A 60,948-nucleotide genomic window follows, 5' to 3' on the forward strand; every position below is an offset into this window, starting at 1 on the left:
TCCCTCCATTGCAGGAGAGAGCTTGAGTTATCATCGCATGAACGCACTTATTCACTCCAACGTACACCTGAGAGAGAGAGAGAGAGAGAGAACTCTCTTCATATATAATACTCTGTTCACATTGATAGCCAACTAAACGCATTCATTTTTTCATGACAGCAAGCAAATTTCTGCGAGTTCTGCTACAGTGACCGTTGCTGACTAGATTTGTGTGTCCAGCAGCTCTACAAAGTTGAGAAAAGACTCTTATACAGACGCAGAGAAACTTTATACAGTGACATGATGCATTTTACCTTTCTGAGAGGATGGAAAAATGACTGGACACATCACACTCATTTAGGACACACTTTGTTTGCTTGTTGATATTAGAAACATACAAATTGTGCCTTGAAAGAGTTTCAGTGATGTCCAAAATCCATAAAAAACAAAAAACAAAACACTCACTTACCTTCACCAGATGGTTTGTTCCAGCCACAATCTGAATCCTAAAGCTTAAAGGAATGTAAGCCTTAAGATTAGCTCCAACCTTCTTCTCTATGTCTGACTTCACCTGAATAAACAAATGCACATTTTATATTCATCTATTTTATTATTATTTTAATAATATTGAATATATTAGTCACTATTGAGAGTCAAGTCTATCATTCAGATATCAGAAAACTTATGTAAAAAGTATTGTGACATTAAGTCAAAAGTAAAAGAGTTCTTTTAAAAATAACAAATAATTTCCCCTACACATTTTACAGCACCAAGATTATTTTAATAAAAAACTGCATTTACTACACCAGTGATTTTCAGTCTCCTACCTCATGGCAGATCTTCTCCTCATCTGGAGTGACAACCTTCTCTGAGGTCCATCCTCCAATATCAGACATTGCTGCAGTGTGCTGGTGATCAAATCCTGGATGAAATAAACTGTATTATCAGGCAGTCTGTCTCACAGATTGATTCTGATCCACTATTTATGCTCCCAAAATCACATGACATGAGTCGTCATTGTAATTCCATGTGATCACATCAAAGGGGCTGAATGAATAGGTGGAGTTTCACTTTAAGGCTGTTGTGTAATATTCAGTTCCAGTGGGTGTGAATATTCATGATATTTCCCTTGTTGTGGGCGTGTCAAGGCGCGAACAAATGGAGCTGAAAATTTTAGGGTGCACTGCTATGAAAATCACTCTGCTTCAGTGAGACATCAATAAGAAAAAGTATAATTTCATATATATCGTCAATAAGAGTAGTTTAAATTAAAATATGTGTAAACTTAATACATGACTTAGATTATTTATCAAAATCTTGTCATTTAAATTTAATGTAATATTTATTAATTAAAAATGGTTGCTGCTCCAATTTAAAGGTGCTCTAAGCGATGTCATGCTTTTTTAGGCCAAAACATTTTTTGTCACATACAGCAAACATTTCCTCACTATCCGATAGCTGCCTTTCCCCTGAACACACTGTAAAAAAACGCGGTCTCTGTAGTCGCCACAAGCTCCGAAAACAGCAATAAAAACAAACTGGTGCAGCCTGGACCACGAATCATAATAAACATGCTCCAGCCAATAACCGACAAGAATGATTTTAAATGCACGTTCATGACTGTTTCAGGAAGCGGGGAGGGGGAGGGGGAGGAGGAGGGAGGGTCTAGCTAGCCTCTGTTTTGTTTGACAACACTTCGAACGTCAACAGGAAGTTACTCCACCCAGGATCGCTTAGAGCACCTTTTATCTCAGTGTGCTCCCTTTAAGCTCATCCACATTAAACATCTATGTAAATACTTCATAAACAAACTTTAAATATTAACTGATAGTTGTCACTTTAAGTTAATCTTTATAAAATAATTAATTACTTATTTTCACAGCCTTAAAGCAGTGGTTCCCAACCACATTCCTGGAGTACCCCCAACACTGCACATTTTCCATGTCTCCTTTGTCTGACACACCCATTTCTGGTCTTGGAGTCTCTGCTAATGAATTGATGACTTGATTCAGGTGTGCTTGATCAAGGAGACATGCAAAATGTGCAGTGTTGGGGGTACTCCAGGAATGTGGTTGGGAACCACTGCCTTAAAGGGTTAGTTCACCCAAAAATAAAAATTACCCCATGATTTAAAGGATTAGTCCATTTTTTATATAAACTTTTCCTGATAATTTACTCACCCCCATGTCATCCGAGATGTTCATGTCTTTCTTTCTTCAGTCGAAAAGAAATTAAGATTTTTGATGAAAACATTCCAGGATTTTTCTCCATATAGTGGACTTCAATGGGCACCAAACAGTTGAAGGTCAACATTTATTTCACTGCAGCTTCAAATTGTTCTACACGATCCCAGATGAGAAATAAGTGTCTTATCTAGAGAAACCATCACTCATTTTCTGAAAAAAATTGAAAGTTATATAAGTTTTAGCCATAAATGCTCATCTTGAACTAGCTCTCTTCTTCTCCTCTATTAGAATTCTGGCAGTGTAGACACTGCTAAGTGTAAGTAAACTTATGTAATTTTCAATTTTTTTTCAGAAAATGAGCGATGGTTTCACTAGATAAGACACTTATTTCTCATCTGGGATCGTGTAGAACAATTTGAAGCTGCAATGAAACTAATTTTGACCTTCAACTGTTTGGTGCCCATTGAAGTCCACTATATGGAGAATAATCCTGGAATATTTTCATCAAAAACTTCTTTTGGACTGAAGAAAGAAAGACATGAACATCTTGGATGATATGGGGGTGAGTAAATTATCAGGACAATTTTATTTAAAAGTGGACTAATCCTTTAATCACCATCAAGCATCATTTTGTTTTATATTTTTTCCCCCTTGTTTTGTTTTTTAGGAATGGCACTCACAGAGACACAAAATACACATTGACAGAATAATTACAGACTTAGATTGATTTGATAATGATCAAATTCCTTGCTTAGCTTTGTAAACAATCAAGAACTTTTGTGAAACTGAAATAACAACGTAAAACTGTGACTAAAAACTGACAAACACTAAGTGAGATACTGAGACCACCAGGGTAAGAGATGAAGTTACATACCAACCCCTGAAAAACATTTTAAATGGACAATGACTTACGAAGTGTAGTTGACACGTAGACTTTTTAAACCTTTTTTAATTTCCATTTTGCCTTCAATTTTATTCTTAGATAATGGTACAATGTGACAAATGGATTTTGCGAATGCTAGCAAAATACTCTTTTAAATAGTTTCAGAAGGCGCGTCGCATGTCACGCCACAGGACATGTCAATAATCTGGAGTTACTCGCCAGTAAAAATAAAAAAAATTCAAGGAATTTACATGCTCAAGTTCTAAGTAAAGGAACAAGGAAGTAATGCCAAACTTTTTTTTTAAATTAATTTATGGGAACCATCTCCACCCCTAACGATGCAGTTTAGCTTCAGAGCCCTATATATAAACATCTGTACAGTGTTACAATTCTGTAATTGTATGTCTAAAACATACTGCTGCAATTTTGAACCAATAATCTGAAAAAAAAAAAAGTCAAGTTTTTTTTAATGTAGGCTATTTATCTGACTCTATTAAAGACTGGCAAGGACGCACTATAAAAACACAAGGACTGCAAGTTAATATAAAACAGAACACATTGGGTTGTTTATTTAACCCAGCTTAATGGGTTGATTCATTTTTACTATAATATAGCTTCTTTTTCTTCTTCTTTTTTACTTCATACACAAATTAATTTTTACAGATTAACTTAAATCCTCTAAACATTTTTAACATATTCCACACAACCACTGGCTTGCATGATAATTCCTTTATTTTCAATCATATTTTACAGTATAGCATATTTTAAGTATAGCATTATATTACAGCTCGTTTAACAAAAAAAGAAGAAAAAAAAAAAACACTCTCAAGGAGTAGAGGACTATACGACCTTTGAAACTAAGCTTTAAAGTCCCCCTGAAATCAAAATTGACCTTTTTTAGCTTTTAGTATGAATATGTTAGCCTTAAGGTTATGAATAAGCTGGTGTGTTCCAAAACAATGACAAAATTCGCATTTAGGAGATATAAGCATTGAAATCTCACAGTCTCTCACTTCCGCTAAAATACATTTATGTTTAGTCATTTAGCAGATGCTTTTCTCCAAAGCGACTTACAAATGAGAATAGTAGAATCAATCAAATCAACATGAGAACAACAGAAAGTGAGTGCTGTGTGAAGTCACAGTTATGTCAGTAAAGTGCTCGTAGCAAGGAATTTTTTTTAATAAATACACAAATAGATGGAAGAAGAATAGAAATCAAGGTAAGTGCTACTATTACTGGGTCAAGTGCTGACGAAAAAGACACGTCTTTAGCACTTTTTTGAAAATGGCTAAAGACTCAGCTGCTCGGATAGAGCGTGGCAGGTCATTTCACCAGCCAGGAACAGACCCGGAGAAGGTTCGTGAGAGCGATTTTGTGCCCCTTTGTGATGACACCACAAGGCGCCGTTCACTTGCAGAACGCAAGTTTCTGGAAGGCGCATAAGTCTGAAGTAGTGAGTTAAGGTATAGCGGTGCAGAGCCAGCGGTCGTTCTGTAGGCAAACACATGAACTGCCGCAACGCAAGCAGCACAGTCTACTCTTCGATATATCGCCCTGTCTTCCTGTTTCAGTTGAAATTATGTCAACACATTGAATAATGCGCGTTCCAACGCTCCTCAGTGGGCCTTTAAATATGTTATGTTATATTGTTATGTCAGTAGGTGGTGACTGACTGTTAAAATGTAATTCATTTATTAATTTCAAATTAATGTTTTACATGATGAATTCTTTAGATTAGCCTACTAAAAATGTAATATACTCATCTATAACATTTAGACATTTATAAAGACTAATTTTGAACAATAAATCAAACATTTTGTCAGAACCTCAAGTAAATTAGCCCTACATTTTATTTTGTTTGATTGTGTGTTTTGCTTTCCGAATGGTGGGAGAACAGTGATCTCTATTCTAAAAAAATAAATTATCCAGTCATAAATTCCCTGAGTCATTTTCATTACTCTCATGCTGATATAATCCTTAAATAAAATGATTCAATAAGCATCTTAATCTTTTTGTTTAAGCGATCAGAAATCTCAGGCCCCCTCGTGGCTATACGCCACTGATATGTTCATAAAAAGCGAAAATATGTGCCATTGTTAATATACAAAACATGCTAGTTCACATTTTCTCTGTGTTTAAACCGAATAACTTGTTCATGTTAGATGTCAGATGTCCGGATGAAAGAAATTACAAGGTAAAATCACGGTTGATTGTTGTGATTGTGGTCAATTTACGTGTAAATAATAGATTTTATTTCAGTATGTGCTTATTTGCCGATATAAAAATGATTTAGAAAGTGTATTTGTATACTTGTTCAGACTCAGAGTAGTGTATATGTGTTATGAGTGTAGGGAAAACACCCTAGGAAGTAAAATTAGCTCAAATGAAATATTTATAGGGAATTATAAAGAGTTGTTTAGATTACGACCGAGCAACTGATTCGTCCAGCGTTCATTTGCTCGAGCCGTAATAAGCTCTTGTAACGGATATAAATATCCAACAATCGTGAAAACACTGATTAGAGCACGGTAACTTGATCACAGTTTAAGACATTAAATCATAAAGCACATAATACAAGACACTTTCCTTTTAAAATCTACAAGAGATTTTATTTATTCTAACACAAACTAATCTAACACAAAGGCACGCACACACACACACACATTCATACGCGTTGCAGTAAGAAGGAAATGAGAGAGAAAGAGTTTTGAAAGAGAGAGAGAGAGAGAGAGAGAGAGAGAGAGAGAGAGAGAGTGATCTGATTAACCGAATTCCTATCAATGCATTTCAAGGACCAGAACGAACCATGAATCATTCATTTATGCACCAGTTCAGTTTTGGTCTGGAGGTACTTGCTTGCGTTGACTTAAAGGTGAATTTCCCTCGTCGTGCAGAGAGGGGTTTCCCAAGTCGATGATTGGTCCAGATCAGGTCCGTGTGGAACAATGAAGGAAGTCTCTTTGTCGCTGGAGTTGAAGCAGCAAAAGTCGTTGGTTGAACTTTGCGGCGAAACGTAGGACACAAGACTTTCAGCGGTAAAGGAAAATTAAGTAAAGAAAAGTGAGTGAAGGTGGGATGGCTTGAATGAGCGGCTGGGCTGTTCTTCTTGTCACTCCATTGTTCTTGGTACCCTGGTCATGGTTTCTCTTACCAGAACTAACCAAACCCAGTTCGTTTTCTAACCAACTTCTCTCCTTCACTATCTTGCCATATGATTATTTAAACTGAGTTGTTTGTCACACCTCAGAGGAGTCTTGGCCAATCAGACATTGACCCGTTTCAAGAGGGCCTTCCTCTGCCCCCAATAAAACCTAAGTGTTACATCCCGGTCTGTCTCTGCTTTAGCAGAGTGCCATTTTAACATAATTGCTATTAAATGGAATACAATACATTTTAAACAGATTTCATTCAAGTCAGAATATAGGAAAGGGAGAAAGAATCAAATTAAGTCCAAATAAGGCATACTTCCAGTCATTCAGTCAAGAGTTAATGCATTTACACGAATTATGAGAGTTCTAAAGCCTAACTGTTTACAGGTAGTACTTGTGGACACATAATGCAAAATGTATGTAGTTAAAAGATGTTTGATAAGTCCGTTAAAATTGTTGGAACAATTTTGAAGCAGATTTATTTGTTCAACAGTCTCTTTGGCTCTCCTGTGAAGTAAGGAAACAAAAGGGTCTGGATTGTCTCTCTGTCTTCTTGGGTGACCCTTTGGTATGTCGCTTCTGCTATCAGGAAGCATGTGTCGTAAAAGTAATCAGCCTGGCTTTATCTGCAGACGGTCCGGAGCCGGAACCTCAATTCTGAATTAGAATTATGTTTTGAAAGAATCATCTAAATGATTCATTTGTCTGGTTCGTCCACAGTTCTTACATGAGAGTGACGATGATCATTTTGTAGTTTCATTTTGAAAGATACTAACGTAAAAGTTAAGATAACAGATGTGTGAATAGCAGGGGTGGCGCCAGAGAATTCTGAACGCAGGTGCTGAGGGGGCGCTGGATGATTGACAGGGAGCTGGGCAATTACTTTTTTATGTGAATAATAAAATAAATTCGATTTGCAACATTTTATAACATGATTATTGCCATTTTAAATGCAATTTTTCGTTTTATATAATCAAACAAGCACATAGGTCAGTCAGTTCCCAAAGATTTTTTTTAATTTTTTTTTTTTTATATAGGCCTAGACATTCACTGAACAAGCATTTCAGAATTCATTCAATGACAATTTGACAATAAAAAGCACTGGGATATAGTTACTTGCTATTCAAAGTCTCATCATACCTTCGCTCAAATGTGCCAAGCTGTTTCGGGCATCAGTTGCTTCTCAGATGTCTTTAAATGTCAGAGACAGGACAAAGATCTCTCACATGATCTCTTACATATAGAGAAGAGTTTGTACAAGCCAATAAATGCATCTCTACATGGTCCAAAAAGTAAATAAATGTTAATGCGGAGAAGTGTGGAAGTATTAGCGCGCTTATGTCGGCTACTGCAGGCGAGAGCGCGATCTCTTGTATTCTTTTTCCTGTGGAAACTTAAAACACTTAGTCATTTGGTCATATACGAGTTATAAATGATTCGAAATGTTATTTATTTGTGTACAATCACAATAACACCAAAACACTGTGCTTTTGTAAAATAGAGAACTCCGTGAAGCGCGTGCTCCAGGTCACGGAGACCGAGACGGCAGAAAGCACATATCCTGTTTGTTTTCACAATGAACCGGCTACATGCCTCACAGACAAAAGAAATAAATCTATAGAAAGCTTGAAATGTCTCCTTTAGCCCTCTGGTGCTCTTTGGTCACTTTTGACCGAAAACTTTTCTGTTTTGAAATGTTAAAAATCGCAACTTCATCGGAATGGTACGAAACTTGGTGGAATTTGTAATGCCATTAAAAAAAAAAAAAAAAAAAAAAAATTGAGGGCATGATTCGAGCATGCTAAGTGGTCGTAAAAAAATAGTCTCACTTGTAGTCTTTGACCTACCATAGGAAAATCGACAAAAACACAAAAATTCAGAGAATTTTCAGAGAATTTTTGTGTGTACAATCTACAAATCAGCCACAATTCTGAAAAAGATTTATACAACAGTAAAGGGGTAACACTCTAAAACATCAAAAGTGTAATTTAGACACCCACTCACGCACACACACACAATTACATACACACATCTATGAAGCACTGTCTGTAACACAGAGCAAAGTTGTGAGAATATGTGAAATCCATTCAATAATCCAGTCATAATGCAGGAAATGCTCACAGCAGTGAAGGAGTGACACTTTAAAACATCAAGACTGAAATAAACACCCATTCACACACACATTATTCACACACACTTATGAACTGTGCACTTGGAAGTACAGACTTGTTCCTTCGCATCGTTCTGAGCATTTTTGACAAGAGCTGAGCTCTGTGTCAAAAAAAAAAAAAAAAGTCATGTGGCATTTTTTATGAATTCTAGATCAAAAAATGGGTAACAAAATGTTTCTTTGCGTTCTCTTTCTAACTCAATGTTTAGGTTCGACTGTAATCACAATCCAAAAACTAACACTTCAAATCTTGATAAGAAATAGTCTTTCAGAAGGTCTAAATATATATTCATATCCTCAACCTAAAAAAAAAAAAAATAGGTAAATGTCCAAAAACAACTAGGGAATTCACAAGCTCCATAGAGAGCTGTACAAGTATCTAGTGTTTACACCATGGTATTACACAATTTTTTTTTATACTCTCACCAGATGGCGATAATCTGCCTTCAAAAAATTCTTTTTAAAGGCGTAGACTATTTTAAAGGATTAGTTCACTTTCAAATAAAATTTTCCTGATAATTTACTCACCCCCATGTCATCCAAGATGTTCATGTCCTTCTTTCTTCAGTCAAAAAGAAATTAAGGTTTTTGATGAAAACATTCCAGGATTATTCTCCTTATAATGGACTTCAATGGACTAAATGACAGTTTCAGTGCAGCTTCAAAGGGCTTTAAACAATCCCCGGCGTGGAATAAGGGTCTTATCTAGTGAAACGATCGGTCATTTTCGAAAAAAAAAAAAAAATGTAAATGCTTTATATAAACAAATCGCCTTCCAAGTGCTTCTGCCAAAACCGCATTTTTGTATTCTTCAAAAAGCTTACGCTGTACTTCCTGCTCCTTCCCTATTCTACTCACAGAAAAAAAATTTGTTTGTTCCGTAAGTAGAATTGAAGAATAGGAAAGTGCGGTTTTGGTGGAGGCAATTGGAAGGCGATCATTTGTTTATATAAAGCATATTGTTACATGTCGTATGCAATAGAGATGAAGCGTCAACGGAAATCCACAATGATGGGTATTTTAATAAAGAAACACAGAGCCGAAGCATATACACACAATACAACATTAAGAACAGACAAGGAGTGAAGGGAGTGAGTCCATGTATAAAGGCAGTGATGATGAATGAGTCCAGGTGCTGTGGTGTCCGTGTGTCCGTGATGATGAGGAAAAGACGAGGGAAGTGAGTGCAGGTGTGGAAACACGAGGATCATGGGAAATGGAGTCCTGGAGACAAGGGAACTGTGACAGTACCTCCCCCTCCCAGTAGGCGCATCCTCGTGCCATAGATGGAACAACAGGGAGGGGGGGTGGGCACCCTGGAGACCTCATGCAGGTGCAAGGAGAGGAGCGAATGGACACTGAGGTCTCCAGGGTGGATCAGAGGCTGTGGGCAGCCATGGCAGGTCAGAGGCCGTGGGCGGCCACGGCGGGTCAGAGGCTGAAGGCAGCCACGGCTGGCCAGAGGCCGTGGACGGCCATGGCGAGTCAGAGGCTGTGGGCAGCCATGAAGGGTCAGAGGCTGTGGGCAGCCATGGAGAATAAGAGGCTGTGGACAGCCATGGAGAGTCAGAGGCTGTGGACAGCCATGGAGAGTCAGAGGCTGTGGACAGCCATGGAGGGTCAGAGTCTGTGGGCAGCCCTGCCGACCCCGAAACCCCGCCCAGGAGATCCCCACCCACAGGTACTGAGCCCCCCCCAAAAAAATACATGGGAGTTTTAGGAGGGCCTTCAGGAGTCTGAGGAAAGGAGTGGGTTTGTGGGCTGGAGTGGGCTCTTGGCAGGTTGGGGCTGTAGGCTCGGCGGGGACTGGAGATGCAGGCTCGGCAGGGACTGGAGATGCAGGCTCGGCGGGGACTGGAGATGCAGGCTCGGCGGGGGCTGGAGTGGCAGGCTCGTCGGCGGCAGCTGGTGGCCAGGAGTAGACAGGACCGTTGAAGCAGTATGTGCAGGGTTCTGGGGTGAGGTGAGCTGGCGAGGCCCGATAAGCTGCTGATGGAGCTGGGCAAGGACAATTCTGGTTCTCTTGAATTTTGTCGACTTCAAAATTAGAACCATTTAAAAGGAGAATTCTATTTAGAGAATCGACTAAGGAGAAATTACAGGCTGGTTCGTTATAACGAATTAGGTACTAATGCAATGTGCTTACCTATGTCAAATGTAACTTGTGATGGATCAGTCTGCGGAGAAACATCAGAGACCTGACCTGGATCCGACTGCGCGGCTGACCCGTTAGCAACCTTCATTGCCTCTAGATCCAGTTGTTGCAGCTTCACCTGCTTGTCAGCCTCGATCTCGAGCCTGCGTATCTCCAACCACAGAATTAGCTCGGCCTGACGTGCATCGGCTTTCTCTTGTGCCTCGTATTGCAAACGAGCCAAGCGGACTTTCGGTCGCGCTCTGTCTGTTGAATCAACAGAACTTGGAGAAAACGGATCAAACGGTGGCAAGCTGGCCTTAGCATCGGCAATCCCCTCCGCCTCGGCATCAGCCCTACCGCTCCGCTTATCCGCATCATCCATAAGGCTGAGATTTGCCACAGCATCGTCGCCCACACGTACACTCCCGCTAGACTCACCATCCCTAGTATTTGACATAGGAAGAACATTTAACTCACAAAGGTACTGCGACAATTTACTTTTTATGTCTCTCTTAAGACCTTGTTTGCTAACAGTAATCTTATAGTGGTCAGCTATCAGCAATAAATCTTGCTTTCTGCACAAAATAATCTGCTCTAACGATGGTTTAGTAACAAAATTCCATAACGCACAATAAGCAAATAAGCAAATAACACTTCAATACCTCCCAGCATGGGTACAACACCAGAAATTCCAAAAATTACTCCTTGTCAATCGCAACCAACACACACGCACACACAAATGATCACAACTATAAAGTTATTCGGGACTGAATTATCCCGGACGAGCCCCCATTAATATTACAACTTCCTAATTTTGGTCTAGGGTTAGAAGGGGCTACGAGAAGAGTTTATTTTACAATCATAGAAAAAAGAAAGAGGCGTGAGATAATAAGGATAATAATACAATAATGAAATACTAACAAAGTAACAACAACAACAACAAAAACAACGAAGACAATATTTACATGAGAAAGAAACAAAATAAACCGGGGAAAAGGACAAAAGAGAGTCGCCAAAGAAAAGAACAAAAACAAAACCCAAACTAACTCAAATTCAAAACTAACCTAACTTATGAAAAGAAAAATGAGAAAACAAGTCTTCAGCGTGTTAAATGCCATAACTTACCTACTCTTTCTAACCAAACAAAAACATACATAAGTGGCGCTCACTACTAATTGATGTGTCTATACATAAAAGTCACTGAGTGTTGCAGCATGTACGTCACGTGACATACTACCTGTCCATTCCCATAGACCAGGAGAAACACAGTCGAAATAATAATTAAGAAAACAAATTAAGGATCAAAACAGAGAAAAATGACAACTCAAAACTGTACAACATAAGAGTGTCATTACACCAGAAAAACTTAACCAAAAAGGGCAGATTACACAAGCACACAAAAAAAAAAAAACAGGAGAGCCAAGCTATCTTCGCGTCCATCAAGCCGTTCTTTTAAACCCTGGCACCCGTACAGGATTGGCAGCGGGTAGCATGTCGTCATGTGAGCTGATGACGATTGGCAGCCTCCCGAACCAATGACCGTCCCGTGTAGGCGTGCCTAGGAGAAAGGAGGAGGGAAGGAAAAAAAAACACAGAGGCACGAACTACCAGGACGTAACAGACCCCAACATATTTATATTAATGGCCCCCACTCATCCTATAATATTCTTTAATCAAAAACCGAGACACATAGCGTAGGCACATTTACCATATATCTAATGGCAGAGGCTCCAACATATGCAAGCACATTCCATTCTCAGGCCTCTAAAGATAATCAGATACATGATTATGATAGGAGAATAAAAAATGCTATATATTATACTTTATATTCTGATTAATAAAAATCTTCCACATTTTACACAGACTACATTGGCTGACCATCCATTATACAAGATATTTCTCATCACATTCAAAGCCCTCCATGGCTTTGTGCTAGTCAGTTTACTGGTATTTGTGCCATTATTTACCACCCGAAAAAAGCATGTCTTAAACCAGATGCTAATGTGTGCTGCTCTTGGTAAATTGTGTTGGTCATTATCGAAATTATCCGGCTGAGTCTGTGTTCTTTAATTTGCATGTCATCAGTAGATCATGTGCAGAACTTTCCACTCCCATCTACGTTTTTTTGGGGATTGCGCTCTTACACTAATTTGCCCTGTTTAGTAAATCTGGCCCTTTTAAGCTGAAACAATAGTTTTTTATCTTAACGTCACTTTTATTTTTATTTTTATTTATTTTTTTGGCTATTAGTCTAGGTTTGTAATCACTTGTACTTGACATGTATGTTATATGAAAAAAAACTGATCATGTTAACATTTTAGGGGGGGGGGGGGGGGGGGCATTCAGGACCCTTGGTGAAAGTAATATAAACTCTACTCTTTTATAGATGAGTGCATCCAAACTCCAGGGAAGGTAATCCTGCTCAGATTCCTACAGTTATTGAAGCATTGCACTTCATTATATAGTACTGCTGCATTACTTACACATACCTAAAATCTATAACAAAACTGATCATTCCGAGTATAACTGTTCAGAATAAACATTAGACAAAACTTTATTCAAATCAAGACTGTATGAATTCCAAATATATTAAATAGCAGTATGTGATAATGTTCATGGTCCTTCACCAACAGTGAGGTGAGAATCGAACACTCTCTGAATAAGAATGAGGAGGTGTTTAGAGACAGAAGGAGAAACACTGTTCAACAATGCCTAAGAACCATGCCCTGTAGTCAGGTAAAACATCTTACACTACATATATCTGCCTGGCTATACCATCTTGAAATAACCTATAAAATGGTTTTGTAGCTGCTGAACATCAAATGCTTGCAAAATAAAACTGTGTGTGTTTCATTACTGCGTTCTGGAGGAGGAGAAAGAGCCTTGGTGGGTTTGCTGGGATCACTGATTCAACTTGAAAAAGCAGGTCTTCTGGAACTTATCCTTATCTGAGTAGAGTCTCTGGATCAACCTAGTACAAATCCTGAGAAACTACAAACAATCAAACAAACGAACACACACACACACACACACACACACACACACACACACACACACACACACACACACACACGAGAGCATATGTTGTTCCTCTGAAGGTGCATGGCCTCCTAATATCAGGAACCAGACTGGTCCACCAAACTGGAGGCTGTGAAAGACAAAATCATCAAGAGACTCAACGGCCCTAAAGTCAGCTGGACAGATGCACTTGCCAAACTGAAGAAATATTACTATGAGAAAGACATTGTCACAGATCCCTTGTTCCCCTGGACTCCATTTCCCATGATCCTCCTGTTCTCCACACCTGCACTCACTTCCCTCGTCAGTTCCTCATCATCACGGATCACCTGCACCTGGACTCTATTATCTGCACTCCCTTTATATTGCACTCACTCCCTTCACTCCTCGTCCGTCTTAATGTTATGTTTACGTTGTATGTTTGGTTCCTCTTGCCTTTTGGATTAAAGTATTATGTATTGTGGAAATCCGTACCTGCCTCATCTCTTCAAACCAGTACAACTGTAACAGAAAGACGGACCTATACCATTGGATTTCCACAAGAAGATGGAGACTTTGACCAGCTCCCTGGCTCCTGCGCCTCCAACGCCTCTCACCCTGTCACCCGGCGATCGCCTTATCGGGCTCTTCCAGATTGGACGTTCACTGGAGAGGTATGTGGAGGAGTTCGTAGAGCTAGCTTTTCTGACTAACTGGTCTGAGGCACGTTTAATCACCCTGTTTCTGGACGGACTGGACGAGAACACTATCCGTTTTTATGAACCTGAAGATTATTTTTCCCTGAACGAAACCATTAATCTAATTTTATATTTAAACGGATCTAGTTTCTATTGTGATGAGGTTCAGGATATGTGTTCATCTCGTCCAGTCTCTCCTGAAACACGGGTGGCCAGGCCAGTTGGTCAGCCTGCCTCTCCCTCCGCATATCCCTCCAGTGAACTGATTTCCTGGTCAACGCTGGACCCACACTCCTCAATTGGGTCCAGAAAGCAGCGGAGGAGGAAGCAGCCCGCTCCAGTCTCTCCAGAGCCCGCTCCAGTCTCTCCAGAGCCCGCTCCAGTCTCTCCAGAGCCCGCTCCAGTCTCTCCAGAGCCCGCTCCAGTCTCTCCAGAGCTCGCTCCAGTCTCTCCAGAGCCCGCTCCAGTCTCTCCAGAGCCCGCTCCTGTATCTCCAGAGCCCGCTCCTGTATCTCCAGAGCCCGCTCCTGTATCTCCAGAGCCCGCTCCTGTATCTCCAGAGCCCGCTCCTGTATCTCCAGAGCCCGCTCCTGTATCTCCAGAGCCCGCTCCTGTATCTCCAGAGCCCGCTCCTGTATCTCCAGAGCCCGCTCCTGTATCTCCAGAGCCCGCTCCTGTATCTCCAGAGCCCGCTCCAACCCTGTGCGAGCCGCCAGATCTGGACTGGCTTATTGACTTTTTTAACGAGCCCTCAGCTCCAGCCGCCGCCTACGAGCCCTCAGCTCCAGCCGCCGCCTACGAGCCCTCAGCTCCAGCCGCCGCCTACGAGCCCTCAGCTCCAGCCGCCGTACGAGCCGCCAGATCTGGACTGGCTTATTGACTTTTTTAACGAGCCCTCAGCTCCAGCCGCCGCCTACGAGCCCTCAGCTCCAGCCGCCGCCTACGAGCCCTCAGCTCCAGCCGCCGCCTACGAGCCCTCAGCTCCAGCCGCCGCCTACGAGCCCTCAGCTCCAGCCGCCGCCTACGAGCCCTCAGCTCCAGCCGCCGCCGCCGAGCCCTCAGCTCCAGCCGCCGCCGCCGAGCCCTCAGCTCCAGCCGCCGCCGCCGAGCCCGCCGCTCCAGCCGCCGCCGCCGAGCCCGCCGCTCCAGCCGCCGCCGCCGAGCCCGCCGCTCCAGCCGCCGCCGCCGAGCCCGCCGCTCCAGCCGCCGCCGCCGAGCCCGCCGCTCCAGCCGCCGCCGCCGAGCCCGCCGCTCCAGCCGCCGCCGCCGAGCCCGCCGCTCCAGCCGCCGCCGCCGAGCCCGCCGCTCCAGCCTCCGCCGCTCCAGCCTCCGCCGCCGAGCCAAGTTCTCCAGTCTCCGCCGCCGAGCCAAGTTCTCCAGTCTCCGCCGCCGAGCCAAGTTCTCCAGTCTCCGCCGCCGAGCCAAGTTCTCCAGTCTCCGCCGCCGAGCCAAGTTCTCCAGTCTCCGCCGCCGAGCCAAGTTCTCCAGTCTCCGCCGCCGAGCCAAGTTCTCCAGTCTCCGCCGCCGAGCCAAGTTCTCCAGTCTCCGCCGCCGAGCCAAGTTCTCCAGTCTCCGCCGCCGAGCCAAGTTCTCCAGTCTCCGCCGCCGAGCCAAGTTCTCCAGTCTCCGCCGCCGAGCCAAGTTCTCCAGTCTCCGCCGCCGAGCCAAGTTCTCCAGTCTCCGCCGCCGAGCCAAGTTCTCCAGTCTCCGCCGCCGAGCCAAGTTCTCCAGTCTCCGCCGCCAAACCAGCTCCATGCTCCTCCACCCACACATTGACTTTATTCCTTGGACTCCTCTATATGATCCTTAACCTCTCAAAGTATTTTTTGGGGGGGGGCCAAGTACCCGTGGGTGGGGGACATGTGGGCGCCACACATGTGGGTGGGCCTCTGACGTGGCCTGCCAAGGCTCCTGACCCGCCGTGGCCTGCCAAGGCTCCTGACCCGCCGTGGCCTGCCAAGGCTCCTGACCCGCCGTGGCCTGCCAAGGCTCCTGACCCGCCATGGCTCATGGATCCGCCCTGGAGACCTCCACTCCAGTCCACTCATCCCCCGGCACCTGCATGAGGTCTCCAGGGCGCCCGCCCCCCCTCCCGGTTATTCTATTTACGGCGCGAGGACGCGCCTACCGGGAGGGGGAGGTACTGTCACAGATCCCTTGTTCCCCTGGACTCCATTTCCCATGATCCTCCTGTTCTCCACACCTGCACTCACTTCCCTCGTCAGTTCCTCATCATCACGGATCACCTGCACCTGGACTCTATTATCTGCACTCCCTTTATATTGCACTCACTCCCTTCACTCCTCGTCCGTCTTAATGTTATGTTTACGTTGTATGTTTGGTTCCTCTTGCCTTTTGGATTAAAGTATTATGTATTGTGGAAATCCGTACCTGCCTCATCTCTTCAAACCAGTACAACTGTAACAGACATCTTCAGCTTGACTGACTTCTGGGCAGTGACGGTCGTCACAACATATGTGAAAGAGGTCTGTAACTCTTCATGACACAGCCTCCATGACTTACATGATTTATGAGGTGGTCACATTCAGGTCAAAGTTGTGTTGAATATTTTCAATAGATTGTAATAAAAATATTTAATAGTATGAATATTGTAACATTGTTCACACTACAATGTACTACAAATCTACCTGCCATCCTATGGTAAAGGAAATATACATGCAAAAAGTGAAAATATGGGATTCATAATCTAATTTTAATCTGGAAATAAACAAAGTTTTGTCATTTCAAATAAATATAAACATGTAAAATAACATACGTAATATAAGATTATACATTTTAGATTGTGCACTTCTAGGTCGCTTATCAAAGCAAATGCATTGTAAAAGTAAAACAGTAAAATACTTAAATACTATATTAAGTAATTTTTAAGTAATTACTTTGAGTTCTCTGCCACTGCCACCTGCCAATAGCCTCTGGCCAAGTCAAAGGTGGAAATGAAAGACCCTCTAGCCAGGAAGTCGAGAGATTCATCAATCTTCTGGAGTGGAAATGAGTCTTTGACTGTGAGCTTATTGAGTGTGCGATAATCAACACAGAACCTTGGCTCTCCTGAATGATAATCTCATGCTCCACTAGGCAAGGTGCGTCCCAAATGTCCGTCAAACAAACCACTGAAGGTCTTGAGCAATTCAGTCAACTTGTTTTTCTGTTTGTTACTTAAGGATGCTTCTTTAACTTTCTCAGAAAAGGCAGAAGAATCGACCACCAGGCACGACAAATCAGGGACAGGCATAGTTAAGTCAGTGCCCTCCAACTCCTCAAGGGGCATCGCTCATCACCGAGCACCACTGACCTGGACGGAACATGGATTGTGACTGAAGACCTCAACATGAAGTTCATTCCCAAGATAAGAGAAGAAGATAGATTATGGACAACAGCAAAGTGATTATAGAAACGCTGGACTATAAAACCCAAAGACAACCAAATGACATCCAGTGGGCAACAGGGTGCTCCATCCGCAAGATGAATCAGAGGTGCGGACCATGGCTTTATTCTTATGTCCCCTCAGAAATAGTCTGGATAACCACTGATTGCACCGCAGAAAGAAAAGCACCAGTGTCAAGAGTGGCATCAAAAGCTCATCCATAAAGATTAACCTTCACTCTGAATGGAATGTTCCAATAAGACGTGGATGTAACATTCTCTCTATGACAGTGTAGGCTGATCACTCATGGAAACATCAGGTAAGCAAGGCACATTTATCTTCTGGAGGGAGGATTGCCCCGTTTGAACGTCCTCCCTCCCCTGAAGTTTCCCTTCTGGGCAAAGTCTGAGGCCACTTTTCCTTCCCCAATGGCATGGTTAGAGCCATCCATCCATCCATCCATCCATCCATCCTATGTCTGGCGGTCTATTGACAGTATTACCAGTCACTCGTGGGAGCTCTGTCGGAGGCGAACGTGTCTTTATTTCTGGACTACAGTTTGGGCATGTACGAGTAGTGAATCCAGGCAAGGAGCATTTAAAACAGTGAACATCCCTCATGGGCATACTGCTAGCCTTTGTCTAAGGCGGACACCCAACACTTGGACCAAGGACTGCATGAAGCTTGTGAGCCTGCTAAAGAAGGTCCATGACTGACGGTATGGGTGTGCCATAAAGAGCGACTCTGTATTTCTCAAGCACATGCTTCCGTATCAAATCTATTTGCTCTTATTGGGGCAGAGGGGTCTTTAGCTTACGAAACTCACCCAACATGTGAGCGACAAAAGTTGGCAGCGGCTCGTCAGGCATGCGGTCCAAAATGCCCCTCAGGATACGTTCTTGATTATCTGAAGGCAGAAAGACAGTCCTAAAGAACTCACAGAACTGAGCCCAAGTGGTCACATATGTGCTTAGGATAGTAAACCATTTTCTTGGCTCCTTTGACAGGAAACGTGGAAGCTCGAGGAGAATTTGTGCATCCGTGAGATCCAAGGAGGTTCTGTATACATTAAGTGACTGAAGCCATTCTTCAGGATTCAGGGAACCATCTGCAGAGAACACGGGTGGCTCGATCCGTGATTGTTGAAGCACAGAAGTAAGCGCTTTTGTTGTGGTATTCATATCCACAGTGAGTGGCTGAGCAAATATGGGTGCAGTAATATATGTTGCATTGACTGCCACTGATCTTGAGGCCTTTGATGGAACCTGCGCCAAGCTGTAAGGTGTCGAGCTGGCCAAAGGAGCTGGTTGTGGTACGGCACTCTGTTGATTCGCCAAGCGGTCCAGTATGTCTTTTTGTAGGTTAATTGATTCACGACAGCACCGCTGCGGCACTGACACCTCTGCATGTAACAGCTGAACTTGAGTCTGTAAGTCTCCAACAGTATGCTGTGATTCCACCTGTTGTGGAATGGAGTCTGCGACTGAGGGCCAGTCAGTTAAGTCAAACTGAATGTCAGGGTGAGTAGCCATTATGTACAAAAACACAGTTACAGTTAATAAATGTGCAAATAATAATTTGAAAAACAGGAAATTTCTACAAATAATGGAAGCACAAGCAGAACTTAGTAAAATGTTGTTTTTGCACACCCACAGGGGAAAAAAGATCAGTAATTCTTTTAAAGGTTTGCAGATAATTAACATGCACATTCAATTTCCCTGTTAACAGCACTCTGTGATATGTTTCCCAACAGTATAACACAGCAATGTTACCAACATCAAAAAGTATCCGTTTTACCCAATCAAGTTGTGGCAGGGGGGGCGTGGTTCAGCGAAATCTGCAGCGGGAGAGAGAGGCAGAAGACGATCGGTGATTGAGTGGATTAAATGCAAATGACAAACACCTGTTTCTTGTTTCAGTAATTGGCGTGGAGAGAGTATATAACGCCAGGAGAAACAGGAGTGAGCGAGAGAGAGAAGGACTGCTGACCGGTGGACTCTGCTATTCACAGCCATGGAGGGAAAGTTTTGTTACGCTTTGATTTGAGTTTATTGTGCTGATGCACCTGCAGGTTATCACATCTCTCGCGGCCCCTACATCATGAACAACATCAGGCCCTGCTGGACTTAAGGACTGATCAGGAGCAGTGCTTCTAAGCCATCCTGCAAGTCCAGCAGGAGGACCGCGAGACGTTCCGGAGCTGGATGGACTGGGAGGTTGTCGATCATCGCGCTGGGTCTGCTCACCTGCCCCTTAATAAAATGGGTCCAACGGACGATCCTGAAAACCATTTATGGACCTGTTTGAGAAAACGGCGGAGGTGTCAGGATGGCCCAGAGACGAATGGCCGATGCGCCTCATCCCGTTGCTTTCTGGAGAATTGCAGGTGGCAGCCCAGCAGCTCCCTGTACAGAACCTCCTGGTCTTCAACGACCTCAAAAGGGCCATCATCCAGCGGGTTGGCCAGAGCCAGGAACAACATCGACAGCGCTTCCGTTCCTTGGAGTTGGGCGAGTCTGGCCGGCCCTTCGTGATGGCCCAACAGCTCCGGGACTCCTGCCGCAAATGGTTGCTGGCTGAGGGAAGCGGACTCCCCGCAGGCTGCCCTATCAGGCCTTGGTGGATTCTGGCTGTAACCAAACCTCGATCCATCAAAGCCTGATTTCATCCGGGGCATTGGATACAAGCCGCGTGGTTAAGGTGCGGTGTGTGCACGGGGACGTGGTGGCATATCCTGTCATACCGGTCATCATTCAATTTCGTGGACAAAAGCATAGTGTTGAGATGCCAGTTAATCCGCACCTCCGGCATCCGTTAATTTTGGGGACTAATTTGCCAGCATTTTCAGAATTATTAGGTTATTTATGCACGGATACCTCTTGGGGAAAGAATGCGATGGTTGGGTATGCGCTCATGCAGGCGGGAGAGACTGAGACGGGACCACTGAGTGCTGCTTCAGGGGAACAGAGTGAAATTGAGAGAATAATTCTCTCGGAGTGCGATGACTTTCCCCTGGAGCAGTCTCAGGATGAGACGCTGAAACGTGCGTTTGAACAGGTCCAATCCATCGACGGTCAGCCTCTTCTGCCTGGGCGGGCGCTTACCTATTCATATTTTGCAGTTATAAAGAATCGGTTGTATCGGGTGACCCAAGACGCCCAGACAAAAGAAGATACAACCCAGTTATTAGTTCCAAGGAGCCCCAGGGAAATGCTTTTTCATGCGGCTCATTCTAATCCAATGGCTGGACATTTAGGGCAGGCAGCAACACTAAATCGCCTCATGACCCGATTTCTTTTGGCCGGCATTCACAAGAATGTGCGCAGGTGGTGCGCGTCTTGTCGGGAATGTCAGTTGGTGAATCCACCAGCCACCCAAAAGCGCCTTTGCGGCCTTTACCATTAATGCAGGTCCCCTTCGAGAGAATTGGTATGGACCTCATCGGGCCATTAGAGCGATCAGCGAGGGGACAACGCTTTGCATTAGTCATTGTGGATTATGCAACACGATATCCTGAAGCAGTGGCTCTCCGCAGCATTTCCGCGAAGAGTGTTGCGGACGCACTGTTTAGTTTAATCTCCCGGGTGGGGATTCCGAAAGAAATCCTCACCGAACAGGGCACGGCGTTTATGTCACGCACTTTACGCGAACTTTACGAATTATTGGGCATTAAATCGATTCGTACCAGCGTCTTTCACCGACAAACTAACGGGCTGGTCGAACGTTTTAATCGCATGCTTAAAACCATGATTCGTAAATTCGTTCAAGAAGACGCCAAAAATTGGGATAAATGGTTAGAACCCCTGTTGTTCGCTGTGCGAGAGGTCCCGCAAGCCTCCACGGGGTTTTCCCCCTTTGAGCTTCTCTATGGACGCCAGCCCCGCGGGGTACTGGATGTTCAAAGGGAAACTTGGGAGGACGGACCATCTCAGAGTAAAAACAAAATTCAGTATGTAATGGACTTGAGAACAAAACTCCACACTTTGGGGCGGCTATCAATGGAGAATTTGTTACAAACTCAGGACAGACAGAGCCGGTTGTACAACAGGGGAACTAATCTACGTAAATTTTCACCGGGAGATAAAGTGCTTGTATTGCTCCCCACGTCAAGCTCAGAATTACTTGCAAAGTGGCAAGGACCGTTTGAGGTCACACAGCAAATTGGAGATCTCGATTATGAAGTAATACGGTCAGATAGGAGAGGGGCACGTCAGATATATCACCTCAGTCTCCTTAAAAAATGGAATGAGGCGGAGACAGTGATGCTGGCGATGGTGATTGGAGGAGAGGATGATCTTGGGCCAGAGGTGAATGTCAAAACACAATCTCTCGCACTGTCTCCAGGAGGAGATCATCTCACACCCTCCCAGCACACTGATCTCATTAAATTACAAGCAGAGTTTGCGGACGTGTTCTCGCGCCTACATGGTCGTACTAATCTAATTCAGCACCACATTGAGACAGAGCCGAGTGTGGTAGTTCGCAGCCGGCCGAATCGTTTGCCTGAACACAAGAAAAAAGTGGTTCAGGCAGAATTAGCGGCAATACTTGACATGGGAGTAATAGAAGAATCCAACAGTAACTGGGCCAGCCCGATAGTTTTAGTTCTGAAAACGGACGGCTCGGTTCGGTTCTGTGTGGATTACCGTAAGGTCAATGCTGTGTCGAAATTCGACGCGTATCCAATGCCACGGGTGGACGAACTGCTTGATCGGCTCGGTACAGCTCGCTTTTATTCGACACTGGACTTAACAAAGGGATATTGGCAGATCCCCTTGTCTCCATTATCTAAGGAAAAACAAGCTTTCACCACGCCGTTTGGATTACACCAATTTGTTACCCTTCCGTTCGGGCTGTTCAGGGCTCCAGCTACCTTTCACCGTCTCATGGATAGGATTTTACGGCCCCATGCTGCATATGCTGCTGCCTATCTTTATGATATAATTATATTTAGTAATGACTGGCAGCGGCATATGCAGCATTTGAGGGCCGTGTTGAGATTGCTGAGAGGAGCTGGACTCACGGCCAACCCGAAGAAGTGTGCAATTGGGCGGGTGGAAGTAAGGTATCTGGGTTTCCACTTGGGACATGGGCAGGTGCGTCCCCAAATTGACAAGACGGCAGCAGTTGCGACCTGTCCGCGTCCCAAGACCAAAAAGGAGGTGAGACAGTTCTTGGGGCTGGCGGGATATTATAGAAGGTTTGTACCTAATTATTCGGACCTCACCAGCCCCTTGACTGATCTCACTAAAAAGGATGCACCAGATACAGTCCAGTGGACGGAGCCGTGCCAGCAGGCTTTTACCCAAGTGAAGGCTGCTTTATGTGGCGGGCCGTTATTACACTCTCCTGATTTTTCTCTCCCATTTTTGTTGCAGACAGACGAGTCCGACAGGGGGCTGGGTGCTGTCCTGTCTCAGGAGATAGAGGGAGAGGAGCGGCCGGTGCTGTACATTAGTCGGAAGCTCTCAAAGAGGGAGACTAAGTACAGCACCATAGAAAAGGAGTGCCTTGCCATCAGATGGGCCGTCCTCACGGGAATTCACCCTCTGTTCGGACCACGCTCCCCTGCAGTGGCTCCACCGCATGAAGGATACCAAAGCGCGGATCACTCGTTGTTGTCTAGCTTTACAGCTGTTTAAGTTCAAGGATGGCACCCCGGCCTGAGTCGGGCGGTGGGGGTATGTGGCAGGGGGGGCGTGGTTCAGCGAAATCTGCAGCGGGAGAGAGAGGCAGAAGACGATCGGTGATTGAGTGGGTTAAATGCAAATGACGAACACCTGTTTCTTGTTTCAGTAATTGGCGTGGAGAGAGTATATAACGCCAGGAGAAACAGGAGTGAGTGAGAGAGAGAAGGACTACTGACCGGTGGACTCTGCTATTCACAGCCATGGAGTACTTAATAGTACTTGAAAATCAGTCACGCACCGACCGCATGGTCTCCATAGCAAGACAGTCAGCCAGGTCCAATTGCTGCAGCGTGATGAAAACGAAATCCTCTTCTAAAAAGATAATTTCTTTTCTTCTGATTTCCAAAATCAGACAGCAGTAGAGCAGTCATCTCTCTCGTCACACGAGCATTCTCTATCAACTCTGTGCATGTGCGCTCACATGAGAACAGCGTCCACACTAAAACGTACGCCATAGAAGAAGTTATCTTAAAGGCAACATTAAGCCGGTCTGGTAAAAGACTGGCATTTGACAATTTTGTGGCCCTGAAAAGAAACTAACCAGAGATCCCAAGCCAGATGTGGATTAAGTGCCAGACCAGCCAAATTCCAACACACACCACAAATACACATACACGCACCCACAAACACACACACACACACACACACACACACACACACACACACACACACACACACACACACACACACACACACATGCATTGAAGACTGTAGGCGTAAAATAGAACTATGCCTAAATATAATCGCTGTTGTATTTCAAATTGCATATAGTTATCCCTACTGTATAAGTTTAGCTAGGATTGTAGTTGTGCTAGTGTTAGTTTTAATGATGGAATTTGCCTGTAAACTATAACTTCTTGTATATGCTTTTCTTACATGACAAGTTTGGTTTCATTATAAAGCTCTCATTACGCCTCATTCAACAATGTATGTCACATAACTGTAAAATGCATTGTTCTATTTTTAATGGTACTGTGAAGAAAATACACCCGGCCCGATCCGTATCATAAATTATGCAAATTGAGCCACAAGACAAGACAAAGAAAAGTTTTGCCCGCCAACATTGCCACGCATCTATTGGCTGTTTCACCCAAGGAGGCGTGTTGGCTTCGTTTTCCATAGAAGACAACAACACGAAAAATTGTCCATCGCCATCTTGTGCACGTCCCCCGGATGTCGCAGGTGACCGTGCTTCCATCACACGCTCATCTTCTTTCGGGACGACCATCTCTGGCGAATTCAACTTTCAAATAGTCAGTTTAAATCTTCCCGCGGAAACGGAAGAAGCCAAAAAACTGCTGCAGCACTGACCGGAACTCAGCCCGTAACTAATGCAAGTACCGTTTCTTTATCTTAGATGCGATACATCTAATACGATCTTAATGAAACTGATTTCTTTGCTGGCTCTCGAGGACTGTTTGTAAGTTTTGCTACTTGTCTTATCTCTTTTCCTGCCTTTACTTTTGCTTTTGTATATATGTATATCCTGTGTATATTTAGATGTATAACCTCTGTATTAGTAGTTTTCATATAATAAACACATTGTATTCATGCTTTGTGCTCATTAATAAAACCCAAGTCACTTTTTTGTTTCGATCCGGCACCATTTCTTTACGCTTTGATGCTATAATAGGAGTTTATTTACGTGGCCAGAGAATAACATTCCTTTTATAATAGTCTGTGAGGAAACGTCTCGGTTACGTATGTAACCCTCGTTCCCTGAAGGAGGGAACGGAGACGTACGTCAGTAGTGACCGACGAATTGGGATATCGCTTAGAGAGCCCTATCATCTTCGTGTAAACTAAAACAAGCCAATGGAATTGGCGTGCGATATTTGCACAATGCACACCGCCCCCGACAGGTGTATATAAATAGTAAGCAGATGCAATCACACTCTGTTTTTCGCTGAGGAGACAACTGGTGTCTGCGCTACAGCGAGGGTACAGAAACTGTGGCGACAGGACGTACGTCTCCGTTCCCTCCTTCAGGGAACGAGGGTTACATACGTAACCGAGACGTTCCCTTTCAGTCGGTCACGTTCGACGTACGTCAGTAGTGACCGACGAATTGGGATCCCAACTAAAGCGCCACAGTTATGAAACCCCTTCCAGTGCCCAGCGCAAGCTCAGCTGCCCATAGCACCGGCTGGCGGTGAAGGGGGCGAGCTTACACCGAGAGAGTCTACTGCTGTCTAACCACTACCCACTAAGTAAACTAGACACACTGGGGAAGTGAACCCGTAAGGGACGCTGCGGAGACCACTACCTACCCAATGGGGGAGGAGTTTACGTGGGAATACACACATGGACTGGCCCGGGGGTCTATTGCTGCAAACCAATCCTGGGGACGGTCCAGGATTGGCCGTAGCCCACCGCCCTTTTTCGGTACAATGAAGTAGGGGCTGTAGAACCCCAACTTCATATCGGCTGGAGGGACCGGCTTGATTGTATCCTTCGCCAGGAGGACAGCAATCTCCACCCGGAGAACAGGTGCACTGTCCAACGACACCGGAGTGAAGTGGACAGCCCTGAAGACCGGGGGAAGCCGGGCGAACTGAATCGCATAGCCGAGTCTGATAGTACGAATGAGCCAACTGGACAGGCTGGGGAGCGCTATCCACGCTTCCAGACATTGAGCCAGCGGGACCAAAGGCACCACAGACGCACCGGGGGTGGGGCAGCAAGGCAGAGAGGGACCCGACTCGGACGGCTTGGGAGTGGCCCGGAGTGGGGTCGGACTCTGCGAGGCAGCAGTGTGCATGGGAGACGGCGCACGGGACGCGGTCTGCGCCATCACACTGCCGCCTGCTGGCGAATGGGGAGGGAGCTACCAGCGGCGAGGCGGGGCCTGGCACACTGGCAGACACACCTAGTTGTGACCTGGAGTTTGAGGAAACTGCTCTTTTTGTGGCAAAGTGGGTACCGCTGGACTCCGGAGAGCCAGCGGCGGTAGATGGACAGCCGCCACAAAATCCCCCCGGCCCTCCTCCGGGGGTGGGAGAGCAGATGGAATACTCTCCCAAAGGGCAGGAACCTGGGTGGAGGCAGCAGCGGACCGCCGTGGCATGACATGTCTGATAGCCTCAGCCTGCTTCTGTGCAGCGGAGAACTGTTGGGCACAGCTCTTCACCGCGTCGCCGAAAAGGCCGACCGGAGACACGGGGGAATCCAGGAACCGATGTTTGTCGGTCTCCCTCATGTCTGCCAAGGTCAGCCAGAGGTGGCGTTGCTGGACTACCAGAGTAGACATCGCCTGGCCAACAGAACGCGCTGTCACCTTCGTTGCCCGGAGGGCAAGGTCAGTGGCAGCGCGCAGCTCCCCAAGCAGCTGTTGGTCAGGACCTTCCTGGGGCATCTGCGACAGCGCTTTTGCCTGATAGACCTGCAAAAGGGCCATCGCGTGCAGGGCAGAGGCAGCCTGCCCACAGGCACTGTAAGCTTTCTCAGTCAGACCGGCTGAGAATTCACAGGCCTGGGACGGGAGACGCGGCTCACCGCGCCAGCCAGCGGCCGTTGGACACAACTGCATCGCAACAGACCGCTCAACTGGCGGGATCCTCGCGTATCCCCTGGCTTCCCCGCCGTCCAGGGAGGTGAAGGCGGACGAGGGACCAGGCCCTGTACGAGCCCCATACTGAGCTTGCCAAGACCTGGTCACCTCATCGTGTACTTCCGGGAAGAAAGGCATTGGGGCGGGATGCTGAATTTGACCAGCGCGACCCCCCCCCCCCCAAGTACCAATCGTCCAACCGAGATGGGCCGGGACAGGGTGGAGGGTTCCACTCAAGCCCGACGCACAAGGCGGCCCGGGAGAGCTCGGGATCCGACTCGGGCAACGCTACCGTCCCGGGCGGCAGCGCGTCCGGGTCTTCCCCCGAGGACTCTGGCTCACCTTCCGATGCAGCGATCGACATCCGATCCGCCGCCGGCACACCAAAGGTAACGGCTGGACAGTCCGTAGAGGGCCCAGCGGAAACCAACGGTGGCACGATGGGTTGCGGTGCTGATGAGGCGGCAGGGGCCCGAGGAGTGTTTCCGCTCGGCGGGGGAGCCCTGACCGTTATCCTCAGGTCGCCCTCCCTATACAGCGCTGTACCGTCATTCCGGTTCCCGGGGCCGGAAAAAACGGTCGTACGCGGCATAGGAGACTTCAGGAAGGAGAGCCTCGACCTCAGCACCGCGATGGTCATGTTCCCGCAACGGGAACATGAACCATCCACAAAAGCTGCTTCAGCGTGCAGAATGCCCAAACACGAGATGCAGCGATTGTGCCCATCAGCAGGGACCAGGGAACGACCGCACCCAGTAACGCACAGACAAAATGACATACTGTCAGGGTTCGTCTGTAAAGCTCTTTTAGAAGGGGAAGTCAACTCACTCGTGCTGAAGCACCCAGGGAGCGACGCGATGTGTCAGGTACACCACTCCCTGACACACCGAGGAACCGGCCCAAATCGCTACACACACACACTCTTTGTGTTGCTGTGAAAACAGCAGTTTTAGAGCTTATAGCTCAGTTCCTCGGACACTCGCGACCTCGCTGAACGTGCCCTCTTCACCAGCACTAAAAGCTCGCTGTAAATCCTCTTCTGAGGCAATGTTTTAGAATAAAACAAACGAAGAAAGGAGTCTTCTGAACAGGACACCAGTGAATGGCTCCGAAGCGAAAGACAGAGTGCGATTGCATCTGCTTCCTATTTATATACACCTGTCGGGGGCGGTGCGCATTATGCAAATATCGCACGCCAATTCCATTGGCTTGTTTTAGTTTACACGAAGATGATAGGGCTCTCTAAGTGATATCCCAATTCGTCGGTCACTACTGACGTACGTCGAACGTGACCGACTGAAAGGGAACTAACAGTTTGCTGGAAAAACTTGGATAGTTTCTCTAAACAACTATTAAACTAGAACTGATCATATATGTAATTGATTATAATTCGTTGTAATCGATTCACAATATGTGTGCATAATTCCCTCTTGGGTCGATATATGTATCATAATTAATCATAAGGCTTTATGATTAATTATATTCATATATTTCACCCATAAATTGATTAAATACCTGTACGACTCGTTACAATTATAATGTCATGGGCTGTCACCGGTCAATATGATATTGCAGAGATTGGATGTTTCAGAAACCGGTTCACGCGGTGCCGTTCCCCTAATGCTTTGACGCAGCGTGAGTTCCCTTTCGAAAGGGAACTTGACTTTACATATAACAAGTCCACTATGTTACAAGAATGGTTGTGGAATAAAACAATGGAATGCCATCCTATTTATTTTTGAATGTTTCTTTAGTCTAAAGAATAGTTTTTAATTATACAGTTGATACACATTATGTGTTAATGGCAAGGAAGTGATATTCTATGGCATATATCAAGTGAATGAGTTGAGATCCATGTTTCAGTTGGCAAAGTGTGTAACATTTATTTTGAATTTTTTTTTTTTTTTACATCTTTAATCTGCTCAATAAACCTGCAAAAGCATGTAAAAGCATGCAGATGATTTACATGAATTCTTCTGAATCATGTACATCAATCATCTGGATAACTGCAGAGAATAACATGTCCCTCAACTGTCAGCATCTGGCACAAGTACTGGTTCCAGGTTTCAGTTGGCAAAGTGTGTAGCTTTTTTCTTTTTCTTTCTTTTTTTTTAGATTACAGCTTTATTAGTTCAATAAATCAAGGACATTGATGAATACTTTCTATTTTAACATGATAAGACCAATATTTGGTTAACTACATAATCATTTTGTTTTATATTCCTTCCCGGTAATGCTTTAGATTACAGCCCGGAAAGTACTGCATAATTACAACGAATTTAAAGCGTAACTATCGGTAATTATAGTGTACCTATACAGTAAGTATGTGTAAGTATAGGGGAACAATATGTAAAGTATTGGGAATAAAGGGGTAACAACTATCAAATTATTTATACTGTAAGTATTTTAGAACTAAGGGGTACTTACACTGTTATGATAGACAACAATCTTATGTTTGGGAGCAATTTAGCGAGAAAGTGCATTGATTAAGTTGTTTCAAGGCAAGTAGAAAGAACTATTGAAATCTTTTTTAATACATGGGCAAATATAGCTACTTTTGTTTCATGTAGTTATGGGTAAGTATGACATTGCTATTTGCTATTCTGTATTAAAATTAAATACAGTAAACCCGGAAATGTGCTTGCCTTGTTTACTCATCTTTTACCCTCATTCCATCTGAGATGGAAAACGACTTTCCTTCTTAAGATTAACATAAAAAGGTTTTTAGGAAAAAATAAAAGTCGAAGCATCAAACAGCACAAACAGCAATAACTACAGTAATCCATACGACCCCAATGGATGAATCAATGTCTTCTGAAGTGAATCGATACGTATTTGTAAGAAAAATACCAAATATTTTAATATTTTTAAAACTTTTGACCAACTGTCTCCTGCGCGTGCATGCGAGGGTTGAGAGTTCATGCTTGACGTAACTTGAAGCGTGACGTAAGCGTGCTGAGAAACTCACGCAGATGTTGGATCCCGTCAGTTTTTTTTATTATTATTATTATTTTTTTATTAATGCTCACAACAAAATACACAGAATAACAGATAATGAGAATGAGAAACAAACAAGACAGAATAGCAGAGACGGCAGTTGTCACGCGAGTTTCACATGAATCTCCCGCGAGAACGTCATGAAAGCTTCACGTTGCTCATTTCAATGTTCTTCGTCAAACGAAAAGTCGACTCTCATGCAGGCGCTGGTGACAGTTGGTTGGAAGCGAAAAGATGAATAGCCTAAACCATGAGAAAAGATTCTTAAGATTCATCAGTTGAGAAACAAGAGCAGGAGGAAGCCAAGCGAGAAACAACAACAACAACAACCAAAAAACGGACAAAATGTGTTAGTTTATGTCAGGACTTTAGAATTTGAAATGGAAAGTTGATTTAAAAAAATGAATAATAAGTGTTGTAGACCTGTTTTTAATAAAGTTGTTTTTCAAATAAAGGTTTCGGAGTCAGTGATATCAGATTTTTTGCATTTTTTTAATTACCCTGTAACTACATGAAATAAGTGTGTAAAAAGCTCCACTTTAATTTATGACCCGTAATGTCATACTTACCCTGTAACTACATGAAATAAGAGTGTAAAAAGCTCCACTTTAATTTACGGCCCGTAATGTCATAATTACCCTGTAACTACATGAAACAAAAGTAGGCTATATTTCCCCATGTATTAAAAACGATTGTAATAGTTCTTTCTACTTGAAACAACTTAATCAGTGCACTTTCTCACTAAATTGCTCCCAAACATAAGATTGTTGTCTATCATAACAGTGTAAGTACCCCTTAGTTCTAAAATACTTACAGTATAAATAATTTGATAGTTTCATGGCTGTTACCCCTTTATTCCCAATACTTTACATATTGTTCCCCTATACTTACATGTACTTACTGTATAGGTACACTATAATTATCGATAGTTATGCTGTAAATTCGTTGTAAGTATGCAGTACTTTCCGGGCTGTAATCTAAAGCGTTACCGTAATTCCATTTTGTTTTGTTTTTTAGGAATGGCACTCACAGAGACACAAAATACACATTGACAGAATAATTACAGACTTAGATTGATTTGAAATTGATCAAATTCCTTGCTTAGCTTTGTAAACAATCAAGAACTTTTGTGAAACTGATACAACAACGTAAAACTGTGATTAAAAACTGGCAAACACTAAGTGAAGATACTGAGACCACCAGGGTATAGATGAAGGACAATGACTTATGAAGTGTAGTTGACACGTAGACTTTTTAAACCTTTTTAATTTCCATTTTGCCTTCATTTTTCTTTTTAAATAATGGTACAATGTGACATGGATTTTGCAAATGCTAGCAAAATACTCTTTAAAATAGTTTCAGAAGGCGTGTCGCATCTCACGCCACAGGACATGTCAATTTCCCACAATTACTCACCAGTAAAAATCAAGGAATTTACATGCTCAAGTTCTAAGTAAATTACATGGAAGTAATGCCAAACTTTTCATAGTCTGTGTTTGTTTTTATTCATTTATGGGAACCATCTCCACCCCTTATGATGCAATTTAGCTTCAGAGCCCTATAAAAAGGCATATTCTGCCTTGTCAAAGAGAAAACAGCTGTTGTGTTGCTGGTGAAGTATCAGGATTTTACAAGACTATACAAGAATAGTGAGTATACAATTTAAAGCTTTATGTAACTAATATCTTTTCAGCAATATTGGGGCAATTAAAAGGCTTAGTACTGTATTGTGACAGCAGTAGACAGAATGAATCCATGCAGCCTTTTTCAGTAATTAGATTTAATAACAATTAAATAGCATAACAATGATCTGCACAGTAAAAAAAAGTCCATAATAAATACACGATCAGTATGAGGGTGAAAAATGTTAATGGGGAATTTATTTTCAGGATGACAAAGTTTTCACATTTCCAGACATAAACATCTGCACAGTGTTACTATTCTGTAATTGTATGTCTAAAACATACTCCTGCAATTTTGAACCAATAGTCTGAAAATACATCAAAGACGTTTTTTTTTAAATGTAGGCTATTTATCTGACTCTATTAAAGACTTCTGTTTAATAGAGAAAGCACACTTTGAAAGTACACTTTGTGTTATAAGTACACTTTATATGTGTTATAAGTACACTTTATTTGTGATTTAAGTATATTACAAAATAATTACTAGTGTCTTCAGAAAACACAAGCAATATACACTGAATAGATTATTTTACAGGTAATAGTACCTTTGGCTTATTCCAAATACTAAACATTACACACTTTGCAGTCAATAACAATACACTTGGTTATTACTTATACTTTGTACAATATAGTCAGCATTTGAAGCGGATCAAAACCTTTAATCAAAGTTGTCCTAAAACCTTCTTCTTAGGACAACTTTGCTGAACTTCTTTGATCCACTTCAAATGTTGACTACTGTACTTTGAATTACATGATCTCACATAATACAGTTGTGCGACTATTTAAATACACATTTTCCCAAAGTTGAATGCATTTGTTTTCAAGGCCACTAAATTAAATAAAATGTAACAACATCACTAATGAAGAGACATATTTCATTGACAAATCTAATGTTTTTATTTTAACTTAACATAGATTCAGCAAAACTTACAATGTTTTTCATAAAAGAAAAAAAAATATTGGACCAATGGTTGACTCTATACCCAAATACAAATTATACATTATATTCCATTTTCTGATGAGCTTCTGTCTGATGGCACAATGATGAACACAGAGACTCGTGAAGAACAGCATCTGTTGACAGAATATACCAAAGATATAAGACAGCATGTTCAACTCTTTATTCACGTTTACAATAGTCTGTCTAAATCCTGCATTGAACCAATACTATTTCTGAACAGTAAATGACGATTAACAGCAGGGAACTGTATCAGTATGGCATGTCGATATTGTCTTCAGTACATTATAGTCAAGCATAAAACACTTTCTGAACTAGATGAGTAAAGTTTGTAGACAAACTTTACGTTGGCTTGAAAAAGCCTAGCCAGAAGGTTTTGAGTAGTTTTAAAAGCTTGAGGTTTGAAGCTTTTTAGTTTGAAATAGTTTAAGTTTTAGTTTAGTAGTTTAAAAGCTAGATCATGTGTGAGTGAGTGAGTGAGTGTGTGTTGATAGATAGATAGATAGATAGATAGATAGATAGATAGATAGATAGATAGATAGATAGATAGATAGATAGATAGATAGATGGTCTAGGAGGAGATGCAGTCTAAAATTTGGCTCAGAAGAAGAAGATGGAAGAATAACTAGATAAAAAAGTTTGTCGAGACAAAGTAAGTTGGCTTGAAAAAGCTGGTCCAGAAAGTTTGAAGCAGTTTTAAAAGTTTTCAGTTTGAAAGTTTCAGTTTTAATTTAGTTATTTTGATAGAGTACTAGGGTGCTCTGTGTGGTTGCTAGGGTACTCTGGGTGGTTGCTAAGGTGTTTCTATGCGGTTGCTAAGGTACTCGGGGTGGTCGCTAGGGTGTTGCTATGCGGTTTCTAAGGTACTCAGGTGGTCGCTATGGTGTTGCTATATGGTTGCTAGGGTACTCGGGGTGGTTGCTATGGTGTTGCTATGCGGTTGCTAGGGTACTCGGGGTGGTTGATAGGGTGTTGCTAGATTTAGTTTGATAGTTTGATAGATTTGCATAGATAGATAGATAGATAGATAGATAGATCAGTTGAGTTTATGAGTTTGAATGAGTTTCAATGGATTAGAAATAGTACATAGAATGGCAGTTGAGTCTAATTGAGTTTTTGAGTCTAATGGGCTTCCGTAGTTTAAATTTGAATTTTGACAGTTGGACATAGTGGTGTATTATAGTTAAAAAAAATGATATAAATACCGTTCGGTTTCTCACAAAAACGATCGTTTCGTGTCTTAGGACATGAATGTGTCATACCACAAGTGTGGGGTGGATCGAAAAACGGTTGTGGATACGGCAGCGATAGCAGAGCTGGAGTATTGTGATGCTGAAGCCTACAAGACATTGCGTGAAAAGTTCCAGAAACTGTCAGAGTTTGGCAAACAGTGCAAAGAAATGTGCACAAGAGAGCCACTTCGAAGCATCATCGAGGAAAAAAAGAAGAATGGCATGCTTATTGACCTTTGCCAGAAAAAAAATAACATGAATTAGATGTATTAGAAAACCATTGGCTAAAAGTTGAAGTTTAGGCATACACATATTTGCTGTCTTCTGTTGTTATATTTGGTAAGTTCCTAGTAATCTGATGTAAAATTTTGGTATTTTTTTCTTGTTTTAGTGTTCACTTTTTCATTGTTTTGTTGTATGGAATTTTTAATTTTTTTTTTTTTTTTTTTAAATGTCATTAACACTGCAATAAATGTAAATGTTCTTAAAATGTGTCATCTTTTAAAGTAAAATTACATTTTTTATGTTAGTACTACTTTAGGCTTTATTACTTATGCACAAGGATATTTTCACTTTAGAATACTGTTCCAGGTTCTTAGTAATTCCTTGAGAATGTTGTGGTAATTCTTCATTAATTATCAATGGGTTCCCATTGTTTTCACTTTAGAATACTGTTCCAGGTTCTTAGTAGTTCCTTGAGAATGATGTGGTAATTCTTTATTAATTATCAGTGGGTTTGAAGTAATTCTTTGAGCATGATGTGGTAATGATCATTGCCTTAAATACAGAACTCATTTGGCATCACTTTATAATAGTAATGTGAAATATCTTGAGTAAAAACAGACACAAAATATAAGGCCATAAACATACCTGAGGTATTGGCAGGTCACGGATCCATCCTGATTTTCTGGTTGCAGACAACACTTGAATAAAAAAATTAACACTCTCAAGCGCCATCCACGGAAATGGTCGAGCACGAGAAAAAACACGAAGAATTCACCATTCGTTTAAAAAACATAAATGAATAAACAACTTTCTTCTAATTCTACAGTTCATTAATGTGGGATCTACAGTGTTTAGTATAAGTGTCGCCAGCGCATTGTTATAATGCGAGAGCGATGTACCTCTCCGCTGACAGTTGGAATCCCAGTCCCTTTTCTCTTGCAAAACGGGAGATATTACAAAACTTACAGATATTACATGTGTGCGCTCAAACTTTGACCTGAATGCGATGCAAGACGTGCAACATTATAGCACCCACCGACAGAAACATACAGTGGCGCAAATGAACGAATGTTTAACAATATTTGCAGAGCATATATATATCAGTACAGTAGACATAAATCTAAGTAAATCAACTAACATTAGTAGTAAAGAAGAAAGGGCCATAACCTGATACTGAGTTTCACAGTTCATTAATAGTTACTTAATAGTTATTCCTCCTGAAGCTGAATTAGTTTTTCTTTTTATACTCTCACCAGATGGCGATAATCTGCCTTCAAAAAAAATTATTTTAAAGGCCTAGAGATTTTTCAAACATTTTTCCTGATAATTTACTCATCCCCATGTCATCCAAGATGTTCATGTCCTCCTTTCTTCAGTCGAAAAGAAATTAAGGTTTTTGATGAAAACATTCCAGGATTATTCTCCTTATAGTGGACTTCAATGGCCTCCAAATGGCTGAAAGTCAAAATGACAGTTTCAGTGCAGCTTCAAAGGGCTTTAAACGATACCAGACGAGGAATAAGAGTCTTATCTAGAGAAACGATCGCTCATTTCTGAAAAAAAAATTATATGTATGCTTTATATAAACAAATCGCATTCCAAGTGCTTCTGCCAAAACCGCACTTTTGTATTCTTCAAAAAGCTTACACTGTACTTTCTGCGCCTTCCCTATTCTACTCACAGAAAAAAATGTGTTTGTTCCATAAGTAGAATAGGGAAAGTGTAGGACATACAGCGTAAGCTTTTTGAAGAATACGAAAGTGCGGTTTGGCGGAAGCACTTGGAAGGCGATCATTTGTTTATATAAAGCATATACATTTTTTTTCCCCCCTAAAATTACTGATTGTTTCACTAGATAAGACCCTTATTCCTCATCAAACCAAGTTGGTCTGCAGAACACAACTGCCAGACCAGCTCTCACACAATCTTTTTATAGTTTTCCTATAGCTTTCCACCCAGGTGGGATCAATAGGCTAAATATAAAAAAAAAAAATGTAAACTCTGCACCAATATTGTTTTATCAGTTCTTCCATTTGTTGGCTGTGATTCCAGTCTGTTTTGAAAAGTGGAACGAAAGACCCCAACCTTTTTATATTAGAGGCCCCCACTCTTCCTATAATATTCTTTAATTGAAAAACGAGACACACAGCGTAGGCACATTTACCATATATCTAATGGCATAGGCTGAGTCTGTGTTCTTTAATTTGCGTGTCATCAGTAGATCATGTGCAGAACTTTCCACTTCCATCTACATTTTTTTTGGGATTGCGCTCTTACACTAATTTGCCCTGTTTAGTAAATCTGGCCCTTTTAAGCTGAAACAATTATATTTAGCTTAACGTCACTTTTATTTATTTATTTATTTATTTTGGCTATTAGTCTAGGTTTGTATTCACTTGTACTTGACGTATGCTATTTGAAAAAAATCTGATCACGTTAATATTTTAGATGCACATTATTATTATTATTATTTTTTTTTTTTTGTGGTATTCAGGACCCTTGGTGATTTTTAAAAGTAATATCAACTCTACTCTTTTATAGATGAGTGCATCCAAACTCCAGGGAAGGTAATCCTGCTCAGATTCCTACAGTTATTGAAGCATTGCACTTCATTATATAGTACTGCTGCATTACTTACACATACCTAAAATCTATAACAAAACTGATCATTCCGAGTATAACTGTTCAGAATAAACATTAGACAAAACTGTATTCAACAAGAATATTTGAAATCCAAATATATTAAATAGCAGTATGTGATGATGTTCATGGTCCGTCACCAACAGTGAGGTGAGAATCGAACACTCTCTGAATAAGAATGAGGATGTGTTTATATCCAGAAGGAGAAACACTGTTCAGCAATGCCTGCAGAAGCTTGGGATACACTGCAGTCAGGTAAAACATCTTACACTACATATATCTGCCTGGCTATACCTTCTTGAAATAATCTATAAAATGGTTTTGTAGCTGCTGAACATCAAATGTTTGCAAAATAAAACTGCGTGTGTTTCAGGATCAAGTGCCAAATATTGCATTACTGGGTTCTGGAGGAGGAGAAAGAGCCATGGTGGGTTTGCTGGGATCCCTGGTTCAACTTGAAAAAGCAGGTCTTCTGGAACTTATCCTTTATCTGAGTGGAGTCTCTGGATCAACCTGGTACAAACCCTGAGAAACAACAAACAAACACACACACACACACACACACACACACACACACACACACACACACACACACACACACAGAGATGGGTTGAATGTAAAAATGAGAGCATATGTTGTTCCTCTGAAGGTGCATGGCCTCCTTATATAAGGAACCAGACTGGTCCACCAAACTGGAGGCTGTGAAAGACAAAATCATCAAGAGACTCAGTGGCCCTAAAGTCAGCTGGACAGATGCACTTGCCAAACTGAAGAAATATTATAAAAAGAAAGACCTCTTCAGCTTGACTGACTTCTGGGCAGCGATGGTCGTCACAACATTTGTGAAAGAGGTCTGTAACTCTGTAACTTACATGATTTATGAGGTGGTCACATTCAGGTCAAAGTTGTGTTGAATATTTTCAATAGATGGTAATAAAAATATTTAATAGTATGAATATTGTAACATTGTTCAGATTACAATGTACTACAAATCTACCTGCCAATATTTGCATATGCCAGCTCACGTTCAAGGCATTACACAAGGGCAGCCAGTATTAATGACTGGATCTGTGCACAGCTAATTCATCAGACTAGGTAAGCAAACAAGAACAACAGCGAAAAATGGCAGATGAAGCAATAATAACTGACATGATCCACGAAAACATAATATTTTTAGTGATATTTGTAAACTGTCTTTCTAAATGTTTCATTAGCATGTTGCTAATGTACTGTTAAATGTGGTTAAAGTTACCATTGTTTTTTACTGTATTCACGGAGACAAGATCTGTCGCTATTTTCATTATTAAACACTTGCAGTCTGTATAATTCATAAACACAACTTCATTCTTTATAAATCTCTCCAACAGTGTAGCATTAGCCGTTAGCTACGGAGCACTATCAAACTCATTCAGAATCAAATGTAAACATCCAAATAAATACAATACTCACACAATCCGATGTATGCATGCAGCATGCATGACAAACACTTTGTAAAGGTCCATTTTGAGGGTTATATTAGCTCTGTGTACTTGTTTATGCAATGATAGAGTCTCGGGAGGGGGCGGAGAGCGCAAGATTTAAAGGGGCTGCGCGCTGAATCGACGCATTTCTAATTATGCCTCAAAATAAGCAGTTAAAAAAATTTATTAAAAAAAATCTATGGGGTATTTTGAGCTGAAACTTCACAGACACATTCAGGGGACACCTTAGACTTATATTACATCTTGTAAAAAAACGTTTGATGGCACCTTTAAGTAATTACAAGAAAAATTTCCCCCTTACTGCTTTAATATTTATATGACACTACTTAGCAAAATTTACTCAACATGTTCTCAGTAAAAAGCTTTTTATAAACTATAAGTAGTACCATTTTGTTTTAGACAGAACCTCCAATATCCTGTGATGAACTCAAGGACCTTCAGTATTTCAAGTGTCTCAAAGTGTCTTTTTTATGATGAGGTCTTTGGAGGAACTGTTGACAGTCTTTAGAGTTCTTGCAGGAACATATAGACATTTTATAAGAGATGTTCCCGAATGAGAATTTTTTATTTTCCTTTTTACAGTGAGAGCCTTTACTTTAAATACTTTTCTTAATAAAGATAACTTGAGTAAGTTTTATCGCTTGAAATTATTTGTGATTGAAGAAATTGTTCTAATTGCCCCTTGTCTCCTCTACAATAACATACAAGAAATGCATTCTCTTTTAGATCGATGAACACACACTCACAGAGCAGTGGAACCAGCAGAGTAAAGACCCACTTCCCATCTACACAGTGATCGACAAGAAAAGCAAACAGAAAAAGGAAGCAGGTCTGTTTATGTGTGAAAGAAGAGACAGACAGTTAATGTGCTTGTGTCAGCTGTTATATGGTTATATGGTTTCTGTCTGCAGACCCCTGGTTTGAGTTCACTCCACATGAAGCAGGTTATTCCCTCATTGGAGCATTTTTGAGAGTATCCAACTTTGGCAGTCAGCTTGAAAACGGCTCTATGATAAATGAGCAGCCTGAAATTGACATGCTGTACCTGCAAGGTAACAAATTAATAGATCAGTAGATTTTGTAGTGAATTGATCTGGTGACCAGGTCTATAGGAGTTATTCATTTCCAAATTGAAACTGAAATGTAAACAATAAAATTATGACCAGAAATGTTCAAAAATATTACTGCCCTCCACAGGTCAAAGTTTTGAACTAATTTTTATATGCAATATGCTAGTTCAATAGTTTATAACAATTAGTTCAAACCATCATCGCGTAAATGATTGGCCCTCTGGCTTGTCAATCACTGCCATGACATTCCTTGTGAGAGACGTGCACGCTCCAGTAACTTTCCACAGGCGCCGCATGCAATGTTTTTGTCAGGAGTAACAACTGCAGATTATGAGTTACCTGCGCTGAGTCTGACATGATGAATCCACTAACACGACACAGCGAATGCCGGTGATAAACAAACACTCGTGTTCCAATATTCGTGCACGAGTTTTGGGAGGCGTTCCCTCGAAATGAGCTGTGAAGGAGGGGGATTGTTCTTACGCATGCGCTCATTTCAAAAACTCACTAACAGTCTTTGGTTTCTCAGTCGTCGAAAACATCCTGTGTAGCACCTTTAAGCACAGAGTACATCTTTACTGCAAACATACATAATAATAAAAATAATAATAAAACAAACCATGAATCTTAAAGTGTCACGGTAAACAAAAGACAAAAAGTGGATCCAAATGCAGTTGAGATACTTATTAAAGGGGTAATCTGAAACACATAGTCCAAAAAGCAGGCAAGGGTAAAAGTCCATGAAGTGAGTCCAAAACAAACAGGAACAAAAATAACACAAGGAAAACCAGAACAGACAACCGGGAAATAAGAAAACGCGTGACATAGACAACAAACCACAACCAAAGACAGAAACAACTCAGTATAAATAGACAGACACTAATAACATAATACAATCCAGCTGGGTGCAATGACATGGTGATAATGAGTCCGGGGAGTGTGTTATGGGTAATGTAGTGAATGCAATGGGTGGAAATGAGAGTCCGGGATGGAGTGCCCTCTAGTGGCTGATAGGGCACTCTCACTGGTGATCGTGACATAAAGTCACTCCTCCATCTCCTCAGCTTAAGTCGTATTGGCCAGTGAGACACTGAAATTATGAGGCATTTCAGCTACAGGAGTTTCTGTCCAAAAGTGTTAGGATGTGCAGCTGAGCAGCTCCAAAAAGAGTTAAGGAAGCATTTAAAGACAAGAAATACCAAGTTTTCTTAATATATAGTATATAATTTACAAAAATGGATAGTTACGTAATTTAACTGAGTCACAATTTAATTGAAAATTTTTTACCAGAGCAAGGAAATAAACTCATTGTTTTTGCCCATAAGTGATCACTTTCCAGACAGCAACATCTGGATTCCATACAGACCAGATCTGGGTTTGAGGAGCAAAGCTTGCAAGCAAACAATTATTTAAAAAAAATAATAATATCTGTGTAATAACCATATTCAGAATGAGTCGGATCTGGAACATGTCCAAACGAGAAGTGACATAGAGGACTGTAGGCATTTCAGATGTTTTAAAGGGGACAGGTGGAGCTGTAACAGGAAAAAAAATAGATCGATTAAAAAACAACTGGCTAATGGTCGTCTTCGTGTATGTTAGCATGCCTTCTGATAACAAGAGTTAGCTAACATTACGATTCAATACCGATGTAAAGAGAAATAAAAGCTCCAAGCCGACTAACGAGTACACAACATAGTCAAGTCATTAATAAGAAATTAATTAATTAGTAGAACAGTCCGACCACTCTGAGTGACTTAACTTTGTGAAGTTTTTGAGATACGAAACCGACTGTTGCGGTCTCCTATTGTAAAACTCCAGAAAAAACACGCATTCTGTTTTGCGACTGCTGTTCCCGCACACTGAATCCCGGGCCCGAACTGGATCTGTATTAGAGCAATGAAACGTATGTGACAGTAATGGATTTGCCGGTTTGTAAACAAATCTGGCTCGTAGTCACTTGCTGCCTGAGTTAGACATTAATTTCAACAGCACATTGAGTATTTGGAGAGGAGTTTAGCATGTCCAATATATTATTAGGGGGAATAAATAAAATCATTTGGTAATTTAGCTGGTTTAGTAATTGCACAAAATTGAACTCAGAACGGGGCCATGTTGCCCCACAACTGGGGAAAACTAACATCCTACCTATTGCAAAAAGCCACCATCCACATTATCCCAGTCATTGTTATAGCATATTTAAAATACATGTATGCTTTTAATTACTTTTTTTTTTAATGTGTGTAATTAATGTAAAATAGTAAATCAAATGTTCTATGTAAATGTATTTTGACAAAATAGCTAAATAGACAAATAATGGCAGACCAATTCAATAACAGAATAGCCTCTTACACCAAAGATCAAAATCAAAATAATATTTATTACCTGTTGCGGGGTGGCGCCAGGCTTCAGGCAGGCATTTCTTTGAACATAAAATAAACAAAAGAGTTAAAAATAGGTGACTAAAGCAGAAGTGGTGTTCTCGTTGTGAGAGCTCAGAGATGAAAGGTCCAGTAAAGCACAACTTTTCATTTTCCATCGGTACACAATGTAACTACAGAAGAGTCAAGTTTTAAATAGGAAAAAATATCGAAACTCTTTGGTCATTTTTGAGCGAGATGCTAACGGTCTAATCAGATTCAATGAACTATGCTAAGCTATGCTAAAAGTGGTACCGTCAGACCGTCTGAATTGATTCGAAAACGGTACAACTCAATTGTTTAACTCTAGGGGAGTTGGAAAATGAGCCTATTTTCAAAAAAAGTGGAGTGTTCCTTTAAAGAAGAGGAATTTAATTATTTGTAAATGTCCATAGTTCTGATTGCTTTGCGGTTTGAGAGTCCTTGTAAGGTTTCAAAATAAATGTTCATGACAGCCTTGAAATGGGTGATATTGGGTATCCTTTGAGACCATTTACATTTGTGTATATGAAATTTACCAAGTAATATTATAAGATTTAACATAAACACATGGCTCTTATCTATACCTTTTTTGTCATAATAAAAAATAACATCTCTTATCTCTATATTAATTTTGATTCCACTTAACATATTAAATAAATATTCCACATCGATTCAAAAGAATTTAACATACATACATTCAAAGAAAAGATGTAAAATAGTTACAGTATCCATTTTACCGAATACACAAGATTCAGAAAGATAATTTTTATATCTTTTTAGGAAATGGTTTGGATAAATGTTATGTATTATTTTAAAGTATATTTCATTAACTTTATTATTGATACAGTATTTATTGTTATAAGTCCAAAACAAACTCCAATTAATATTTTCAAAATGGTCATTCCAGAAGTATTTATGTCGAAATGTTGCAGGACAATGAATCAAATGTCTGAAAAGTGTATTATTACATTTACTTTCTTTAATATCAACACCGTTTAACAAGACCTCTTTTTTAAACGTTGATTGCTCGTGAGATTCACTGATGCCTTGCAGAAGTCTCAAAAAACCTGCTGGCATTGCATCAAATACGATGCTATATTCTCGTGGAGATATTTGAATACAGAATGTCTGTAAAAATTCAGTATTCAATTCAATTCAGTATTGCATCTTAACGCTGACACCTGTCCAACAAGAAGATGCAGCGCACAGCTATTCTGAGCAGGAGAGTGAGATGCTCTGTCCACACCCGAAAAAAGTAAAGTAAGCTTGACAATATGGGAGTTTTTCGGCTCCTTAGACAGCCCAATCCACAGGACTTTCCTAGCTACAGTCATTGCAAAGGGTGTCCATCACCCTGCAGATTATGCCATTTTACAGAGAGTAAGTTGCGCTTATTTTATTAGTCTTGGAATGGGAAATGTTATATTAACCTGTTAACAGCGATTTTCTGTGTTCATATATTTAAATAAAGGGTGATTATTTTAATAAGTAGTCTGTCACGTTTTCTTTACTCGTCTTATTCAGCATGATGTAGCTTTGCATGCAGTTATATGCCTTCAAAATACACGTACTGAGAGTCACTGTGGTGGACAGTAGGGAAACACACTGAGGTCAGACACACATTACACACATTCACCTGCTGTCTCTCAGGCTGTGGCACATCCATATGTATCTTGCCGCTAGTGCTGCTGTCTCTCTCTCTCTCTCTCTCTCTCTCTCTTTTCAGTGCATTCATTGTTATAATATTCACGAGGTGAGACGTCTCCATTAAAGGATATGCTCCTCGTACTTCGTTCTGGATAAGAACCGGTTCTCGTTCCCAAGTTGCCACTTCCGTCCGTTCTGGTCCATTGGGCTGAAAAAAAGAGCCTCAGCAGATTCTTTTTGCAGTGCAGTGTATGGACAGTTAATACTTCAAAATACTAACACTAATGTACCTGTTAGTGTTTGCTGATAGTAACACTGAATAAAACAAAATCACATTTTATCATTTTAAAACATATTTATGTAAAATTAAGTACATAGAAAACAACAGCATTACAAAAACAATTATTGAAAAACATGAAATTCACAGCAATATCACTGCTACATCATATATATATATATATAGATAGATAGAGAGAGAGAGAGAGAGAGAGAGAGAGAGAGAAATGCAAGTTTATACATGTACACAGTATATTATTTATTTTTTTTAAATATTTTTACATTTATTTTAAACTTCCTGTTTGTTCATATCATGTGTTTTCTGCAGGTCTGTGTGGCAGCGCTTTAGCTGATGAAGAAGAGATTGTGAAAATCATTAAATTCATCTGGCAACATATAAAAGGTAGAGCTGCATTTGTTCTAAAAATTCACTTCTGCCTAAAACTGTTAGTCAATTCATCAAGGGCACTGAACACTACATGACATGTCCCTACCAATATCAAGTCACTACTTATCCCTAGCAATAATTTTGTTCTAACAATTAAAATATATTTATTTGCAGCCACTGTTGTTGTATTTTTTGCTGTATCTGAAATGGGTCTTACCTTTGACATTACATGAGAAGTCAAAGTAGGCCTACGTTAGAAAACGTCTCGGGTTACGAGTGTAACCCCTGTTCCCTGAGTAAGGGAACGAGACGCTACGTCAATGACGTGATGGGAACCCTCTGCATTTTGTGTTCGTGAAGCACCTCTGTATCCAACCAATGAGAAGATGTGACGTCAGAGGCGGGTGACGTCACGGACCAGGAAACTATAAAGCATACCCAGAAACAGAGAACGCCAGCTTCTGGAATATGTCTGAAGCAAAGCGCTCCAGGTATGAAGGAGGTACGGCAACGCGACGTAGCGTCTCGTTCCCTTACTCAGGGAACAGGGGTTACACTCGTAACCCGAGACGTTCCCTTTCGTGGGAACTATCGACGCTACGTCAATGACGTGATGGGAACGCTGTCCCAACTACGCCGTATCTTCAAGTGCCTGGCTGCTATCTTGCAAGACCAAGGAACCTGGAGTAGAACTTATATTAAGATTATAAAATCTGATGAAAGTGTGCTGGGATGACCATCCAGCTGCACCACATATGTCGTCCAGAGACACTCCTGACAGAAGAGCTTTAGAAGCGGCCATACCTCTTGTAGAATGAGCTCTAACGGCTAAGGGACATGGCTGTCCCACTGCTTTATATGCAAGTGAGATGGCCTCGACCACCCACTTGCTCATCCTCTGCTTGGATGCTGGGCCCCCTCTTCTAGGGGACCCGTAACATACAAATAATTGATCTGTTTTTCTCCACAGGGCAGCTCTGTGGGTGTAGGCATCCAGCGCCCTCACAGGGCAAAGCAGATTACGTTTTTCCTGATCCTGATTTTCAAATGGTGGAGGACAGAAAGCCTCCAGTACAATGGGACCTGGGACTCTAGTGGGGACCTTTGGCACGTAGCCCGGTCTAGTATGTAAGAAAGCCTTGATCATACCAGGCGTAAATTCTAAGCATGATGGAGCAACTGACAGTGCTTGCAAATCACCAATCCTTTTCAAGGAAGAAATTGCCAACAGAAAGACTGTTTTTAGTGTTAGAAATTTATCTGACACTTCTTCTATTGGTTCGAAGGGAGCCTCAGCTAACCCTTGGAGCACAATAGATAAGTCCCAGGTCGGAGTTTTTGTGCGCACCGCAGGCCTCAACCTCAGTGCACCACGGAGGAAGCGTATGACTAGGGGGTCTCGACCCACCGAGGAGCCCCCTACCGGGTTATGATAAGCCGAGATGGCTGCAATATATACCTTCAATGTTGAAGGGGTTAAGCCTTCTGAAAATTTTTCCTGAAGGAATTGTAGCACACAGCTAATAGGAGAGTGGACGGGGTCCATATTACGCTGGCCACACCATGTGGCGAACAGTTTCCACTTGTACATATACAGCTTCCTCGTGGAGGGAGCTCTGGATTGAAGGATGGTCTCCACAACCTCGGTTGGGAGACCAGATTCTATGAGCCTTGCCCCCTCAGAGGCCAGGCCCATAGCTTCCACATTTCTGGGCGGGGATGGAGAATCGTGCCGCCTGCTTGAGACAGGAGGTCCTGTCTGAGAGGAAGCTCCATTGGAGAGCCGTGAAGGAGAGATATTAGGTCCGCAAACCATATTCTTGTCGGCCAGTAAGGAGCCACCAGTATTATGTCGGCCCTTTCCTGGCGAACCTTGTCCAGAACTCCCGGGAGCAACGAGACTGGGGGAATGCGTACAGACGTAGCCTCGGCCACGTCTGTAGCATAGCATCCAGCCCTAGGGGTGCTGGGTGCTCCAGAGAGTACCACAGAGGGCACTGAGTTGACTCCTCTGTGGCAAATAGATCGACTTGAGCTCGTCCGTAGACTTTCCATATCAACTCCACCACCTCGGTGTGGAGTTTCCATTCCCCCGGCCTCGCGCCCTGCCTCGACAGGGCGTCTGCTCCCACATTCAACCGCCCGGGAATATATGCCGCTTTCAGTGAAAGGAGTTTTCCCTGGGCCCACAGGAGGATGCGGCTGACCAAATTGCATAGCAGGCGAGACCGCAAGCCCCCTGGTGGTTGATATATGAGACCACCGTAGTGTTGTCCGTGCGGACCAACACATGGTTTCCCCTCAGGTCTGGGAGGAAGTGTTTTAGAGCTAGAAACACCGCCATCATCTCCAGCCGATTTATGTGCCAGGAGAGCTGGTGGTCCTCCCAGAGACCCTGAGCTGAGCGACCACTCATGATCGCCCCCCAGCCCATGAGGGAAGCATCTGTCGTTAGCATTACGCGACGACGAGGAGTTCCCATCACGGGTCCTTGGGACAGGAACCAAGGCTTTTTCCACATGACCAGAGCACGAAGGCATCGCCGCGTGACTTTGATCATGCGAAAAGGATTTCCCCTTGGGGAAAACCCCTTGGTCCTGAGCCACCACTGTAAGGGTCTCATGTGCAGAAGGCCAATAGTAATAACGTTGGACGCAGCTGCCATCAGACCCAGCAGTCTCTGAAACTGTTTTACAGTGAGTGACTGGCCTAACTTCACCCCATTCACGGCCCCGAGAATGGCATTCACACGAGCAGGAGTCAATTGCGCCTGCATCGTGGTGGAATCCCAGATTACACCTAGATAATTCGCAACCTGACTCGGGACCAGCACACTCTTTTTGGCATTGAGTCTCAACCCAAGCTTCTTTATGTGTGACAGAACAACATCTCGATGTTGAACTGCTAGTCGCTCTGTTTGAGCTAGTATCAATCAATCGACGATATAGTTCAGTACGCGGATGCCCTGGAGTCTCAGCGGAGCCAGCGCTGCATCCACGCACTTCGTGAACGTGCGGGGTGATAGAGATAGGCCGAAAGGAAGGACCCTGTATTGGTAAGCTTCGCCCCTGAAAGCGAACCTGAGGAACTTCCTGTGAGAAGGATGGATGGATACATGGAAATAGGCGTCTTTCAGATCTATTGCCACAAACCAGTCCTCGGACCTGATCTGTGGGATAATCTGTTTGAGTGTGAGCATTTTGAACTTCAACTTTTTTACAGATCGATTTAACACACGTAAATCTATGATCGGACGCAACCCTCCATCCTTCTTTGGAACAATGAAGTAGCGGCTGTAAAAGCCTGACATTTTGCTGGGAGGAGGAACCCTCTCTATAGCTCCTTTTTGCAAAAGCGTCGTAACTTCTTGTTCCATCACCAGAGACTGCTCTGGGGCTACCACTGTGTGGAGAACCCCATTGAACTTGGGCGGTCGAGAACCGAACTGAATTCTGTAACCCTGTTGTATCATGAGCAGCACCCATTTCGAAATGTTCGGGAGACGTTTCCATTCTTCCATATATTCTACTAAGGGAACCAGTCTCTCGAGACTGGTCTCTGGTGTTTTTTGAGCACTTGGCTCGTTCATCTGGCGCGGCGCACCGGCAGACAAACGAATCGAGCGCTGACCGATCCCCCTCGGAGGATCGGTGGAGACCGCTGCGCCCTGACGCACGCTGGGTGGAAGGGTTGGCAGGACGGCCCCCTGAGGGCACCGGGGTAGAATGGGCGCCCGAGATGATAATTGAATTACCCCGGAGGGGACTGCCCTCAAAGGTCCCAAATGATTGGCGTCAGGACCTTTTCTTGGAAGCCTTCCGGGAGATAATGACGGTCCTCAGATCCGTCCTACCCCCGGAAGGCTTCGCCTGTGCTGACCGCCCCGGTCCCCAAGCTTTCTGCGGGGGAGCCCGGGTGGCCACACTGGCTTTCTGCTGCGCCCTGTGCGCCGAGGAGCTGGCTATCGGCCGAGACTGCTCCCGCCCAGCAGTCTCGGGGGGATGAGAGCGACGGGGGAGAAGCTTTTGGAACGCCGCTGACTGTTTGCGTGTCTCCTGAAACCTGTCGACGACAGATGTCACTGCGTCGCCGAACAGGCCAGCAGGAGACAGCGGCGCGTCCATCAGGACGTTTTTATCCTTCTCTTTGATGTCGGATAAATTAAGCCATAGATGCCTCTCCGTGGCCACCAGGGCTGCCATAGAGCGGCCGATTGATTTGGCCGTCTCCTTGGTGGCCCGGAGAGCTAGATCTGTTGCCTTTCTAAGTTCCTGAATGGCTTCAAATGATGCTTCCCCACTCTCATCTATTTCCCCCAGCAGGTCGGCTTGGTATGCCTGCAAGATAGACATAGTATGCAGGCATGCCGCCGCTTGACCTGCCGCCGAATAAGCCTTGCCCACTAAGCTGGAGGTTGTTTTTAATGGCTTAGTGGGCAACGTCGGGGTCTTAAGGGACGATGCAGACTCGGGAGAGAGATAGCTCGCGAGCGTCTCTTCCACCCGAGGCATCGCCCCATAGCCGTGGTGTTTCAGCCCCATGATGTTACTGTATAATGATTGGGGGCTGTAAACACGGTATTGAACTGGTTTCTTCCACGACCTCGACACCTCGGTGTGGAGGTCGGGAAAGAACGGCAGACCCCGGCGCTGGGATAGTGACCGCATTGGAAGAAATCTTTCATCAAGCTTGCTTTTAGGTTGATTTTCCCTTTTTTCTACGGGCCAGTCTATGTTTAACTTTTCAACTGCCCTGGTCACTACCTCCAAAAGCTCCTCGTGCGCTGGAGATGAGGATGGCGGACCCTCATCTCCTTCTTCGGCACCCTCCACATCAACCTCCTCGGAGGAAGACATGTTGAGTGCCGGTGTCTCTCTCCGGGGGGAAGAAACCGCAGCGCGTGCTTCCGCCACCAGAGGAGAGACACTGGGTTCAGCAGGTAAGGGGAGCGATAGGGCAGGACCCGTCTCTCCCCCCTCTGCTAAATCCATTTGTGAACCCCACGAGTGCAGCCTTCGCTGTGCCTCAGCAGCAGCGGGACCGGACCCGCGGGGAACACTCGCCGCGGCGCCCTCCTCAAAGAGCGCCCGGCGTGAACGCAGCACTCTGAGAGTGAGCCGCTCGCAGTGCACACAGACAGCTCCCTCGAGAGCTGCCTGTGCGTGCTCAACTCCCAGGCATTTTACACACATATCGTGTGTATCCCCGTCCGTAATGAAGCGCGGACAGGGAGGAACACACTTAGTAAAGTTTTGCTGCTTTTCCGCCATTTATATATATATATATTTGTCTTATTTTGTGACTGTGAAACTCTTGTCCTCAGACGAAGAGATGAGTGTATGCAATGTGCAGGGACAAACAACAGTAAATAAGACAGACAAGATACAGATAGCGCTTGCTGAAGACAACAGAAGCTGGCGTTCTCTGTTTCTGGGTATGCTTTATAGTTTCCTGGTCCGTGACGTCACCCGCCTCTGACGTCACATCTTCTCATTGGTTGGATACAGAGGTGCTTCACGAACACAAAATGCAGAGGGTTCCCATCACGTCATTGACGTAGCGTCGATAGTTCCCACGAAAGGGAACGGCATGCTCTCTTTTAAGGACATGCATTTAATGCATGAATTGAGAACATGAGGTTCGTTTAACTTAATGTCGTTAAACAATGTACGAAGCAAACTGTTAGCTGAAATATCCACAAAAGTCAAAACAACATTGAAATAAGAGGGAGGGAGGGGGTGCAATTCATTGTCATATGAACTGTTTTTTTCTCTTCAGGTTTCTTTAAGAATTTGTTTCCTACCATAAACAAAATACTTGAGGAAACAGGGAAAGGTAATATTGCTTTTATTTATTGACTACATGTAGTAAAATATTTAAAAAAAACATTATTCATTGTGTTCATGTTTGTTCAATGTGTGTTTTCTTGAGAAGATCCAGACTCTCCACCTGCAGACAAGTTTTGCCAGGTGCTCTTGGACCTTGTGGACATGAATCTCTATGTTTTGGATGGCAAAGATCCTTCTGCTTTTGATGAATCCATCAGAACAACGCTGAAAGGTAAACCTTTTATTATAGTGTGCTAGAAATGTATGTATTTCTTGGGGTTCCATTTTTAAAAATCTATTTATGAAGAGACACAAACAAACATTGAACATTTCCACTGTTATTGCCCAACAAATATATTTAATATTGATGCCAGTGAAAATGAGGCTGTTAGGGACAGACGTACAAAACTTTTCAGTGGTTACACTGTCAGATTGTCACAGTGCATGTTTTCTTGAGAATTGACACAAAGTCCACTACAGTACAACCCATTGACTGGACAGTGTGTATTAGGGGGGGGAACGGTTCAAATTGCTCACAGTTCAATTCGTATCACGGTTTTAGGGTCACAGTTTCGGGTACGGTTCAGTATGTGCTATGTTCAGGGAAAATAGGACTACTATCAAATAAAAATAAAGAAAATAAGAACAAACTATCAAACTACAAGCAACATTACAAATAAATACAATAGAGCAAATATTCAAATAAAATAAACAGTGCTTTGCAGGTTTTTCGGGTATCTAACAGTAGTTTTAAGGTACAGAAAATGGATAAAGTAATCAAATATAAAATAAAACTGCATATTATCTTCACTGTTTAAATTAAATAAAGATTAATCATTATTGAAGTTACAGCTACAGTCAAGAGCAGTGAGTGATTTCTTTGTCATTTGTTGTTTAATTTAACATTAAAAACACAGGCAGCAGGAATAGTTCCCTTTCGAAAGGGAACTTGCTCTGCATTTAACCCTATGGGGAACCGTCACTTGTGACAGGTGTCCGAATACCAAAGAATCACGCCACTCCAATCCTATTGGCCGGCGACAGCCTATGACGTCATCATAGCGTGAACTCGGGAGTATAAAGGGAGCACCTGAGGAAGCACTGTTCTGTCTATGCCATTGTTTTCAACACCGGTAAGTAATTACTCTTTATATGCCTTGCAAACGTTCAGGAGAATGTGTTCATCCGTGTCCCAGGTTTGTGACACATGATTTTCACGTTTCTGGCGTTTTTTTCTGTCTGGAGAGGAGCACGCATAGATGGTGCTTGAGGGCGCCGTCTGTGTGTTTGTCTATTGTTCACTGTGAGCCTCTCTATGTTGGGACGTTCCATTCTCGTTTGGCACTCTTCCCGAGGGGAGAGGTGTCTGCATCTGTGCCTGGTGATTCTAGCCCCATGTGTGCTGAGGCAATATGGCAGCTGCAATCATAGGGCTCGCAGGTCATAGTATTCTCTCTCGGCTTCCCCGGGGCTGACGAGGATGAGTGGCTGGATGACGGTGACGTCCGTGTTTGACGTCATCGTGTCCGATAGCGAGCGCTCCTCTGGCTGCTGGGTATGTGGAGCTGCTGTGTTTTTGGGACGCACTTTTCGGCGGGCTGTAGCTGCCGTGAGAGCACATTAAGAAAGGGGCCATGCGCGAATGGCTTGACAAACGGTTCCTTTCTATCCATGAATGTCACAGCTCCCGTAGACTTTTCATTCCTTCCTGATCTCCGCGTTTGAGATCGGGAGGGCATGGAAAACCCCCTAGCCATTCAGATTGGGATCTGAGCCAGACAGACGGGAGGAGGAAGAAGTGAGAGTGAGATGGGTGATAGATCCCACAGCTATTTAAAGGGCAGTTTATATCTACCCTCTCCTCTTCTTCTTTCACCTCCTGTATATATATATATATATATATATATATATATATATATATATATATAATATATATTGTATATGTATTTATATGCATATACAGGGTTGACATTAACACCCGCCAACCCGGGTAGATTTCAGCTGTGGCGGGTAAGACAGCCACTCCCACTAGCCACTTTGGTGGGTTGAATATAATTGCAGCCTACAGCCAAATGAAAGGTAGCCAAGCTCTTCATATCACAAAATTACAATTCAATCACAATTCTCTATCGATTAACTTGAAGTGAAGGTGGATAGGTGGAATTGCGCTGAATGAAACAACAGAAGCGCTCTCTCGCGTGCGCACTCTCTCTGTCGCACGCACTCAGTTTTCCTTGCGCCTGAATAGTCAAATATCCGCACACACGAATGTCAAAATGCCCATCGTGTGGAGTATCTTGCGTGGATATAGTCGGTTATGACTTAAGTGGACGTAAACAGGTGGGTAAAAAACTGAATATATGTCAGTATATTACGTACATGCATTCAGCAGCCCCCAAATAAATACCTGTCTGTCATTAATGTTATTTAACATCTTTTGTGATTAAATGTAAACATGTTAAATAAACCTATGTATCTGAAAAATGATTTTTTAAATTACTATTTGTAATTTGCTTTGTTATTTTTATATAGCCAAACAAAAATAACTGTACATACCAGCTGATATACAATGTAGTCTTGATTTTGGTGGTCAGTCTTTATTTGAAAGTTTAAAAGGGTTTTAAATCTTGTAAATCAAGTAAAATGACTCAAAATCAAGAAATTTAAGCATGCCAAAGTCAACTTTAATCATATAAAATGTAACTTTCCCAACAGCAAAATTGTGGCCAGTGAAAATGTTGAGTGGCTAGTAACTTTGGAAAACCACTAGCCACAGTGGCTGGTGAGCAAAAAAGTTAATGTCAAGCCCTGCGCATATATATATATATATATATATATATATATATATATATATATATATATATATATATATATATATATATTTTATATCATGCTCAGATACTTCTTATGGTCAGACTGATGGCTGGGCCCATAGTAATTATTTCTGTCGGCCCGCTTTTTTGGTTTGATAGCGAGAGAATATTTTAGGCTTAAAAGAAACCTAGATTCTATCCTTTTTCATGTAAAAAGGGAGTATTAGGCTCTTCGGTCTTTTAGCTGCAGGAAGATGAGATGGGTCTATATTTTATGTTTTTAAAATAAGACCTTGTTTTCCTGTATAGTTTTCTGAGCATATAGTTTATCAGGAGGCTGGCCCATCTCGAGCTGAGGCTCTGAGACAGGGCCAGAGGTCCAGTATGGCCGCTCAGGCACCTCCTCTATTCAGAGCATCGCAGAGATGGCTGGACTCGAGGTGGAAGATGCAGGTTTAAGGAATAATATTAATATACATCATCTGTGCTCGAGGTAGGGCCTTAAAAACATCAGCCAATCATTTACGCGATCATCGCGTAAACGATTGGCCCTCTGGCTTGTCAATCACTGTTGTGACGTTCCTTGTGAGAGACGTGCGCGGATTGGCCCTCTGGCTTGTCAATCACTGCCGTAACGTTCCTTGTGAGAGATGAGCGCGGCTGCGCTCTCCAGTAACTTTCCATGCTCCACAGGTGCTGCATGCAATGTTTTTGTCAGGAGACAGGAATAACAACTGAAGATTACGAGTTACCTGCGGTGAGTCCGACATAATGAATCCAAAAAACACGACACAGCGAATGCCGGTGGTAATCACTCGTGTTTCAATACTTGTGCACGAGTTTTGGAAGGCGTTCCTTTGAAATGAGCTGTGAAGGAAGGGGGTTGTTCTTACGCATGCGCTCATTTCCAAAACTCAGTAACAGTCTTTGGATTCTCAGTCGACGAAAAAATCCTCTCTATCATCTTTAAGACATAACCGACTATATTTGCTAGGATACTCGCCAAGACGGGCATGTTGACATAATTTTTGTATGAATTTGTACGCTTAAATTAAATATGCCATCTACTGTCCATATTTATCACATTATATGGGGTAAATTGCTACTTTACCCCATGTTTATTGACACTGATTTAAGAAGAATACCTTTTTATTTTTTGAAATATGAAATTCTATTTCGATTAAAAGTCATTTTCTGTAAATTATGTTTGTTACACAAACTGGAATTATATGTTGTCAGATAAGAAGAACTCAGTAATGTTCTATTTTACACAGATCTCGCTGAAGGCAAAGGTCAGCTGATTTTTCCAGTGGGCAAACTGAATCTTGGTGATAAAGAAGCTGCAAAACTGTATATGGAGCGTTACACCATGGATGTATCCAACTATTTGAGTTTTTGGTTCAAAATCTGGCCATTCAGTAGGTTGAACTGATATAAAGAATACAATGTACTTCACTTTTAATTTTTAAGCCAGATTAATGCATGAAGCACTTTACTCAACAAAACATTTTCATATTTTAAATAGCCATAACTGAGCTTCCAGTTTGAACCAGTGTGATTTCATTCCTAATGTCCAAACTTTCTCATACTAGAACTCTAGAAAGGGATCATTTATCTTGAGAACAAATTTTTAGTGAAACATGAGGAGAAAAAAAACTCTTTTAGTAAACATTTTTGTTTTCCTTGTCATGTTATTAGATTGAGAATGGCTACTTGTTAATTTCATTGCATCATTGCATGTCAGGGATTTTTCTGGGTCAGAAATAGTCTTCAGTGGTGGTGGACAAACACAATCATCCACACACACACAGTACAAAGTACCCTACCATGTGAACTGCGAGCCAAGTACTGACAATAAATACAAAATAAATGCAAAAAAACAAACAAACAAAAAAAAAACTTCAAAATCCTATTTATTCATTAAATACAAAATAATCACTGTCAGGACAGATCATAGTATCAAAGAACAAAGTAACACATCACATATTAAAGGGTTCGTTCACCCAAAAATGAAATTTCTGTCATTAATTACTCACCCTCATGTCGTTCCACACCTGTAAGACCTTTGTTCATCTTTAGAACTCAAATTAAGATATTTTTGATGAAATCAGAGGATATCTGATCCACACATAGGCAGCAACATCATTGCACCTTTTTACATCCAGAAAGGTAGTTGAAAACATGGTTAAAATAGTCAATATGACTGCAGTGGGTCAACCTTAATGTTTTGAAGCAACGAGAATACTTTTTGTGCACAAAAACAAAACAAAAATAATTATTTTATTCAACAATTTGAGTCATTGTCATTCATAGTGAACTCAGTGCAGGCTTCCTTGTTTATGTCCGAACGCTGACTCAGGGTGTACTCACACTAGGCACTCTGAACCGTGCCCGAGTGCGTTTGACCCCCAAAGCCTGGTTCGCTTGACAAATGTGATCGCTTCATTCCGTGCCTGGGCACAGTTTGTTTAGCCATCCCTGGCCCTCTTGGAAGAGGTGGGCCAGAGCACTGTTTGGTTGGGCTCAATCGAAGTTCACATGCAGTGTGAGCGCTAACTGTGCCTGAGCACGGAACAGCTACTACTTTGTGTGCTCCCAAGAATCAATTAGTCTAGTCTGTTTTCAGTTGATGAATGAGCAGAATATGTAGCGCCTCCCATCCAATAAATCGCAGTAATCTTTGTGCTTTGTTACTTTTGATATGAAGCAAAGTCTCAGATTTCAAATGACGTCCATCTTATTATGAGATTCAAAAAATAATTACCGTTTTGGCGCTGTTTAATGTGACGTGACAGATTGCTTTAGCTTTAGAAGCGGCAGCACAAGCGCATGTGGACATCCTCTCCACCGCTTTAATATCAGTTCCAGCGCGAAATAAAAATGAATAAACATCTGAAGGTATGTTAAAAGATACAGTACAACTTACCAAAATCCATATCATGTCTCGTGTAATCGCTCAATCAGTGTTTCAATCTCAGAAATATGTCAATAAAACAGCTTGTAAACAATGTCACATAACGTCACATTGCAGAAAAACACATTCAGTGACCATAAACTCATTAGTCAACTAGAAAATGAACTCTAGAAAGCAGCATTCTGATAAATATAGCTATGCACTGTTACGTATTCATTATAATGTTCTTCAATATTTAATGCATATTTGAATAAATCAGTTATGACAGCCGCAATTTAAATGTTTATATTTCAAAAAAATGTATGTAATTCTAAACGTTCTTTATAATAAAAACATCATTGAGTGTAATTTAAGTCTTTGTATATAAATAAGTTAATTTAATCTTCAATATTATTATAGTAGTACCAGCTGACTCACATGTGTAGTTTACAGCATTAATTGAGATTTTTTTTTCTCTAGAAAATTTGCCATGTACTGTAACTGAAATACTACATTCAGAATAATCAATATCAATCGAAATTGTAATCGAATCGCAAGCATGTGAATAATAATCGAATCGAATTGTGAAAATTGTGTCAATACCCAGCCCTAGATCAGATACCCTCAAATTTCATCAAAAATATCTTAATTTGAGTTCTGAAGATGAACGAAGGTCTTACAGGTGTGGAACAACATGAGGGTGAGTAATTAAAGATAGCATTTTCATTTTTGGGTGAACTAAACCTTTAAATAGAAAAAGTTTGTTATAATGTATTAAATCTATTACATTGCATTTACACTCCAGGACTTGATGCACAGATCATATGACATGCAGTATCAGATTGTTTGCAATTGTCAGTAATTGTCATCCATTGCTATGGTCATCACTGTCAATCGCATTCAATCACGCATTTAAATACACTTGTCAATCCAGAAACTTTGCAATGTGTAGTTAGCAGCATGAGAAATATATATGAGCTATATACAAAAAACAAACAAGATTGCTGCCATTATAATCACTCAAGCTGTCAATTACAATGCAAGATACACAAAGCTGCACTCTTGTGAAAACTCCCTTTATTATCAACAAAGCTGTCTATTCTTTGCAATAAAGCTCTTATTGACATCGTATTTATACTTTGTTCATAATGAAAGGATTCGCGAGCACACAGAACTCGCTCTGAACAAACACTCCACCGTTTTGAGCGGTGAGTGGATTCTGACTAACTTAAACACATCTGATTGGCTGTTGCATTTACTCGCTCAAGAGATATGTCTGTGATTGGCAACAAAGCTTAACGCTGCTAATATACTTTGTAAATAGAAACTGTAAGAAAAAAAGGTGAGGACGTTGAAGATCTCAAAGATGAAGTTTATTGCAGCATAGCAGTGACAAAGTACATGAAGCTCCTTGGGTTCACCAGCGTCAGAATGAACCCCGAACATCCAAATTTCAAACCTTTTATCCTTTTACAGTTTACCACTCCTAGTGTAAATTAAGTTGCTCATTTTCTAAAGGCTGTGGTCTGTATTTTAATGAGGTTGAAACCCTTCATTGTCTGAGATGGTTCTTGGTGTCCCAGACCCATTCTACAATTGATGACCATTTACTCAGGATGTGATCTACCCAAATGGTGCAGAAACAATATAACTGTTGACTTGATTCTTTTCTATGATTTTTAAGCCATTTTAGGGATGAGCTTATTCTAAAATATACTTTGGAGTGGAATCCAGGTTGAGGAAGACTAATTTCTTACAAAACCTTTGATGTTCTTCACAGAACGCTTACACAAACACTCATTTGGGCATTTTAACACATATTTTCTTTCTTTATGCTTCACAATGTTCATCAGTAAAGGAATCATCAGACTTGATTAATTTTGCTAGTTCTTTAGAAAATCAGCTATGTAGTTCTTTAAAGCTGAGACAAAAACAAAACACTGATCTGAAGAACCTATAATGAAACATCAGTAACTTTTTGAATCTTCAAAGAGACTAATAGTCTAGAGCCCTATATGGGCAAAGGCTGTCTTAAGAACCATTTAGGGAACCCAAGAACCACTGAAGAAACTTTAATTTGAAAAATGTGTTTGTTGTTCAGATATTTGCTTGAGCATTATTACATGCATGGCTGAGTGGATTTGGGGCAGGACATATAACTTTCTCCACAAAATGACAGGTGAGAAGAGACTTATTGATAACTGGCAATTCAGTGTGAATAATAAACGTGACTCAATGTGACTTATTTCACACTGATCTCTCACTCAAATACTGTCAGATGAACGTGTGCCTGCTCCTCTACTGGAAAGTGAGACGAGGGACTTTGAAGACGCTGGACTGTTGCTCAACTCACCCTACTTCTCAGTGCTGAGAAAAGAGAGAAACATTGAGCTCATCGTTTCCCTGGATTTCAGTGGTGGTGATCCTTTCATGGTATTAAATATAATTCTATAATTTAATAATACACACATACACTCATATAAGGTAATTTAAAGGAATAATTCCCTTAGAAATGGAAATTCAGTCATAATTTACTAACCCTTGTGTTGTTCCAAACCCTTCACAAAATCTTGCTAAAACCATATAAATATGTTTAAAAATTAACCATCTTAACACTGTATAGAGAAAGAAAGTCTAATATATGTGGAGAGTTCTTCAGAAGCAAGTTTTCAGCTGACACATTAGTACATTTCCATTTTTAATAAAAGTTGCAATGCTTTTAAAGGTTATACTGCTATGCTTAATAGTGATTTTCACTACAGACGGTGAGGGAAGCTGCTAAGATGTGCAGGGAAAAAAACATCCCTTTCCCTGAAGTCATCATACCCCCTGGGGACTTGAAGGACTTCTATGTGTTCAAAGGCCAAAATGTTCCAACTGTGATCCACATCCCTCTCTTTAATGTGGTCAACTGTGGAGGCAAGTTAAAATCTTAAAATGTCCTGAATGAAACTGAAATATCAACTGTGTTCTGATTTAAATGTGTCATTGTTTCTTCAGACAAAATTGAGGAGTGGAGGAGCAAATACAAGACTTTTACCACTTGTCCTTACAGTGCTGAGATGATCACTGATCTTATGGAGGTCGCTGGAAAAAACATCACAAACAATAAAGCAAAAGTGGTGGAAGAGATTTGTGAGATCATTGAGAAAAAAGCTTAACACTGCGTCAATTAATACACAACTAATGACAATCTAAATACAGACTAAACTGATCTGCATATAGTTGATTTAACAATAAATGGTGTTTTGTTTCTTTTTCTATCTCTTAACATTGATCAGCATTATTACCTTTTCTGCAAAATGTGATTTGTGTGTTCCATTATAAGAGCATCAGAGATTGATAAAGTTTGTGCTTCATTTCTGTTTAATGATAAATATGTTTCTGCATGTTTCAATCTGTTTCTTCATGATTGACCTTCATTAAGCAATAAATATCTGATCATTAATAATCAAATCAGCAATAACAGACTGGATTGCATAAATGATAACAGTAATTGCAGATGAAAAATGTAGCCTATGTATTTAACAAATATTGCACTCTTTCCTGTTTCTGTTCCAATGAATTAATAAAGGGCTCTTGATAAATAAGGTTTTGTCCTGGTCATTTGATATATGGCAAACACTGCAAATGCTCATTATTACAAAACGGATAGTTGTGTTCCTGGATGCTGATTGGTCAATCCAGAGCTCTAGTCATTATTATTTTTATTTATATATTTATTTTTCTAGGATTTTAGACACATTTGAAATGGACGTATACTGACTGCACTGAATACATTCACATTTAATCATTTAGCACAGTGATTCTCAACCGGTGGGCATTGGAGCGCCATCTGGTGGGCCTTGTAGGCAGTGGTAGACTACCCCCAAATTAATTTTTATTTATTTTTTAATTAACAAATCTTGTTATACTCTAATTATCTAATTGTTCTTATGAATTTACATAATCAAAAACACTAAATTCAAGTCAATGCATTATCTAAAAACTAATTTATGTAAATATTGCAACACCAATCACATCAGATTGAACATTTGTTCAATCAGATGCAGTAACATTACGTTACTGTAATATGGATTGTTTTCTGAAAAGAAAAGCAGATGTGGGAGACAGACCTGTGCAAGCAAAATTCTAAATAAATAGATTGATTCACAAATAAAAAAATAATCTGGATAACTGGAGGAGCAAATATAAGACTTTTCAACTCCTTACAGTGCTGAGATGATCACTGATCTTACGGAGGTCACTGGAAAAAACATCAAAACCAAAAAAAAGAAAAAAAGAAAAAAAGAAAGAAGTGGTGGAAGAGATTTGTGCGATTGTTGGGCTCCAGGAATAACATGATCCAGGCTCTTTCGTGACTAAATGTAACACTGTAATTTAATACACAACTAATGACAGTTTATTTTTTTCTATTTAATAATCACTTTAACATTTAACATTTGATGTGTTAACTTTAACATCTTTAACACTGATAGGCATTATTACTTTTTCTGCAAAATATGATCTGTGTGCCATAATAAGCGCATCAAAGGTTGTTAAAGTTTTCGCTCCTTTTTTGTTTGATGTTAAAAATGTTTCTGCATTTAGTTTCAATCTGTTCCTCCATGATTGACCTTCATTAGGCAATAAACAGCTGATTGTTAAAAAAAATCAGCAATAACAGACTGGATTACAAGTATAATTGCAGATTAAAATATATTGAATATATTGTATTACTTTTTACAAATGTTGTATTCTTGTCAATTAATTCATAAACTACTCTTGAAAAATAAGGTTCTGTTTGCAAAAAATACATCTTCACAAATACACTTTTTATGAATTTTGAAGCCTAAATATAATCGCCAGAAGCTAAGCGTAGGCTATAAACAAACTACACCAAGTCGCATGATTTCAATGTCACTATCACTAAGCTTCATTAAAAAATATTGTTATAATAGTTTGCAAGAGTGTGATTATAAACACGAATGAGTAGATGTCATGATCACTAGTGGGAGTGCCCTCTTGTTTTCTACACTTGGACTTAATTTCCCAGAACTCACTTCCCGGACTCATTACCTCTTCATTGCACCCAGCTGTCTTGTGTTATGTTCATTAGTGTCTGTCTATTTTTATCTGGTTTGTTTCTGCTTTTGTTATCGTGGTTTCACTTATGGTCACCGGTTTCTCTGTTTGTTTTCTGTTTGGACTGCTCTGTGGATTTTGACCCTTGCCTGTTTGTGGATTCTTCTGATGATGCTCTAAAGGAGATTTTTAATGAGTGTCTCAAGGACCCTCTGCCTCAATGGGAGATGGAGTGGCTGCAGGTCTTGGACTTTTGGGGCTTTGTCAATTATCTCTCCCATAGAGTCCATTGGGCAACACCTGCTCAGCCAGAGCCCGCTCCAGCCTGTGAGTCTGTTCCAGAGCCCGCTCCAGTCCGTGAGTCCTCTCCAGAGCCCGCTCCAGCCAGTGAGTCCGCTCCAGCCAGTGAGTCCACTCCAGAGACCGCTCCAGTCCATGAGTTCGCTCCAGAGCCCACAGAGGAGGTGGGTACAGAGTCACCGCCTCACTCACGTAAAAGGAGGAGGAGGAGAAGGAAGGCTTCCT

The 60,948-nt window shown here is 41.8% G+C and overlaps 1 protein-coding gene across 1 annotated transcript; it reads left to right on the forward strand.

The window, feature by feature from the left end:
- The first annotated feature begins 31,442 nt into the window (after positions 1-31,442).
- On the forward strand, positions 31,443-58,525 carry LOC137035008 (cytosolic phospholipase A2 gamma-like). Its single transcript, XM_067408254.1, has 15 exons — positions 31,443-31,473; positions 36,463-36,488; positions 36,708-36,816; positions 36,935-37,077; positions 37,211-37,412; positions 38,769-38,871; positions 38,954-39,094; positions 43,766-43,840; positions 49,604-49,660; positions 49,760-49,885; positions 53,741-53,884; positions 57,461-57,538; positions 57,638-57,792; positions 58,122-58,278; positions 58,360-58,525. Exons 2-15 carry the CDS (start codon positions 36,463-36,465, stop codon positions 58,518-58,520), a joined length of 1,677 nt encoding a protein of 558 aa, XP_067264355.1. The 5' UTR covers positions 31,443-31,473; the 3' UTR covers positions 58,521-58,525.
- The last annotated feature ends 2,423 nt before the right edge of the window (positions 58,526-60,948 follow it).

Source organism: Chanodichthys erythropterus, chromosome 13 (assembly GCF_024489055.1).
Source record: "Chanodichthys erythropterus isolate Z2021 chromosome 13, ASM2448905v1, whole genome shotgun sequence".
NCBI classification, from domain to species: Eukaryota; Metazoa; Chordata; class Actinopteri; order Cypriniformes; family Xenocyprididae; genus Chanodichthys; species Chanodichthys erythropterus.

Bases quoted from the DNA above. Each gene is read 5' to 3' on its own strand.
- LOC137035008 (XM_067408254.1), top strand. From the start codon at position 36,463: ATGAGTGCATCCAAACTCCAGGGAAG. The intron at 36,817-36,934 runs GTAAAACATCTT...CGTGTGTTTCAG, and splicing joins TTGGGATACACTGCAGTCAG to GATCAAGTGCCAAATATTGC. The intron at 39,095-43,765 runs GTAACAAATTAA...TGTTTTCTGCAG, and splicing joins TGACATGCTGTACCTGCAAG to GTCTGTGTGGCAGCGCTTTA.